At 39.4% G+C, this 70,031-nt stretch overlaps 5 protein-coding genes, 2 non-coding genes and 1 pseudogene across 13 annotated transcripts in view; 5 read left to right on the forward strand and 3 right to left on the reverse strand.

Annotated features, from left to right (window-relative positions):
- The first annotated feature begins 5,061 nt into the window (after positions 1–5,061).
- LOC110046545 (trace amine-associated receptor 1-like) lies at positions 5,062–10,554 on the forward strand. Of its 2 annotated transcripts, XM_020752239.2 has the most exons (3): positions 5,062–5,650; positions 6,734–6,835; positions 8,002–10,554. In XM_020752239.2, the coding sequence occupies exon 3, from the start codon at positions 8,016–8,018 to the stop codon at positions 9,096–9,098; it is 1,083 nt and encodes a 360-aa protein (XP_020607898.1). In that variant the 5' UTR covers positions 5,062–5,650; positions 6,734–6,835; positions 8,002–8,015; the 3' UTR covers positions 9,099–10,554. The 2 variants fall into 2 exon arrangements, with proteins under 2 accessions (XP_020607898.1, XP_089134364.1); XM_089278238.1 differs by having other exon boundaries at positions 6,734–10,554.
- A 3,075-nt stretch (positions 10,555–13,629) lies between these two features.
- On the forward strand, positions 13,630–15,024 carry LOC149098796 (trace amine-associated receptor 7f-like). Its single transcript, XM_089278758.1, has one exon. The coding sequence runs from the start codon at positions 13,740–13,742 to the stop codon at positions 14,694–14,696; it is 957 nt and encodes a 318-aa protein (XP_089134884.1). The 5' UTR covers positions 13,630–13,739; the 3' UTR covers positions 14,697–15,024.
- Positions 15,025–16,356: 1,332 nt separating this feature from the next.
- Positions 16,357–29,455, reverse strand: LOC110046542 (uncharacterized; annotated as a pseudogene). The gene is made up of 9 exons (XR_016203431.1): positions 29,396–29,455; positions 27,317–27,446; positions 26,249–26,401; positions 23,898–24,106; positions 23,709–23,728; positions 23,187–23,473; positions 22,374–22,625; positions 18,153–18,200; positions 16,357–16,959 (listed from the first exon to the last, which is right to left on the reverse strand). The product of XR_016203431.1 is annotated as an uncharacterized LOC110046542 (transcript).
- On the reverse strand, positions 29,037–38,175 carry LOC110046539 (guanylate-binding protein 7-like). 2 transcript variants are annotated; one of them, XM_020752233.2, is made up of 11 exons: positions 38,027–38,175; positions 36,944–37,112; positions 36,198–36,355; positions 35,219–35,391; positions 34,372–34,561; positions 33,730–33,997; positions 32,801–33,096; positions 31,751–32,005; positions 30,602–30,724; positions 30,245–30,292; positions 29,037–29,793 (listed from the first exon to the last, which is right to left on the reverse strand). In XM_020752233.2, the coding sequence occupies exons 2-11, from the start codon at positions 37,089–37,091 to the stop codon at positions 29,488–29,490; spliced, it is 1,965 nt and encodes a 654-aa protein (XP_020607892.1). In that variant the 5' UTR covers positions 37,092–37,112; positions 38,027–38,175; the 3' UTR covers positions 29,037–29,487. The 2 variants fall into 2 exon arrangements, with proteins under 2 accessions (XP_020607892.1, XP_020607893.1); XM_020752234.2 differs by lacking the exon at positions 38,027–38,175 and adding an exon at positions 37,781–37,856.
- Positions 38,176–38,240: 65 nt separating this feature from the next.
- On the forward strand, positions 38,241–51,062 carry LOC110046540 (guanylate-binding protein 7-like). Of its 2 annotated transcripts, none has more exons than XM_020752235.2 (11): positions 38,241–38,384; positions 39,269–39,442; positions 40,405–40,562; positions 40,844–41,016; positions 41,681–41,873; positions 43,345–43,609; positions 44,480–44,775; positions 47,219–47,473; positions 48,460–48,582; positions 49,286–49,333; positions 49,899–51,062. In XM_020752235.2, exons 2-11 carry the CDS (start codon positions 39,298–39,300, stop codon positions 50,202–50,204), a joined length of 1,962 nt encoding a protein of 653 aa, XP_020607894.1. In that variant the 5' UTR covers positions 38,241–38,384; positions 39,269–39,297; the 3' UTR covers positions 50,205–51,062. The 2 variants fall into 2 exon arrangements, with proteins under 2 accessions (XP_020607894.1, XP_089134897.1); XM_089278771.1 differs by having other exon boundaries at positions 38,292–38,384; positions 39,272–39,442.
- Positions 51,063–54,505: 3,443 nt separating this feature from the next.
- On the forward strand, positions 54,506–54,625 carry Trnal-uaa (transfer RNA leucine (anticodon UAA)). The gene is made up of 2 exons: positions 54,506–54,543; positions 54,580–54,625. It is a non-coding gene; the product is annotated as a tRNA-Leu (tRNA).
- A 1,915-nt stretch (positions 54,626–56,540) lies between these two features.
- Positions 56,541–70,031, reverse strand: part of LOC110046554 (pre-mRNA splicing factor cwf19l1-like) — a 20,580-nt gene continuing 7,089 nt past the window's right edge. For 2 of the 3 annotated variants that reach the window (XM_089278772.1, XM_089278773.1), the window contains exons 4-18: positions 69,624–69,734; positions 68,015–68,094; positions 66,332–66,463; positions 65,222–65,340; positions 64,238–64,322; positions 63,547–63,699; positions 63,287–63,377; positions 62,300–62,350; positions 61,124–61,203; positions 60,715–60,807; positions 59,929–59,954; positions 59,737–59,827; positions 58,959–59,072; positions 57,950–58,047; positions 56,541–57,201 (exon numbers count right to left, since the gene is read on the reverse strand). In XM_089278772.1, coding sequence (XP_089134898.1) covers positions 57,060–57,201; positions 57,950–58,047; positions 58,959–59,072; positions 59,737–59,827; positions 59,929–59,954; positions 60,715–60,807; positions 61,124–61,203; positions 62,300–62,350; positions 63,287–63,377; positions 63,547–63,699; positions 64,238–64,322; positions 65,222–65,340; positions 66,332–66,463; positions 68,015–68,094; positions 69,624–69,734 — 1,466 coding nt within the window. In that variant the 3' untranslated portion in view covers positions 56,541–57,059. The remainder of the gene's footprint in view (positions 57,202–57,949; positions 58,048–58,958; positions 59,073–59,736; positions 59,828–59,928; positions 59,955–60,714; positions 60,808–61,123; positions 61,204–62,299; positions 62,351–63,286; positions 63,378–63,546; positions 63,700–64,237; positions 64,323–65,221; positions 65,341–66,331; positions 66,464–68,014; positions 68,095–69,623; positions 69,735–70,031) is intronic. The other variant, XM_089278774.1, reaches the window with a different exon arrangement.
- Trnal-caa (transfer RNA leucine (anticodon CAA)) lies at positions 59,128–59,247 on the forward strand. Its single transcript has 2 exons — positions 59,128–59,165; positions 59,202–59,247. It is a non-coding gene; the product is annotated as a tRNA-Leu (tRNA).

Genomic DNA, 70,031 nt, shown 5'->3' on the forward strand with positions numbered 1-70,031 from the left:
GGCTCCGTATCCATTGGTAACTTGTCGGCCTTTGACGTCATTGGCAGCAAAGCGCGCGAAATTGTAGGCGACGCGGCAGGCGACCAACGGAAGTTGATACTGTTACTAATGGAAACGAGGTAAGTTGCCCGTGACAACAACATAATCAAGGCCAAAACTTTGTAACCAAACTTCCCTCGTGCTTTACTCAACTGATAACCGTAGTATGTATATATTAGACGAGCTTACTCGAGGCAAAGCATGGCAAGACGAGGCAAGTATTGTCAATTAAAGCCTGCCGTTTCAACTGATAACACTGAAGCGTACATTCAGTGTAAGTGGCATCAGCTTAGTCTGAACACTAACTAATACTTTCTCAGCAACATCTATATTACACACTTTTCTGCCGCATTTGTGGCGAGCAGTGCGATCGGCAACTTTGTAACTCTGTATACATGACAAAATGACCGATCTAGTTAATTAACCGCAATTCCCTTGTGACAAACACCCATCACTGTGTAGGGAAAGGTCTTGACTTCCACGAGTATAAAGTAGTCGCTTTACTGTTCGGTCATGTACACTTGCAGTTTAGCAAAGATAGGATGGTTCCTTGATGGTGAAAATGGCGATGAAGAAGAACGCATGAAGAGACTCAATTTGATTTGTTATAAATCAAAGGTTGATCATCGCTTCTCTGTCCATCACGGTTTTATTTTATTTTTATTTATTTTCATTTTTTTTTTTCATTCATTTCGGCTTTTTCTATTGGTAATTTGATAAAGCGTTGTAGCATTTATACTCCTATCTAAATTGACAAATTTTAATTGCATGCATTGAATTGGAACACCATCGAAAACCTTACAGTTAACAGCCGTTTTTAGTTTTTGCTCTCGCCACCGAGGGAAAACTGACTAATTCAAATCTAGCACAGTTACTTTTTTGGAATACAAGGTAATGAAAGCCTAGTGCCCAACGAACCCCTTAAAGCTGTATTTCATTTCCTGCCTCTAAATACACCGTTTGTTGGTGGCTTTCGTTTCAAGGGTTTTCGATAATGACAATGTATGAAACCCGGCAAATCATCCTATTGGCTTCACTTTAATTCTATTAGATTATCAAATTCAGTTTAAGGAACAAAATTATCACTCATTGGTAACTCGCTCATGTAATGCCTAGATAACAACATTTCTAAATTGAATTACAATAAATTGAAGCAAACCTGGTATTCGGTATATAGAGCATGGCCCGCTGTTAAGGCATACATAGCAATATCAATACATGTACACTACAGAATTGATCAAAAGTGTGACTCTTTCAACCCACGTTTGTGCGTGGTATCGAAATTGCCTCTCTCTGGGGTACCTTTCCTAATGTTACAGGTAATTAATTTGTTGAACTGCATTGCTGATGTTTGCTGGAAAGCAGACGTGTAACAAGTAAAATCTTAAATTTCCTGACTGTTTTGTCACCCACATTTTGCTGTCTAAAGCTTTAACGAACACCTGTCATGCTGATATAAAAATAAAATACTTCCATTTAGGTTTTTGCCTAAAGCATTACGCGTTTAATGAATTTTATCCTGGTTTTCGGAAATTCAAAAGACAACTGAACAGTGTGACGCCTCTATCCCGTTAAAAATAGGACATATATGTTGGTAATGCGATCTTTTTATACATTGAAAAGTGCCCATTATGCGTAACCTCGGAACAGGCGAACCATATCGCGTAAGAACGGAAAGGGCTGTGATAAATTTGAAAACAATTTATAACTACCACGTTATCAACACGTTCACCACCTACTGCAACTTAGAGATCAAGTGGAAAGGTAAGATAAAGAGAAGCTAAAATCCAAGTATAACGGAAGGCTTATTTTCATTTCCATTTTGACTTTGTTGTTAGAAAATACGTTTGGAATGAATGGCCGTTTGGCTTGCTGAGTAGATTTTCATACTTTGTTCTTGATATACATTCACGCCTGAGCATAAAATTAAGCTTACCCTCATAAACATATTTGATCTATACTATCTAGTTTGAACTGATAATAAGGTGAACATTGTAGACTGTAATACGATTGGTTTCAACGTCCAATAGTTCAAAATCCCCAATGGCCAACTCCTTGGATGAGATATGCCTGCAGGAAATCATGGTAGTTATTTTCATCATCTTGGACTGGGTATTTGTTTTGGTGAATACAACTACCTCGATTCCCTGCAGGTGCGTCTGATAGAGGGAATGTAATCTTGTCCTTAGTTAACTGATTCGAATTATAAAGTTTTGTCGATTTTCTTTGTTTACTAATTCTATTTTGAGAATGGCTAATGAAGAATCAATTCTGAAACATGATGGAGTTCCGGAGCCGGACATAAAGGTTCTGAATAATTATTGTCTTTCTGGTGTGGCACGCATTTAATTGCAAATGTGGTATTGTGCAAATAATGAAACTGGAATAAAAAAAGGGAAGAAAACCACGGCAGACGTTCCAAAGCAGTGTAGTACATGTATGATCGACTGCAATAACGTAAAATTTGCGAGGTTAAAGACGCCAGTTTTTTTCTACATTTTTTGTGCTACACCTTAAAATCTACCATTGAATCAACCACTCAAGAGATCCAATACAACAATAAACGATGAAGTAAAGTACTATTATTAAATACGTGCGTAGGAAATGCCCAAATTTTATTTCTAGTCATATTAACTCAGGCAGAAAAAAACAAAGCAGCTTTTGCAACTGAAAAGCTACTGTGGAAGAAGAAACGAAATTAATTGATAAGAATAACCTTTCATCTGTTCTTCAAGACCTTCGTTGCTTTTAACATGTATACAAGTACCTATCCCACCTGATTAATGTTACCGGAACTGCAACATTTCCTCGACCAGAGGTTTAAACCTACACACTTTAAACCTGTCAAAAACAGTTGTTTTTCCTTATACCAAAGGCCAATCTTATTAAAGCCACTATTTGATGGCTTCTCGAGTATCCTGCATCCTAACAAAGGTGTCTTGCGTGTTTTCGGTGGCCGCCGTGTTTACTTGGAGGACAAAAAAAAAATCCCTATTGAGTGACAACGTTGCTAAGTGACTGTGACATAAGAAGGCTGCAATTTAATTTGGAGAAAAAAGAGGCTTTGTATGTTTTGCAGCAAGGCAGGTGATTCTACTTAAAACGACGTAAGCTATGTGTTCAAGAACATAACGCGAGGAAGAATGTGAAACTTGATCCTTAGACGAATCGATAGCAGATACATTTTTGAACCATTCTTCAGACTTGAAAAATTTCCTCCCTTGTATGCCTCGCCGTCCGATAATAAAAGATGGCGTCCTCCCAGCGGAAGCGAAGTCAAAGTCGGCTTTTTTGATACTGCATGACGAGGCTTCAGATCGTTAATAATTAACTACTACGATAATTGTACCAGAATGGGATTTTTGGCTAACGTTGTAATGAAATGGTTCCATATATTTTAAACAGGCAAACGCATAACTAGTACTCCTTCATTTTTTTGTACAATACAGTTTTTAAGTAAGCTTTCAAAATATGCCCTGTTTACAGTTGTCCTGCTATAAAATACGAATCAGTAGGCTATTTTTTTGTGTGTTTCCATTCATATATTAATTCTATCTAAGCAAATCAAAAGATATAAAATCCAAAGGTTGCTGCCTAGTGCTCTCACACTCAAACGTCGCTTAGAATAATCCAGGACATTTTTGAAGTTGGGTGATGTCTCCCCAATCGAATATATTTGGTTAAAAACTTTTCCATATTTTCCATGCATTTTGGTAATGTTTTGGTTCATTCTTTTTTTTAATATTACCTGCTATATCAATGTATATTGATGGTGAGATTTCTTTTAAGTACCTCACCTGTGTCAACAATGTCGGCATTTACTGGGTTAACAGATTGGTCGAAAAATATACATATAAAAAATGTACACTAGAAGGCGGTAGCCAGAATCTTGCGTGTCTCGCACAAAAAAAAAAATAGTTGGTGGACAATTGCTGGCTCATGATCATTGTTTGCATATGCAGTCGATTTACTTAGTTCACTGAAGGCCACGAGCTGAAAAATCACGTGGTAAATTGCAATTATTATATGAATTTTACGATTTATAAAACAGAAAGCAATTCATAGAGCCAGTAAGAAGTCTTGGTAAACTGTGGTATTTTCCTCTGCACTTCCCTATCGAGTTAGTAGCAATTGCCTTCCTCGCCTTACCAACAGCTTTCCATAAAACAGAAAATTACGAGAAAAAAAGTTGTCGACAAGCAAAGTTCAAAGTCTTTTAGCATTTTAAACTACTAAATCTGAAATACACGGATAAGAAATGATCACTCGATGAGCTTCACCTTGTACTGTGTCTGAAAACGGTAACACCTCATTGGACCTCATCGCGTCGCATATTGTAAATCTCATCCTATGTGCAAAAGTGAGATACCAAATTTTAAATATTGAATTTGATAATTTTGAGGTCTGAGAGGAATAGTGAAATTTTATAGACATGACAATAGCGTTAAAATGATGATGATTACAGCTTGAACTGTGTCGAAGTTAAAAGTTCAAACGTGTCTCGGAAGCTTTCGACCACCACCCTTCCCACACATCGCTTTCCAAGTCGCGTTAACGAATACCCCTGTCCTAGAGTAAGCGGACCCCCTCCTCCCGTGCTATCGCCCGCCATTCCTTGCAATGAGGTCTGCCATTGCCTTCAGAACAATTGCAATACACCGGCCTTAAAGCAAAGTGGCTATGTTCTCATTACATCCTATAACTTGGCTCATGTTTTTGAAAAAGGTGAAAATGTGGTGTTGTGCTTTTAAAATTGTTTTCAGAGTTTGTAATTAAAAACTAGAAGCTACGTTCATTTCAGAATTGATAAAATGTTTTCAAAATATTTCGGACTATTGAAAAACATTTAATTGATTCGGACAGACTACATATTTATTTCCAGATTTAATCTATTTCACATTAAAATTGCACGTCGAAGCCCGTGATTAGATCTCTTAGATGAGAATGTTGTTAATGATTTGTTTGGACGAAAAATACAATATTTCTTTTGTGGGTTGTCTTTCAGCTAGTGTCAAAAAAAGCTTCACTACGTCTATAAGCGTTTTTTTTTTTCTTTTGAGATGCTGAGATATTTATATATATTTTCTAGCGAGACGCTTTGTTAATTAAGTGTTGACAATAACCAATATTTCGCCTTTTGTGGATGGTTGACAGAAACACTCATTTCCTTCCTAAAACCTACGAAATAAAACACCTAGACATCGATTTTGTTTTCGTCTGGCTCGGTATTAACCGCACATTTATAAACCACGGATATGCAACATTACACCACTAACATCATTATGCTGAAAGCGGAAAAAAGTTAAAGCAATTTTATAAGCTCGAATTACCAGATCTTGGTGGCTGGATAGATTGAAATTCATTCTCATCGACATGACAGATAGAAAATGAAATGTTTGTTCATTAAAGTGGGCGACGTGTTGCAAAGACAAAGTTATCAGCTCTGCTGTCGTGAAAACGCCATCAAATTTGAATTTCAACCACCCACAAGCGTTTTATGTTGTGCCAATTTAATACGCTCCGAAGTTTTCGTATGAAAACGCAAACGCAACAAACAGATACGTGATCGTAAGAGGAAGATCAGTGGTCGACGTTTCTGAGACAGAGAACTGTAAGTGTTGTTTTTTGGAATTTTTACTTAAAAGTAATTTTTTTTTTTTTCAATTGATTGTACTCTAGACAAAAGAAGACAAAAGTTTGTGGCTGACACGAGGAAGATGGACGTTTTTTTAGATCTTGCCAAATTGCGCCAAAATGCAGCTTTCAAAAAGTAAATGTCTGGATGCTTTTTTACTTTCTTTACCTCGATAAAGATTTCAAAAGTACGTTTTCTGAGTAATAAATTATTGATTTTATATAGTGCAGAATTTTGAGGTCTGAATAGTGACTAATTGCTAAACTCCCTTCACTTTTTTGTAACACTTTTATGCATATTGGTCAAGGGATTAAATAAAGTAATCATTTTACTTTTTTACACTTCAGCATAAAACCCGAGATGGAAATTCTATCTAGAACACTAAACGGAAATATAATAAACCGATAGAGCCTGTAAATTGTAAAATGGGGTGAAATTAATATTGCTAACGATTCATCGCTCACAAAACTCCATGAGTTTCCTTCGATAGCTTTATTTCCATTATTTCAGCTATTATTTGGCTTAAAAATAAACATTGTATACCTAAAATCCGTGGCCAAAGATTTCAGACTTTTCACCTAAAGATTTGCAATTTAATAGAATCCACTACCATGGGATGCTAGACGGTGCTTCCACAGTACCTTAACTCACTAAGCAGGAGAGACCCAACGAAATTAGCACAAGATTCTACGATTTAACGACATAGCTAAAGGACTTCGTTAAAATGCAAATGTGATAAAAGGCGCCAGTCATTACCTTTTTTCATATCAGTTGACACACCAAGAGGTCGAAAAAAGGAAACAAGAAGTAAATAAAAACAGCAGCTGGCTGTGAAAGGAGAAATGGCGAGTATTAATTCCGTGTATTCGATAGCAATATATATGTGAAAGCTCTGATCTGCAAGAGCGATATTCAGTTTAAGCCAGTTACACGGACTAAGCAAAACATCACTCTAAAGAGATGAGAATTGGTTGATGAGAACTGGCATCGGATTATTTCAAGTGATCTATTACTTAAGAAACATGGTTACTGAATAAACACCTTTGTCTTTATTTTCAGGTTTGGTCCTCACGTATGTACGTGTAGAGATATAAAATCAAGCACTTTAAGGACGTTGCACAGAGCGAAAAATTTGCTCATGCTCGAAAAATACAACATATCGTAAGTAATTTTCCTTTTTATTTTGAAGAACTGTTTTATTTATTTGCCAATATTTAGCCTTTTTCATAAGCGACACATCTCACCGTGAATGAATCGATTTTTTGGGTGCAATATAGGAATATGTGTTAAACGTTTAAAAAAGAATTGAATGTATCAAAAAAATGAGTAATGACAGAATTAGACCAACCTTTTCTTGAGGTTATTTAGAGTAAGCTCGCATATCAATTGAAGAAGCTCTCAGTGATCTATTCTCGAATATATAACGCTCACTTAAAATTATTCTCCACATAATTTAATTTTACCTGAAAGACAGGAATTGTCGAATTTTACGAGAAGAACGCATTTAAAGAAAACATATTGACAAGTTTGTAATGCATGATTTTCTGGACATCTTTACTTGACTGTACAGACAGAAAAACAACCTGAAAGCAAACAGTTTATTTGAGTCTCTGTGGAGACCAGAATTGTGTTACATACTGTGCAGAGGTGGTTAATCTCAGTGCTTGTACATCTATTGACATAGCAAATATGCTCCCAAAACCGTCACTCAAGTTTTCGTGTGTGGTGTAGACTAAAAGGACTCATAATGTGAAATGAGCTTTTGGTCTGCAAATGCTATTACATTTTGAGTGAAGTAGAGTCCAGTTTGGTCTGAAATAATACGTGTACTTACTGGCTATGCGGGGGTCTGCATGATTTATTAGCAAAGGACCGAATAGGACAACGTGAAGTCATATGGCCAATTAAATTAACTAACGAAATTCGTAGGAAACAAACCCACAGGTATTAATTAAAAGTTGATATTGCTTACAACTCATCAACAGCGCTCGAGTGACGCCCGCGGACAATTCGTTAAGGTACGGTATGATACTGAATAAATAGAGGAATAATATAAGGCTTACAAACATTTGCATTGGGCAGTGTTGTTACAAAAGTGAGCAAAAATGAGTGATTTCCAAGTAAATATATGACAAGTCTTAACATGCATGCCTTTAACATACTGCGCTTTTCACGAATTTTGAGACTTTTTCCTCTGCAATCAAACTAAGTTTACACTCTTCTTGGCTTTGTAATCTCTAGCGTAATGCACTAAAGGAGTAGTCAGCCTTGTGGGTGAGTTTGTATCAACTCCGGGAAAAATCCTTATCTGTTCTTATCTCTTTCAGTGTAGAGCACTGAGATGTCGAGCTTAGAGGACTATCCCCTCACCAAAACAGAGTCCATTGCCCTGAGCACAGCCTTTGGCTTGGTCGCCCTCACTATCATAGTAGGGAACTTTGTGACAATTGCCGCTTTTACAAAAACAAGGCTTATCCGCAGACCGACCCATTATTTTTTGATCTCCCTTGCCGTGGCTGATCTGATGGTTGGTGCAGTAGCAATGCCACTTTACATCTTCCATTTCGTGGATTCAAGTCTTTGGAGTGGAAGCCAAGTAATTCAAGCTCTGTACTACAGTTTTGATATCGTCTCTGGCATGGCATCGGTCTTTACTTTGGCAGTCGTCTCAGTAGAAAGACTCTATGCCGTAGGATGGCCCTGGAAATACCGCCATTCCACACCGCTGAAATGCTATATAGTTGCCGTGGCAGGCACTTGGTTCTTAGCAGTCGCAATATGCTGCCTTTATCTTGGATTCCGTTTCAAATTCATTTCAGGCGTGGTTCACGTTGTAACAGTGATTTCCTTATCAGTGTCTCTTACAGTTACCTGTTCGGCCTATAGTGCTTTGTGGCTTCGAATTAAGTATCGAAGGAAGCGTCGCAGGGGCGTTGAAAAAGACAAAAAATTAGCCATCACGTTGTTTGTGGTCACGGGAATCTTCATCTTCACATGGATGCCCTTTGAGGTCGTAATAATAATTGTTCATTTCTGCAAACAATGTAACCCTCCCTCTCATAGACTGGTCTACGTCATAAAACTCCTTCAATATAGCAACTCGTTCGTGAACACACTCGTGTATTCGTTTAGAATGCAGGAATTCCGCCGAGCGATTTTCTCTTTTATCCGCAGTGGCTCTTTGAGTCCGAAGAGGAACATTCAGGTCAGAAATGTCCCAGGTGTCACTTTGACTTCAGTTTCCAATTTGGTCAACACGTGCTCGGCGGTCAATCTAAACCTCATATACACTGGAAATCAGCTGAAACTTTTCAATGGAACGACGGGGCATAGAAGATTAGCCAAAAGAAGAGCTGATCTATTTTCAATGCACAAAAAGGGAAAATACTCCACCGGCAACGTGAGAGTCAGTGAAAGAGTTTAAGAGACAGGCTTTCTGAACTACTTTAATTTGTTTAGCCTAAACAAATAGCCGCAATTCTTCCTCCTGGTGAACTGCAGTTCGTCCCGCGACCGTAGCTTAATAATCAAATGCAATGGCTCACTTCATAGAAGAGTGTTGGTCTGGGCCAAAGGATCGACGCGAGGGCTTGTGGGGATTGTCTCGGGAGGAAATAGACATAGCGTCGCGGGAAGAACAGCTAAGAGGAAGAGTTTAGGAAGTAGACATTTAAGTCGCAACGGACTCTGCAATTTTGCAGTGCTACTTTCAAATATTAATTGGTACTTTGTTAGAGAAACTTGCAAATTCAATTCATGTTGGCTCAGAAAGCCTCCAGAACTTGTGCGTTTGCATTTTGAAAAGTTCCGGCTTTTATTTTCCTTGTATAGCTGAACCAATAGTGCTTCTTGGGCAAAAAGAAAAAGAAAACACCCCGTGGGCAACAGTTTATCAAGAAACAGCTCAAAATAAGCGTCTCTAAACTGTGCTCCAAAATTCCAATCTCTAGATAAACACTCCTCAGGGCGAAAAAATATTTCCGCAGTATTTGACGAGCAGTATGTATTATCATTCCATGCATTGTTTTCTTCCTTTGCGTTGGCCGAGAGCCCACCATGTAAACTGCGAATAACTGCCTACAAATAATGGTAGTAATGTCTAAATGTGTTTTGCTGCAAATAATATTCTGCTCATGTGTAATTGTAACTGCGCTCTTGTGTGAAAAATGGCAGATCGCTTCCTTGAGCTGTCAGCGAGTGATTTGAATATAAAAACAAACTTGGTGATCGAATGATAAAACAGTAATTGAACTCGGTTATCGCAAAATATCGCGATTTGTCAGTGTCTCGCGGATCAATTATCTGCCTCAGCCTTTCGGCCTCGGCAAATAAGTCAAACAATTTGATCTGCTCGCCACTGACTAATCACAATATTTTGCTCAACTTTGTCCACTGAGTAATTGTTAATTATTTCAGTTTTCCTCAAGAATAATAAAAGATCTAAAATCCCGGTTTCAACTATTTCAGTTATTTTTTGCTCAATTTGATCTCAAGTTAACATTGTGCCCAAACATTACAGATTTGCACACGAAAAACTGAGCCGGTTTGAATGCAATTAAAGCTGCGAGAAGAAGCTATTGTTTGCAGCAGCCTTAAAGTTAGTTTATTACTGGACTTGTGTTTGTAGCCGAAATAACGCGCCCTCTGATTGGCTAATACTAGGGCTTTATGCTCTTGTAATGCCCATGGGCCGATTACGGGCTTGCAAAAACAAAGCAAAAAGCGGTATCATGTAATATTTGAGATTTTCCCGTGAAGACCTCACTCTCTGTTAATGAGTAGTATAGTGCAATATTTAGGATTGAGGATCTGTGTATACATGTAAATGCTGTTTTTGTGGTTGACGCTGTTTATCGACGAAAAAATTTATCGAGGAAAAATTTCCCCATGAGTTTTATATCTTCGAAGCACTGTAATAGCGAATTGTCTTTCCTCGATCGCGACTTACGATTAATTCACCCTGAAATCATCGTCCAGGCTCCCTCCCCATAAATCCCGTGCGCTCTCCCCGATATTGTCGCCTCAACAATTTTTCAACGGAATTACCTCGCGCTGAATCGCCTTCATTGCCACTCGGTGCTTTACCTTGTTGTATTTTGAGGTTGGAATGTCCTCATTTGAAAGTTTTTCCCTTAAACGTAAGCTTATGTAGGATGATAAATCCCAAGTTAACTGTACGATATCACTATTCTCTAAAGCCTCGTCCACGTAACGCCGGAGGAATTTGAAAACGGAGCTTTATTTCCCCGATTAGGCCTACCATCCACACGGCCTTCACGAAAACGGAGCTTTTCGAAAAACGCTCTTCAAACCGGAGGAATCAGCTGAAAACGCCGCCCTCGCGTTTTATTGTGGATCCCTGACGTGAAACACTTTGAAAATGAAGCTTTTCGAAAACGATGACGTTACGATCGATTATCACGATATTCCCCCTGCCCGAGTTTAACTCAAACACAAATGCAAAGTGTTGGTGACAGTTTCGTTTTCAAATTTCTCCGACGACGGAAAACATTTTGGATTCGTTTTGAGAGTGAAACCTCCGTTTTCAAATTACATTTTGATCGTGCTTGCTTCCTGGCAGGTTGTGTGATCGTTTTGCAAACGGCGTTTTAAAAAAGAACCATCTTGACTTGCCTTTTACGTTTGTATGTTCCACTGCACTGCTAAATTTCATTTACAAGCTCGAGCCCAGAGGCAAAAATTGATAGAAAATAAAAGCGTGAATTTTTTAAACTTTGTACGATCTTTATCAAATTTTAAGTTCTCAGAAACTTCTTTCGTACTTTTAGGCCATTCAATATTTCCTTATTTTAAAGTCATTATATTGTAAATAAAAGCTAATTTTTATGTCACATGATTTGTGTTTTTTATCACCAATTTCTTGTACACTCGTGCACTGATGCAAAACAAGCCTTCTTTCGTTGCCGGGGGGGGGGGAAGACATACAAAAGTGACAGCTTAACTGAAATCTATTGTGGGTAACCAATTATATAGCCAAAGAGATCTCACCTGTGAGTTATCGTTTTTAATTTGTTTGACCTGTGAGGTGAAAGGTGTTGTCTTTAAAAGATTTAGGGTATTGGCAAGATCACCTATAAATCCTTGAAATATTGAACAAGTTCCCTGGCCTTGAAATAACAATATTTCAATTTGTCAGGTGACTCGAAGCTTGAGTTGTGTTTGAGTTGGAAATCGTCCGCGGGTTGCACTGGTCACGAGGAAAAATCAAACTTGCTCAAAACAAGACTTATTATTTCATAAGAATGCGTAGAAGATTCGACTAAAAGGTGCAACGCCCTTTGATGACCGTACTATTTTGATTTCCGTAAGTCCTTGACGGCATTCACTTAACGACAACGCTGGTGGAGTAAGTGTTAATATTTGAAAGTCATTTTGCCCAATGCCACTACAAATCGAATACTAATTTGGGATATTTTGGGATGAAGGCTATGTTAATTATTAGTTGACGACATTATAAGAAAGTACAGGTTCCAATTTGACTAGTAACCTCTTTATAAAATTCTAAGAGTCCTTAGATAAAACGGCAAAGCTTTTGAGCCAAGACGGTGATTGACAACATCCTTATTTTTGTCGCCACTGTAAGTGTGTGGGCTGCAATAATTTGCATTAGTCTATTTAATGTAGTTAATATAAATAGTAACATCTGTTTCTTTTTACAGGTAGCCGGATATGGAATTGCTTCAAGAAGACATTTCATTCTATGAGCTATTTAAGTACTAACCTAATCTATACGTTATAGTCTGTCTACCTCGTTCTTCAACAATTATTTGAAATACTTTTCCGCCGTCTAACGTTAGCTGAACAAATTCGGGCCGCGGCCAATCAATATTGGTTAATGAGACCAATACGGGCTAGGAAAATTGTAATATAAGGAGCTGCAGAAACAATTGAACAAACAAATTAGCAAGACCAAAAAACAGAGGGGACAAGCAAAAACGATGTCAACAATCGATTTAAATGAAGGTTGTTTTGTTTATTCAAATTCCCAATGATATTTCAAACTTTTGCTTCTTCACCTGAGTATTCAAACGCTCTGTCTAATAGTGTGCAAGGCAATAATTCTACTTGCCCAAATACTAGCCCAGAGTACGTCACGACTAAATTTAAAAGCGAAAGGTTTGTTTCAGTCTCGGAGATTGGTCTTGTGGGAAAAACATAAGCAATCGGAATTCAACCAGAAACAGTGCGCTCGACTTTTTACCAGTATCAGAATCTTTTGTTTTGTTTATAAAACTTGGATGAGTAATGTTTGAAAGAAAAGTAATTATGACGTACAACTAGAAGGTATAAAGCAAAACATCTGAGCTACTTGCGACATCGATCTACAAAGCAAAGAAAAAAGGTTTTGAAGGGCCCAGTAAAGTAATGAAATATTCGTCCATCTTGCCAATTCGATGTTGCATCTGTTTTGGTATAGTTTCGGCATCTTCTTCATGGTTACCGCACCAGGCATGAATTAAGTTGTAAAAGATTAATGACCGTTGTAGAATGTTCAGCGTTCAAAGTGGTAACGGTGATTGGTTAGCAACGAATGATATTCCATTATTAAGACACAGTATTGGCGATTATAGGTTTTCGTTGATTTGGCTAATTTCTTTTAACTCTAAATATTCCTTTTCCAACTTCAAAGACAGTTCTATGTTAAATCATGCTTGCAAGACATTCGTCTTATAAATAGAAGTCTTCTTAAAGAAAATGCATTTACATATGTAAGCGCGTATTCTCTTTGTCTCAGGTGATTAACAACTTTACGGAGAAATAGGGCCGTGAAGGGAACAATATAGATAATTGCGATCGTAATATCAAAACATCACTAAAATCACCTGATTAACGGAACTTCCCTTAGTAAAATACGCTTCTTCCGTCATCTGGCAAAACAATTTACAATAGCAACATCATATATGTTAGGTTACATAACATAATACTGCCATAAACTTCACACAGTTACCAATATGAAAAATTACATCGCTATAAATCTCGCTTTCCGTGGCCGTCTTCGTTGAGCGAGCATTTCACCGTGTGTGGTGTACGAAGAAAGTTTACTATGAACGTTTCTCATCTCATGGACAGCCCTGTTTCATCAGTTACTTGCCTATATTTCACCGCCCCCATCTTTGAGAGTTCGGCCACTCTCGTTGTCAACGTCATGGCCTGTGTTTTAAATTCGTTCTTCGCCATCTGTTCTTCGGTTGGCAACATTCTCATCGTCATAGGACTTTGGAAAACCACATCTCTTCAAACGCCAGCAAATATTCTGCTGGGTTGGTTTGCCTTTTGCGACTTCCTATTGGGTTTTTTAGCTGGACCAGCATTCGTGGTCTTCAAAGCAGCAGAAATGGCGAGGAACTTCGAACTTTACTGCTTGTCTCGTTTCGCTTACGAGTTCTGCTCACAAACAGCGCTCAATGCGTCTTTCGTAGTGTTGACATTCATGTCGATAGACCGATATCTATCCCTCCATCTTCATTTACGATACAGGGAAGTTGTTACCAAGAAGCGTATAACGACAGTAGTGTTCATCGCATGGCTTCTTTCTGTCTCAATGACTGTAACAAGATTCTGGGTGGCCAACCAAACCTTTCTATTCATTACGAAGTCTACGAACTTTATCTGTCTTTTTATAATCGTATTAGTTTATTTGAAAATTTTGGTCCTCGTTCGACGTCATCAGCAGCAGATTATGGAACTGACAGTATCTTCGGATCATTCTTTAGACCGGCGAGGCTCCCTCAGAAGCCTTTTCACGGAAGTGGCTCGGTTTAAAAAGTACGCATATACAGTGGCCTTCGTAGCCGTCCTCATTGTTGCCTGTTATGTCCCCACGACTGTCGTCAGCTTCTGCAAGGAATACGTTTGTACAGAAGAACTAGAACATGCCAAAATACTGTACACAATGATGGTCACATTTGTTTTTCTCACTACGGCGCTGCATCCACTCGTGTTTATCGCCCGAACGAGCGAGGTGACGGATGCAATCAAGAGAATCTTGCGAATCAAATAAAATTGTATATATAACCTAAAACGCACCCATTGCAATGTTTATAAAGTTCCTAGTGTATCCTAGAACGGCCTGTTTAAGAGAAATTCTAATTTTAGAGGTGATAAGCGGGATATAAAAGGTGTGCGTATTTTGAAACAGTCACGACACCTGCTTCACGGACGGTTAAGTGAGGCTAGGACAGACAAGAAAAAAAATGTTGTAATTATCTTAAATTATTGATATACCGTATGAAAAGAATGATGTGCTTACTTGTTAAACTTTCTTTGTCAAAATATGGCTCAATTAAAACCAACAAACATAAACAATAAACAGTGCAGCATATATTAAAGGCTTGCTACTTTGTCTGTCATTAAAGGTGAAGAATGACGTTTTCGGCAAACCGCAAATAACGACAATTTGTATTCTTTTCTTGCAATCTTTAAATATATCACTCTGAAATAGAAAAACGTTTTCTACGTCCTATTTACCGCACGCACTGATATTTTCACTTCTCTGTACAAACAGCAGAAGAGAGACGGCAAATGTGTTATTTTGTGGTTTGCCGTTTGACATAAACGTCTATATTGTCGGGTTTTAAACCTGATACCGGACAGACTGAGTTTCCTCGAATCTCGGCATTTTTCCGGCTCAACAAGAGTTAAGTAAAAAGGGTAACCTCCAGACACAAAACAATGGCAAAAACAGAATACCTTTGTCATCATATACAATGTACCCAATCTTATAACAGCATAAACATAAGATCATAGGCTTGAATATAAAAATCTCTTAAACCCCCTACCCCGACCCCCTACCCCCAACCCCCAACCCTCCTTTCCACCCCCCCCCCCCCATCCTTAGGCTTCCATGAACAGTTCAAAATCTACAAGAACATACATTTATCACTAAATGGTATAAAATAATATTATTTTCTTGTGTTGCTTCTGAACAAGAGCGTGAGAAGTAGTGTAGGCACTCCCAATAGCGGGGGAGATTTATAATTTTACAAACGATGCCAAATTTTTGGTGTGTAAAATTCATGCGGAACACTAGGAAACGGAGGTTGAAACTTTGCAGCTCGATAACTTTTTCTCACACAACAGCGAAACACTTAATCAAATCGATATATACCTCAGGTCCACTGAATTTTTCATAACTCGGAGGCTGTTCAAGGTTACAGTATCCACGTAAATGATTTGAGCTGTAGTGCATACGATTTGGTACTTAATTTATCATAGTACAGGCGTCATCCATAGTCCTTCACACAACTGCAAGGGACGCGACACACTTAAGCTTAAAAGAATTCGTTGGTTACTTATGCCCAGGATAATGTTACAAGTGGCTTAGCAATCTCGCTAATCGGTTAATGTAGCGCTAAAATCATCGACGCCTACAGCGCAAATTATACAGATCGACCATCAGGCAAAATTAAAGTCATTTAGCAGTTGTTGTTGTTGTTGTTGTCGTTGTTGATGATGATGATGTTGTTGTTGTTGTTGTTGTTGTTGTTGTTGTTGCTGCTGTTGTTGTTAAACTATCCGCTTTGCAAAAAGAGACTGATCAGTAATTTAAAAGTTATTGGAAAATGAACTTGGTCCTAGGTAATATGTGACATTTCCCCTATACAGGAAAAAAAAGACTTAGCACTGAACTCCTTTTACAATGGACGCAGCAACATCCAACGTAGAAAGACATCTATGTTAGATTTATTATCACTTGACGTCTGATCTTGAAACTGAGTGCTTCTTACTTTTACCCATTAACTATTCACAATGTGTTAGTTTTAAGTGTCGACGTTTTGTGATTATTTTGATAATCATGTTAGAATATCTTAAATAACTAGTTATAATTGTATTTTGGGCCACGATATTAATCAGCACAGTTGATAATTAATGTTTGCGCTGTCACGATTTCCATTGTTATGATTTCACCTCATTCCAGTGGGCATTGAACTATTTTAGGAGAGCGTTCCATTCTATGTTTCGGTGACAGCTTGAGAAGTTCAATTGGCAGCTCAATTGTTCTTACAAATGATAATTATGCTTTATATGCCTTTCGTCAGACATTCTATTACCCTGCTTAATTTGTCTAAAGAACTTTGAATTTCTGCAGTGCAATTCTTCAAAGTTTTTTTTTGGTCTACATCAGCTTCGTTCTCCTTTCTAGCTGCTTGTATGTTTGCTTTCATCATGTTCGTCATTTGCATTTTTGGGGCCTCTATATCGGCCTCAAGTCGTTTCTCGAGAAGGTTCCTCTCTTCCTCGTTCTTCGTCCTCAACAATATCATCTGAAGAAAAACAAAACAGTTTAAATCCAATATAAAAGTAAAACCCACTTTAAAATATATTATTCTGAACATCTCAGTCCCACGTTCAATGTGTAATCTTGATTTAATATCTATTTCACTTTGGCGCCATGTTTCAATCAGGTCTGTCTATTTGTTAGAGGATCCAATGAGTTGTACGTTTTATTACTTCCTGTAAAGCGCTAGTTAAAATGTAAATGTCGTAATATTACTATATTTACTCGAGGTTTTTGTCTCTGGTACCTAAGAGGAGCCATTTCCTGAGAAAAACCATTAAAAATGAGATCAATCGCCTAGTGTTCTCCTCGTACTTCCACACGGCAAACATGTAAATCTTTTTTTTTTTTATCTCAATCTTGTAACTGATGTTTCTATCGTGTTTAAATAAAGTTTATGTAAGTATTTCTGTGGTTAGGACCGTGAGAATAAACGAACACTTATAACACAACATTCGGCCTTGAGATGGAACCCACACGGGAGAGCGGAAGAGAGGGAGGCCACTGAAGGAACAGCGGCTGGCGGCAGTCAATGGATGGAGTGATGAGAGAGGCAGGCTTCAACTGGCAACCGTTTGGAGAGACAGTGACAAGACAGAGAGGGATTGAGAGGCTTCCATATGGACCTATGCCCCCGACGAAAGTAGTGGGGGAGGGGCGGCAAGTTAAACACATTACATAAAAGCAAGAAGCAGGAACGTACTGGATCTTAAGTTTCATCAATGTGAATGATTACATATACAATTATTATTATTAAATATAATTATTATTATTAAATATAATTATTATTATTAAATATAATTATTATAGCCTCTAACCTGAGGAAGGCCGAACGGTCGAAACGTCGTTGATTAAACTCGTTCAGAACAGTCAAGGGTTGGTCTCTTCGTCGCGTCTTTACACTTATATTTACAAATTCACGTCGAGACATCGTATCCCGTGGATCCTCTTACTGGGAGTTTATCGTTAGGTAAACCAATTTTACACTGTTTAATTATTATTATTATTACTGTACATAGTATGTTCTCTAAACCTTTAGCTAGACACACGACCCCACAAGCAAACCCGTTGCTGTAAACAAAATCATGTTTAAATATATGATTGTTATTATTATTATTGTTGTTGTTGTTATTGTGTGACTTGATTACTCAGTTTTTTCTGGCAATAAGAACAACTGACCTCATTTTCTCTTGTAGCACGTTGCTCTTCCAGGCGAGCTCTTGCCTCCTACGAAAAAAAAAAAACAATTAACCGTGGTTGCTAAAAAATAGAAAAATGAAATTACAATGATCTCATTGAAAATTTGCTCTTTTCAGGCTCTTCCGCCAACTTGACGACCAGTAACTAAGAAGAAGCAAAATGTAGCTTTTTGGTTAAAATACTTACAGTTTCTCTCTATTGCAAATACGAAGTGTAATTTGTCGTCGGGCTTTGTTTTCGGCTTTATTTTCTTTTATTAATGTGTTGTCCTTAACGCGTGCATGTTTGCGGTTTTGCCTTTTATTGTAAACATTCCAAAGTAAAAAGGAAATACCGGTATGCAGGTAGTTGTCATTCTTACACTAATATATCAACGATGTCCTCAACGCATCAGTTTAATTAGAGTGTCTCAATGGGGTTAACCGTTAAGGTCGGCGCACACGAAGGCACGAGTCCCTGCAACTAGTCCCTGCAACAGGTCGCGGAGACAAGTCCCATCGTGTGAACTAACCATTTTTGCCACAAAATCTAGTCTCATGGATTAAAATTTGGTCCCTGAGACTAGTCCCACGAATTCAAACTGGTTTGAATTTTTGGGACAAGTCCCTGGGACTTGTTCGTCAAAACGCTTCGTTTGAACTGTTCGTGGGACAAATCCCTGCGACCAGTCCCCTCATGTAAACTCTTCAGGGAACTAGTCCCTGCATCAAGTCGCGGGGACAAGTCCCATCGTGTGAACTGGCCATTTTTGCCACAAAATCTAGTCGCAGGGATTGAACTTTGGTCCCTTCGACTAGCCCCACGAATTCAAACTGGTTTGAATTTTTGGGACAGGTCCCTGCGACTTGTTCCTCAAAACGCTTCTTGTGAACTGCTCGTGGGACAAGTCCCTGCGACCAGTCCCTTCGTGTAAACTCCTCAGGGGACTTGTTGCATGGACTAGTCATAGGAACTAGTCCCCTCGTGTGGGCCGACCTTTGGCCATAAAACGGGCCAAGAATTTAGCCGTTAGACGTAAAAAATATCAAGATCTCAATTCAAGACGTTTTTGGCGTCTTGACTTGTGCCTGGAAAGCTATATTAGGCTACAATTCTTAAATAATTTCTAACATAAATTAATTTTTAACGTTTTTAAACAATGAAAGTTAATTTCTAACTTTTCGCGTATTTATACGATTACCTACACTAATACCATGCTTGAAAAATTACTGCGTTCTGATTGGCTTAGAGAAATGCTGTTTTTAGGAAACGTACTGCAACAAAAGGGAAATAAAATGAAAGAATAGTGCAGATAAATATCGAAGATTTCTGAAGTTAAAACGAAGACACCAGAAGACTACAGACGGCCATCCAACGTATTTTGGAAATGGCCGAAGGTCACCAAAATCTTCCGAAGAAAAACGAAGATCATTACAAGCCTTCACAAAATTTTCGAAGATCAACCGAAGGTTTCAAAAAATTCCAACAATTCAAAAGATTGACGAAGATTAGTTGAAAACTCTCGACGATTTCTAAAGATACCCGAAGATAACCCGAACATTGTCGCCAAGGTCACCTGATTACTTCCGAAATTTTCCAAAATCATCAGATGGTTTGCGAACACTTTCGGAAATTTTCGAAGATATTTGGAAGAACAAGGGTGACGCCACCGTTGAAAAAGTCGATTTTTTCAAGTGTATTACTAGCAAGTAATCACATGATTTTTTTGGCACAATTTGGAATAAATAAGCACTTGTAAATTTTTCAAAGCCTACATAGTACAAATTTTGTTTGTCTGTGAAAATTTTACTCGTTCTTATTTATTCCAATGTGCACTTGAAATCACGTGATTACCTACGCAAATAATAATAATAATAATAATAATAATAATAATAATAATAATAATAATAATAATAAAAACAATTTTTAAAGAGGAAGCGCCCGTCACGTAATACGTGGTTTTCAGGGAGGTCCTCCATAAAAATAAAAAGTGTGAAAATCTAAAATAAGAAATACAAATATCACAGATCTAAAATAAAAATATACAATAATTAAAACTACCAAAACTACCAAAACTACCTACTGTCCTAAAAAACTAATTACAAATAATTATCTATTAACAATATGTCGTACATCCAAAAATATGTTCTAAAAATGTTTATCCATTAAGAACCTTGTAAGGTTTTTCTTAAAAATTGTGCATGGCATTGGCTTTCTTAAAGATACTGGGAGGGACATCCAGTCATTTGTAAAACGGAAGTAGGACACTCTCTTTCCGCATTCCGTTTTAGGTTTAGGCAATCTAGGTAAGTAGCCATGTCTAGTGTTGTGGCCATGTGAACTCACTGCTTTTACCATTACTTATCATATGATATGTACAGCCCCGCGCGCAATTTCCTCGGAAAACCATAAGAGAAAAAGTCTCGTATGAGGGCCGTATGCGTCAAAGTGACAGGACCGGAAAACCGCGTACGGCAACAGGCTTCCCAAGCTCAAAATACGTGGTGTGTGCGACATCTTGTGTATATAGAGAATTGTATGGGAAAATCACCGATCGTAAAAAAAAAAATGTGTAAATAACTATCTAATTTGAATAAAGTTTTCCTACCTCAAGTGTGTCACGTACTTGTCTCTTGTGCCGATTTTAAAGCCAGTCTGACGCCGTTTAGTGAAGTTATTCGAAACCGTTGCTTGTTAGACGTGAAGAAATAAGAAATATCTTCAATATTCTCAGGTCATTAGTGCCATCCCGAAACATCTGTTAACTATAGCAAGAATGAGGCTCCAATTAAAAAAGAACTTTTCCTTGATAATACCTTTAATTTTCAGCTTGCTGAATCTACACCAATATATAGACCTGATTAAAATTCGAACTAGTGATTTTTACAAATTATTTAACACCGAGACACACACAACAGAACATAAGGGTCCCCAAAAATGGAACAACTACTTTCTAACAAAAGAAGGCATGTGGAAAAAACGTTTTGCCTCCGTCAAAACTCTACGCAAAGAACCCAAACTCAAAGAATTTCAATTTAAATTTATGCACCGAATTGTGGTTACAAAGAGAGAACTTTTTTGTTAGGATATCCAATCAAATGATGACTGTATATATTGTGGCGAAAAGGACTCCATTGACCATACTTTTAGCCACTGTGTTTTTGTAAAAAAACTTTTCACAAGAGGTCATCAGTTGGTTGAATGTGACAAACAGAACTCACTTCAATCCGTCCATGGAAGAGAAACTGTTCGGTATTACTTCTGAACCATTTGGAAGAAAGTTAACGAAAAAAGTTAACCACACGCTACTTTTAATGAAATACTACATCTACACTAACAAATTGCGTACTAGTTCAATCTTACTTACTGATTTTTGTAAACAAAATATCACTTAAACACACAATCGAACATATCACGGAAGCATAAATAACATGAGAAACAAAAGATGTCCCCTCTACTTTCTTGTTAGTTTCACAATTAATTTTCATTATAATTAAAGTAATTCCCAATCATTGGCTATAAAGTAACGTCAGGTTATACAAAGCAATGTTTTCTTCTTGTATTCAGATCAGTGATTATTTAAGTATAAGAAATTAATGTAAATATAATGTTACATGAGTGCTCTTTGTATTGTAGAAAGGAATAGCGGCCATTAATGGTAGAATTTAAAGCTAGTAATTATAGATTGTTCACTGTATAGTTTATTGTAAGTAGATGAATGTTAAGTAGATTATCACTAGATTGTACATAATGAGGCTGAGAGAAAGAATGATTAAACTCAAAAAAGAAAAAAAAAATGACAAGTTTTTATTGTATAATCTTTTATTTTAGTTCCGCGCGCGGCCATCTAATGTTATGTAACCATGTCCTATTAAGGTTCAAACTGAATTTTCAAAATTTTCAAGACTGAGTGGTCATATAATAAAATGCTTATTGACTGAGTTAGTTCGGGCCGGACGTACGGACCTCGCTGCGCTCGGTCAGTACGTCGAGACAAATATTTCCCGTCCGGCCCTCCCACAATCAATAAGTACATATTATTGTTCTAACTATTTAGCGCCATTCGTTTATAAAGAACTTTTTCCAAAAATGAAAATTAAGCTTTTACCAAGTACATAATTCTCGCAGTCAAATAGCCTCGTGCACCTATATATTTCATAAAATGTTTCAATATAGTTAATTGTAAAGATGTACTTGAGCAAGATTCGCTCTTTTCCTTACCCCGTGAAACTCAAAAAACATCTCAGAACAAATATCCCCAGCACCTTTGCTCCAGCCTTGAAATCATTCTAAATGGCAGAGTAGCAGTATTCTTTAACTTCCAAAGACGAAACCTTACACCCATCTGGTCCTCTCAATCGAGTCAGTGCTTGGTCGCGGTGTTGCTTTTTCAATCCAATTAGCAATACAGCATTCCCGTGTCACGCTGCAGTTCTGTTCCTTCCACTGATTTAAGCTGCTTTCCATGTAATCCTGGTGGATAAAACTCATATAACGACTATATTAAATTTTGCATTATCTACTATATTCACCACCGATAAATAATCACATGATATATTCGCACCTCCTATAACTTCCTGATATGGTGTTCAACGCTTCAGTTTCCCATTGATTTAAAAATAAATCAACTCCAAATGCCAAAAGGACATGGTATTTTACACTCTCGCCAGAAATGTAAGAACGAAGTGTTCAGTGCTTTTTTGTGTGTCGAGGGCTTATAAGGCTCAAAAAGTGTCTAGAAAGATATGGGTTAAGAAAAAAATAAGTTAACAAACAAACCATTAAACAAATGAAAACAAAATACCCATCTTCATAGAAAGTGAATTGTTTTTGCTGTATTGGATCTTAACTGAAATTCAAGGTTTGCTTCCTGCAGTTCCTTTTGAAACGTATAAGCCTAGAATTCCACTCATTTAGATAAACAGATAGCTTTATTAAGTATAATCATTCCAGGCACCGTAGCAGCTAAAATGACAATTCACCTTCTATGAAGATGAGTATTTTTTTTTTTTATTTAAGTTTTTATTCGATCACCTTTATTTTAAGATAATGTTGTGCATTTGCTACAGATATGCCAAACGTCTCCTCTCCTCCTTAAACAGCTTCAGTGTGACATCAAGCGAATTCAGATGAGGTTGGCGAATTCATGGGATTTTGCCATCAAGCTGTAACTCTATTGTTTAATCAGAAGCTTCTACAGCGGCTGCTTTCATCCGCTACATTTTGCAAAGACAAAAACATCCCAGGCGTTCTTGACATATACAACTGTGTCTCAGGATTGTTTAGTTGAATAACGTAACTGGTGACCAGTTCGGGGAGTCCTGTTCAGAAGATAAAAATATAACACTACAGTGAAACCTGTATTAAGCGGACACACTTGGGACCCTTACTAGTGTCCGCTTAACACAGGGTGTCCGCTCTAAGCAGGTTCTAACATATTGGGCAATAATATTTAATTATTAACCCTTTTGTAACTGAGTGTAACAAGGTGTAAGATCAAAGGCTGCTCATAGCACAATGTTCAATCAGTCAATGCATCAATCTGGAATAATCTACTTAGCTTTGAAACGATATCGCTCAACAATGTTAAAGGAGTCTAACCTGCATGAGCTTTCGTTTTAGAAGTATAGAAAGCCCTTGAAGTGTCCGCTTATTGCAGGTTTTATGCAATAAAATGGCTTGATATTGGTGCTGCCGTCAGCTTAACAGGTCTGGAGGTGTCCGCTGAACGCAGGTTTATTTTACTAAATTAAATATTTTGTTAATAACACTAAAAGATACTGCAGTCCAGCTAGGTCAGTCGTGGTCGGCACTCCTACAGAGGTATAAATGAACACTGAAGCCAGTAGAATAGTCAGTGTAAATATACAGTGATCGTCAGAACCTTCACTTGTCACAGCGACCATTCCCTCAGAGACCAATAAAACCACGGTGAATTCCTGTCCACTGGCGTCCTACAGTAATAACAAGGGGGATTTCACTATGATAAATTCTTATGTTGTAGGTTTATTCCTTGTGCTTTTGGGTTTCTTTTTAATTGTTGTTGCTGTCGTTGTTGTCGTTGATGATGATGATGATGATGATGATGATGATGACCAAGACTATGAAGATAAACATGTTAAGGACAATGTTGTTTTTTTCTCCTTCTCATTTATTGCAGTTGGAGAGGTTGTTCTTGAAAGCGAGGACACCCTTACTATAACTGGTCTTTATATGTTATTAGTAGCGTCTCTTGAAAGTAGACACCTGTGATATTATCCCCTATCCCTCCAAACGCACGATCTAACCAAAAAAGACACGATAACATCTAGTTACTAAATCTTAGGTGCCTATGTTTGGCCGTTATCTGGAGAGATTGTTGTCAAGCTTAGACCTAAAGAATACACTTATCTTCCCCCATAAAGTCTTTTGCTATTGAGGATTATTGAAATGAAAAATAATAATAATAATAATAATAATAATAATAATACAGTCAAACCTGTATATAACGGCCCTGTCTAACGCGGTTCACCTGTCTATAACGGTCACTGAACAACTTCCTAAAAATCGTCCCTTATATTTACTGTTAAGTTGACCTGCATAGAGCGGTCACCTGTATATAACGGACGCGGTCACCTTTTAGACTTCCTGAATCCACAATTTTATTATCTTTTAGGGAAGTAGTCAAAACTATGTTACATGCTAGGGACCCACTTTTTGGAGGGAGGGCTAGATAAGAGGTCATGGGTCTCCTGAGGGAGGTGGGGGCTACTTAAGAGACCATTGATCTCCTAACGGAGGTGGAGGCTAGGTAAGAGACCACGTGTCTCTTGACATAGGTGGTGGGGAGAGGGAGTCTGGGTATATTGCAAGCTCTATTGCTATTGATATTCATTCGCCTTCATCAATTCATTGAATTCAGTCATGCTAAAAACTTACCCTAACCCTAAAATTGATCCGAATTGTCTTTTTGGGGCACTTAGAAGGAACAGGGTTTCATTGGAGCAGTAGGTTCTACATGTTAGACGAAAACTTTCTTTGTCAGAATGAGTGACTGAATATTATTATCCTGAGTGAATATTACTTTTATTATTAATTATTTTATTATTAATTATCTTACAATACAATACAAATTTTATTGTCAACTCCCCATGGGGGCTCTTCAGAGACAATGATAATGATAAAGATAATTTAAAAAATACTCAAAGATTATCGATAAACAATTATTGAAAAACTATTTACATATAAAATTTATGACATTAAAAATTGATTTAAGAGGAAGGCTTTCATTTTACGTTTAATAATTTTATTTTATTATTAATTAAAAACAGCTCATAAAAGGGCAAAACTTCTACTTAATTCACACACAGAAAAAACAAGCTGTTAGATGTATAATCATTTTTTTCTTAAATGATAAGCCAAATTTAATGAATACAAAGCCTACCATTAGTGGTCTTATTGTGAAGGCTTCTACTTCACACACAAAAATACAAACGAACCGTTGGAGTCGTGTAATTTTACAAAGATCTGTCAAATATTCATCTCAAAGATGTCAACAATCAGCGATTTAACCAATCATATCATGATACCAGGAGCTGGTATCATAGAACGGCGGCATCAATAGAATGTCTACAGACTCCCTCGCTTCGTTCGGGCTCACCGGTAGCCTTTTCGCAGGCTGCTCGTCTCGCGGCTTCACCGCTCGATTTCGAGCTCGCGGCTACGCCACGTGCACTTGTGCTCCAACGTGAGCCTGCTCGCAGGCTACTTCGCGGCTCTCTCAGGCTCTGTTACGGCTCTCTCATTCGCCATTTCCACATCCCCCATAATACACCTTGTTTACCCCCCAAAATTTTGAATGAGCATTGTCTTCAGTTTCTCTTGGGACGACTGTAACACCCAGGAGAAATGTTTATTTTGTTGCTGTTACTAGTTATCAAGTTGTCAATAAAACGTAAATTGAATAATTATTTGCCCATAAAAATGCTATTTATTGACTTCCAGGGGAGTTTAAAGGAAACCTGTGTGCAGCGGTCACCTTGTATAAAACGGTCACCTGGCCATTTCCCAAGGGTTACCGTTACATACAGGTTTGACTGTAATAATAATACTAATACCTTCCGTTTTTCTGGAACGATCCACATCCAGATTCCCATGGTCTCAGGCTCCAATTCGTGCCCAAGAGGAGACACTTTTCCTTGGTCAAAGGCCTTGATCAAGATATAAGACTTTTCTACAAGGACCAGCGATAGAATCCACACAAACAGGACCTCGTAATACAGCATACATAGAGTATATATATATTGAGGGATTGATCCGATTCGAAACTAGAGCAGTCACTCGAACTAGTTTTAACTGCTACCAGTTTGTTATTTACTGACAGGCCCCCATTTGTTGTCGTATGACTTGAGGTTAATGAAACTTCTCTCATCACATGTGATTGCCCAAGTAATTTACTTCCATTTTTTTCTTTTCTTTCAGTGAAATTTATTAAAGGCGAGGTATATCCGTTCCCTTAAGGTGATTCCCTAGTATTTCATTGCGCATCCCTACTGCGCACGATTTTTGCGTCATTAGCGCGCGCATATGAGCGCGTGCGCGTACAAAACGTAAGAAATTTCCCTAAAATTAAGCTCGATAGCGAAATAAATGCTCCTTTTCTCTTAAACGAGCACGGTGACCCCCACTTTTTATTTCATAACTTCAGTGAGAACAATATCCTCAGTAACTGAGAAAATAGTTTGCAGAAATCTATGGCTACTTTTTTGGCAAGTGAAATAAATACTACAGAGAAGACATAACGGGCCCAACAGCGCATGTCCAAATTATGTTTCCTTTAAAGGATAAAAAAATGCAGGGTATTTGAAGACATTTTTTCTGGGACGTAGATAAATAAACAATTAAAGAAAGTCAAACTCTGAGTGATATACCACGCTGCAATGAAAAATAATCGAGCTTATTTTGTTACGCACGGAGATTACCAAAAGTCGCCTAAATAACCGTATTTGTCAGCTTTGTCGTGTGACAACAAGCACGGTGACCCCCTCTTTTTACTACGTTTTTAATATCTCCTTGTCCTGTAACAACAGCATACCAAGTTTCACCGGAAATCTATGGCGGGTTCTTTTACAAAGAAATCACCTTAATTAACGAGAGATTAAATGTTAGTTAATCCGGCTAATTACCTTTGATCTGTCGCAGTTTTCGTAAAGCAGTGTCGATGACACAGAGGCTGGTCCTGCTTTAGTCTTCATCTTTGCTGTAGACACCATTCTTCTCGTCCCATTTAACAATTAGGTTATGAGCGCGAGATTTCTATGAGGTGATAGTTGATGAGGCCGAAGGCCGAATCAACTGTCGCCTCATAGAAATCGAGAGCGAATAATCTAATTGTTTAGTAGGATTCGAACGGAAATTTCCTTCGAAAAACGTTTTCAATTATTTCTGGTCTGAGTATTAAACTTCACGCTTTAGACAATTCGTGCGGACTGAATTAATTGTCATTTTAACATTTGCAGTGGTGTACGCGCGCTTATCAGTTTCTTTCAAAACTTTCGAGTTTTTTTAGTTCAAGAAACCGCTAATGCCCTCCTTTAAGTCTTCTCGGGAATTTTGTTTATTCATTTGTTTCTGAATGTTCTTTCAAAACGTCAGAGAAACGAGGAAACGTTACAATTTTGTCGACCACACCAAGCCACTGCACGCTAATGGCTGATAGTGTGCAATGGCTCGGCCATTCTGATTACAGCATTTGCATTAGTATACAAGTAGAATTCTACTAATTATAGTTCTTTGGCAGGCAAAGAGGCACGGCACGATTTTTAGACATCTCTAAATTGACCAGTGTACCTCTAACAAAAATAAAATGAGAAAGTTGCGTTAATTGACATAATGGTTAAGTGTGTTCGATGGAAAGGCTCAAGTTGAAAAATGGATAATGTACCCTTCTGTAATATTTTGTAGAAATTGGACACACCCTCGATTTTGCAGTGTTTGTCTAAGTTGTGGAGTAAAAAAAAATAAACGGCGAATCAATGGGTAACACCAACACTAAATGCCAAGGTTTCAAAGTAGAGAAAGAAGAGCTACGAGAGGCTACCGCCAGATGGGTATATTGGGCGCAACCAACAGATTCACTGTGCTCGAATGAGCTTACTTTACTGCGTCTGAAAAAATTCTCAAAATCTTATTACGATGAGAAATAGTTCAATCAGTGATAACTTCATAATGCAGTTTTCGCTTGATGGTCGAAAAGTAATGGGTTTTGCATTACTACGCAACACGATTCTCGCGCCACTTTTTCATCCAATCAGAAGTAAAACCGAACTCACCCGAGCTTCCTACCATCTACATTTATTTCCTACGAGTTTTGATTGGTTCACTGTATTGTCTGTCTCTTTTGTGATTGGCCAGAGTGATAACCTTGGTTTTGGCCGAAATAACCTGGTACAATCATTTCTTTTAACTTTGAACGTGTTCTTATACTCGATATTCTCGCAAAAATTGACCCCACGGAAATTAATCCAATAAAAATCGGTGAAGGTGTTTTGGTGTCACGTAGCTTGCCAATAAGGCGATGAAAGTAGTGATGGTGGCGACCATATCCAAAAGTAATGGTTGGAATACTTAACGGATTAAAACTTTAAATGATTGCTTGCAAGTAGGGTCCTGAAGGGGGGGGGGGGGGGGGATAAAAATCCCACCTCCCAGTACAAATTGGTACAAATTTCGTTTGCCAGCCTACACATTTTGCCCAGATCTCAGTCCTATTCCCTTTGTTTTGGTTTCTGGTTCGATTCCCGGTCCAAGTGAGCCAAATTCCAAATTGCATTTTCCCAGTGAAAGAAGTAGGCAAATGCCAGTACAGTACGCGAATTCGAAAACAATAAAACTGGGGATGCGATAACTATAAACTGGACAACATACAAGAATTTTATTATGTTAAAATTGGTGACTTAAGCTTGTCTGAACCTCGGGTTTATTAATCAAATTATGGCTGATCGTATCTGTAATCTGGCAATTTGAGTTTCTCTCTTACAGTGGGAGAGACATGTAAAGATCAGTTACATACCTGGATTACACATCTGGATTCTCTTTTTTTTTAGGAATTCTTTCAATGATCAAATGCAGAGCTTAATTAATGTATTACAGTGACATCTATAGGACTAAGACTGGGGTAAATACTACGATATCATTTTTTAAAAACGCTAATTGTCGGTCAAATATACAACTCTGAACCTCTTGTTCTAAATCGTTCGAGCTACTTTTATATTTTCTGTGATGTCAGCTAGCTCTTCTACGTTTACAACATCTTTGTTGTCCATGATGAACTCCGATGCCAATCTTAGCTTGTTGCTCACATAACTACACATCTCTTTTTCTTGGGCGGTGGGGGTGGCGGAGGTCTGTTTGCAATATCTTGGACTTGCCTTTGCAGCTCTGCTATCTGGCCATTTCTTTCATTCAGTGATCGCTGCATACTCTCCATGGCATCCCTCATTGATCTGTTCTGATTGGAGACATCTTGTCTCTCCCTTTGCAGCTCGTCCATATTTGCTCTCATCATGTTCTGCATTTGCTCTCTCTGAGCTTCCATGGCGGATCTCATCTGTTCCTCAAGGCGTCGCTTCTCTTCTTCTTGCTTCGCTTTTAAAAGTTCCAACTGACACGAAAAGGAAATAATTCGTTCAGAAATCTTTAGTGCGTTTTAATTTGTCTTTTTCAGATCACAAATCGACAAACATATCATTCTGAGAAATTAGTTAATCTAGGTATACGCTGTATCTGGCATAATCATGTATATATGGGTTATTGACCAAGTGTGAGATCAAGATGGCTGAATATTGGCCAAGTTCTTTTTTTGCGTGCGTATGGACCGAGACGGAGTCGAGGTCCATAAATTGCAAAAAAAGAACGAGGCAATATCCAGCCATCTTAACCAAATAAGCTTGGTTTCTCGCGGGACACAGCGGGTAGTCCCGAGCGGATCTTGCCCGCTCGGGTAGCCAATTACAGTGCAGGATTTGATTCATCTCGCCCACTTACGGAGCTAGCCACATAATAAATGGTGTTCTTTAAAGTTAAAGTGGAAGAAACATAAACAGGGTTCCAACCTCTCTCTCCTTCATTAGACGCTCCTCTTCCAAACGAGCTTTCTCCTCCTGTGAACGGCAGAGGCAAAGTATTCAATTTAATTTACCTTTAATTATGAGGGTAGTTCGTATCTACCCTAAACATTCACTTCAAAATTAGTCCTGACTGATTAATCTCCACTTCTAAAAAGACTCGATACAGACAAAAGCCAAACCGAAAAATAAAAAATGGCTGCGACACTAAATTTGCCTCCCGATCAAATGCAGTTTTGCACAACGGGCACATTGAATGTTTCAGTGAAAATAAAAGCCTCGAAAAGTACGGGCTAGGACAAAGTACAATGTTGGACACACTGAAAAAGCATTTAATTAAAATACCTCAACTCTTTTTCTCTGTTCCATCTCTTGTGCCCTAGCTTCCTTTTCGTATGCCAAGTTTTCATCAAAGTCTTTAAGTTGCTGCAAATGTTCCATGTGCTTCTCCATTTCAGCCTGTAGTTCCTACAATTCGTAGGACGGACAGAGAAATAAGATTATACTCCTCGCATGTGCATTTTCATTATCATATAATTCTCCTAACTAAAACGAGCTGTTGTTACTGGTAATTCCGTTAACAGCAGTCCGAGACATGGAAAAACATGAGGCACAGGACATGTGTCTATACGTCAACATGAAAGAACTATCATATGGCGGGTCGTGATGTTTTCTTTTAAAATCATGTTTTTTTAAGGTATTCGATCCGGTGTTCTTCTCATCCCTTTCACAATGTAATTGATGTGACATTCGAGAATCATGCATGCACAATTTCACCCAAAGGAACAGCCTGTTTTAGGCGTTCGATTAGATGGGGAGCGCCGCTCGCTTGGTTCCCCAACCAGCCAAACTCCTGGAACAGGCTAGGTTAGGAAAGGAATGTTTACCACCCTATTCAATCGAAACGATAGGTAAAGCCAGGTGACTCATCGGTGCCATCATTTTTGAGTTCCCCACGCCGTAACATCACATAACTGGAATATTTTTCTAGCCCTGGATCTACGGGATACTAGTACATTACAGCGATTTTTTTTTCTTGTCACGCATCAACTCAACATTGGGCATTTATATTCCTTTTGAAGAGAAGACCTGCGAAAAGTGTCTTGCCCAAGAACACAATTCAACCACCCTAGCGTTTATCGAAAGCCCATGGCGTACTGGTGAGAGAGTTTCCCTCCCGCCAATTTGGCCAGGAGCCTGATGTACGCTGAATGTGTTTTTGGTTCTCGCATTACTCCGAGGCTTTCTGTCAAGGTACTCTGGTTTTCTTTCCTCCTGGAAAACCACATTGCCAAAGTCTCAATTCGTCCCGGATCGTAGCCTGTTTTTCAGACGGTCAAGGCCGCTCGCAGCCACGCACTCCTTCTCCTTTAAGTGCGTGGCTGCGAGCGATCTGGACCGTCTAAGAATCAGGCTACCCGGAAAGAGGACCCGCATGGAACTAGCTAGGAGTGTGTCTCTTCTGGCGCTTGTAAGGTGTCATGAATCACTTACAGGGTGGAAATCAAGAAACACTTGTGCACAGACATCTTCAGCACCCTTAGCCTCCTCCTTAAATCCCAGCTCAATGGAACTGTAGCAAGCCATGATTTCCGCGAACGAAACTTTGGACCCCTCCTTTCCTCTGAGCTGTGCCAAAACTGGATCAAGATGGCGATGCTTCAGGCCACCCAACAACTGATGACAACTTTCCTTGGTCAGCTGTGTGTTCCTGTCTTGCCAGCTGTTCAAACCATTTTCCATGTAGGCCTGTGTTTGTGGTTTCAACAGCAGTTATCAATAATGGCACAATTTTAGCGACTGCTTCATTCCATTAATTCTGGATACATCCATGCATCCATCACCCACATGCATCGGAGCGTTGAATTGTATTTCTCAAACTCATCAACAATTCATCAAGTTAAATCAAAGAAAATCACAACCGTGAAGGAGGTTTATATACCCGGTCTTAATTAGCATAGATTTTGACGATTTTATTTCTCCGTTTTCTCCTTAGTTTTTGTTTGAATTCGATTGAGAAGATATATCAAACACTCGAGACAGTGTTTCATCGGATATCCAAACACCTCGAATCTCGTCAAAAATACTCCGCTGCGCGTCGTTTTGTCAACTCTCTTCTCAGTGTTTGGATATCCCGATGAAACACTGTCTCGAGTGTTTGATACATTACGTCGAAACTAATCCTTGGCAGTGAGTAATGACCCGTTTTAAAAACTACGGAAAATGAAGTCCTCGCGTTATCCATGATACTAATCCCTGAACCAATCACAATTTATAGCTACGCATAGCAACCAATGAGTTTGCTTCATCCATGTGGCCGTGCGTCTGTTCAGTGATACAACACAGATGACGTCAAAATGTGGTAAGAATATCAGTGACACACTCGGCCATCGCCTCGTGTGCTCCTTTTTCTGTTCTTACCACGTCTTGACGTCAGCTGTGATCTATAACCGAGTAGACCCACGGCAACATGAAATCTATTTGTTAAATTGATTTTGAAAAAATAAAACGAATATAAAGAAAGTAAATTGACGATTTTCTTACCGTTAACTCACTGAGGTAACTCTCAATATTTGCAGTTGAAATCCCGAACGTCTCCTCTTCAAACAGCTTCAGTGCCCTATCCAGCGCTATCGCCTGAGACTGTCGAATAACGTCCCTTTCGCAAGGTAACTTGCCCGCCATTTCTGACTCCATTGTCTTGTCATATGATTCTGTAGCAGCCGCTTTAACCTGGGTACATTTAGTGGAAACAAAGACGTCCCAGGCCTTTTGTACGTTAGGCACTGTCCCAGGTGTATTTAAAGCTGCGACGTAACTGGTTACCATTGTGGCAAGAGCTAATTTGGAAGGAAAATGAAAAGGAAAAAATTTCGTAAGAAGACTGACAGACTGACTGACTGGCTGACTGGCTGATTCACTGACTGACTGGCTGATTCACTGACTGACTGACTAACTGACTTTCTGACTGACTGACTGACTGACTGACTGACTGGCTCGCCGACTGACTCACTGAATGACTGACTAAATGAATGACCGACTGACAGACTGACTGACTGACAGACTGACTGACTGACTGACTGACTGACAGACAGACTGACTGACTGACTGACAGACAGAGACAGACAGACCGACAGACTGACTGACTGACTGACTGACTGACAGACTGACTAACTGACTGACTGACTAACTGAAGGGTTGACTAATAGACTAACTGACTAACTGACTGACGGAAGGGTTGACTAACAGACTGACTGACTGGCTGATTCAATGACTGACTGACTAACTGACTGTCTGACTGACTGATTGACTCGCTGACTGACTGACTGACTGACTGACAGACTGACTGACTGACTGAGAGACTAAGAGACTGACAGACTGACAGACTGACTGGTCGACTAACTGACAGCCTGACTGACTAGCTCTGATTGACTGAGTAACTGACTGACTGACAGTTTCACTTATTGGCATACCTTCACCAGTTACAAACTCTCCCTCGTTGAGACAGTGCTTGGGAGTCAGTTTAGACCAAAGACGCAACTTAAACTCATCGACTCCACGTAGAAACGACTTGTTTATGTCATCCTGAACTTCATCTCTATTGAGGTTTAACACAACATCTGGGTCAGAAGATGGAGGTGGCAACTTAAAGGCATCAAACCCAGGAAAGTAACTCAAAATGCTCTCGGCAACTTCTTCGGCCTTATCGACTTTGGTCCCAGACGATGAGGCTTTGAATACCTGAGACAAATGTATAAAATAGCAAATTATCGTCCTGCAGCATCTTAAAAGACAGTGCATCGTGTACCGAACGGTTGTTTTCCGATTTTTTTTTATCTATTGGCAACTTTTTGACCGGTTTATATCTATCTTCCTTGGGCCTTGAGTAGCAATTTTATGTTGTAAGTGTGGGTTTATGTCATGGATGCAACTGCCTTCAAATTGCACGTAGCCTTGATTTTAGGGATAAAACTGCCGCAACACCTGAGAGCCGAAAGTACAACAGCTGGACAAGTTGTCAGCCGAGAAAATTTATAATGCAAAGTGTATGACACATTTTGCAAAAAATAAAAAAATAAAAAAATAAATAATTTTGAGCATTCTATATATCTTACTTTTGTTAGGAAATAATCCTTGATGTCATGACAGCCTTTCGGAAGAGCAAGCACAACATCTCTTAGCAACCACATGAAGAAGGGAAACGTTTTGTGAAAGATTTTTACGTCATCAGTGGAACCTTTGGCTGCATCTCCTGCCTGGCTGCCTGAGTGAATTTGAATTCGCTGCGACAGCTTTAATATGTAGCTTGTTTCATGTTAAGGCAGGAAATCTCTTATGAAGTGAAGTATGTCTGGTATCAAAACCTCAGGAATGCTGCAAATGGGATATTCACTAGAAACGTTTAATCCTCGATTAAAATTGAATTTAAATTTCACAAAAAATATTTGCTAATAAATGTGAGGCGTTGCACTTTCTAACAGTCTTTTTCAATGGTATTTAAGCGATGATTAAGCGAAGGATTAAGCGAAGGTCGACTTGCAGCAAGTCTAGTGAGACATCTTAAGGACGAGGAGACAACATTCAGAGTACTGTAAAAACACAACGATAGAAAATGAGGGTGGGCAAATGGTTCTTAAAATACCATAGGTCTGTTTTTCGCAGTTTTATGTTTTAGCAGTTATCTGCGTCACAGCCTCGAATTTTTCACTAAGCTTTCTCTGAGTCTCTATTTTATGCAAGGCTAAGGAAGTTCCGAAGTCCAGATTTTTTATTTGTTTTCATAAAAGATATTTGAGTGCCTCAGAGTCTAAACCTCTCGCTGGGACTAAAAATAACGACTATAAAAAATTTCAACGGGCGTTATAACTTACTTTTAAATGACTTTTTTTGCACAGTGTTCAAGACATTGACAGCCATAAATGATAGACTTTCAAAAATCACTTTTAATTAAATTAAGGATACTCCAGTCCATCGAGGTCAGTCCTGGTTGGTACCCCAGCTGAGTTGTAAATCAGCATTGACGCCAGTAAAATAGTCAGTGTAAATATACAGTGATCATCCGTGCCTTCTCCTGACACAGCATCGATTCCCTCCGAGTCCAACAACACCACTGTGACTTCCAATCCATTGGCGTCCTGCGATAAATAAAATGTTTTACTCTCTCAGTTACTATGGACGCTGTGATAGGTCGATTTAGCGGGCCATACTCTACTGTACCGCCCCCTAAAATTTAAAGCTGTTTTTGCTGCTAAAATGTCTCTGACTTGATTTACAGCCAGGTGTTCTTAACTTTCATGCCACGTGGCAAACAAAGAATTAAAGTTTGCGTGTTATCTAAATCCTTGCGCACCGAAAGACCTCTTGCTAGTTGAGTTCGAGGTCCGTATGGTAAGTTACGTTACGGACCGACATTCGCCCCTGTGGTTTACGGCCGCGCGCTTCAATTCGCGCTCGCATGGGCCATAAATCGGTGGCGGGGGGAACGCTGTCCGCAGCTTACCTCCGTAACTTAGTAAACTACCTCTAACAGTGCAAGTACGTACAGCGCGATAGGATAGGGCATCTCTTTGCTTCATTCAGGTAGAGGGGGGCTCTCTGCTAAGAATTACAACAATTTATATCGATCTGCTATAGAGTACATGTTTATAGGCTCCGTCAGTAGAGGCTCCCCAGCCAGGCCATATTTTATAGGGAAAAGCTAGGTGTAATGACATCTAGCGCCAAATACTACAGAATAAAGATTTAGTTGTTTAACGTTTCGCCTTTTCCCTTAGTACAATTCCCTAATTAGCCCCAGGCCAACTCGGGCCAACCGTCTCAAGTACCGTAGCCTCCAAAGGAAGTTACGGAGGTGAAGATTATCAACGACACAAACAAAGGAGGTGGTTGCTAAACTGTTGAATTATTTTTTACCTTAATTCATGGAAAAATGTCAGTATACCTGGAATTTTTCAGGCACAATCCACATCCAGATCCCCATGGTTTCAGGGTCCAGTTCATGACCAAGAGGGAAAACCTCACCCTGGTCAAAAACTTTACTTAAGATATAGGATTTGCCCTTCCTACACGGGCCGGCAATGGACACCACACAAACAGGACCTGAAAAAAAAAATCAATAAGAAAATATGTGTAATCTTGGCAATATTCTGTCTCAATAGCTGCAAAACGTTTCGGAGCTTACATACACGGTACTTTGTTCTTGATCTTGAATACTACAAGTCTATTAAATGCCAAAGGGAACATCAATGACCGTTTTCCTCCAAGCGCTTTTCATGATGTCAGTACGTTGTTTTCTTAAGTAGTAACTCAATGGAATGCAATACATCGATTCACTTAGGCCTAGGTTTTATTCTGGAATTACAACTGCAAGCTACGAAGCAAGAAAAAAACAAAGCGAATTATTGAATTGATTCTTCTCAAGTTGTGTCTTTTTTGCAGTTTTGGAGGAACTTGCATGTATAATTTAATATCCAAATTGATGTTTCTGTTTAAATTAGGTTTGACGACTAACCGGTCGGGAGCTAAAAACCTTGCATGATGCAGTTAATAAATTCTCTGTTTTCTTGGGAACGTCTTTATCTCCAGCTCATCATAAGTCAGCACCATTTATCTGCCTTATTCTCTACATTAGAATTTAGATGTTTATCCTGCCCAGTCATGTACTGAGACATTTAAATACGCAGCTACCTTTTACATTCCGCAATCGCTCCAGAGCAGCATCAATAACACAGAGGCTGGTCCTGTCTTGTTCTTCATCTCGCGTGTATTCCCCAGTCTGTTCATCCCATTTACAGTTGTTTGGGAGACACAGGGGAACAGCACAGTTTTCCGACATTCTTATACCTAAATTAATTCACTAAAATAAAATCGAGAAAGGCAAAATAGTTAAAATTTTCTGAACAGTTCACTCTCTAGCCTCTAGATTTATGAAGATGGAACATCATAGAACCTAACAAATCAAGAATCGACCGGGTGGCACAGGATACGAGGTGTTCTAGACTTGTAAAGATTAGGCATAAAATTAAAATATCAGCATTCGATCCACTTGCGGCGATTTAATCAAAGAACTGTCACGCGTGTCACGCGCAATCAGGCGAAATATTTCAAAACAACACTCGTTTACTCAAGTTTAAAGCTTTTTTAAATACTTTTTTTTTATTGAAAATAAGAATACAATTTTAGTTTCTTCGGTAATTTGTATTTGACTTACTTCCCAGAGAAAGCAAACACTGAAGCGAAAATGTTTCTTTCACAGAATTAAGTGACCCTTACTTCCGCTTTCAATGCCATCTCGTTCACAACGAATAATAAAATCTATTACTTCGTTGAGCCAAATTTATCGTGCTCTTATAGAACGAAACCTTGGTAACCTGCTTTGTGGAGTGGAGTTTAATTCTCTACACTTCTAAAAGGAGAAATCGTCAGACGTCAAGTTGTATTCTTTCAGTACTCCAGTTTTAAATGTTGTTGGGAATAAAAACTGCAGGACGAAATGTGCAATAATCGCTTTTCTAGCGACTGTACCTTGTATGTAATTGCCCGTAGCGTTTCAACAGGAAAGAATGCATAGTTATAAACATGTGTTTTCCAGCGAGGTCCAAACGCACTCTGTGCCCATTTGTATTAGGTATTCTTTATATAGACCTTGCTGTAATTGTAGCAAAGACTTAAGAGTGAAAGCAATTTAGCACGACTGATATTTAGGTGCAAGGTTTATAGCCTCAGCGATCCAAGTTTCGAAAGCAAACAACTAATCAAAGCAATTCTTACCTTTTTATACGAAATGAAAATGGACGCACCAACGAACAGCTCTTACGAAAATGAAACTCTTCCGGCTACCGCTGACTTTTGAGAAATTGTTTATTTCCCGTTTGCATGAATAAATAAATCATTTATCGTACTGAAATCGAAAGCAGAAGTTATGGGACAATCCCCGCATTTCGGGGAAATATCCCAGAATTTTTCCCAGTAAGCTCCTGTTGCGCATGAACCTTCGAAAGCGAAACTTTTCCTGTTTACAAAATACCAGTTATTGACATTCTAGGAACTGAAAATGTTTACGGCGCATGTGAAGTGGAAGCAATGTGCTAGCTAGTTCTTTGGTTTTCAAATCGGCGAGCGATCGAAGGTAAGTAAGCGAAATAATCTCTCGCTTTTTCCGCGCAGCTTTACCATTTGCCATAGTTATATTCAGTCACAAGCGTTTTGGTTTTAAGAAGGCGAACTTTTAGAACTCTTTGTGGATATTTCGGAAGTCAATTACCGACAATAGACTGGTGTCGACCGCTCTTGGTTTTGCAACGCGATTGCAACACAATTAGACCAAGATATAGAAGTAATAATTGCCTCAGTCTTGGATTGATACATTGTAATACACAAGGAAATCACGAGCACAGCATACCGCAATAGTATAGCTTAGATGTAGGGTACAAATATCTCGCCTTACACTGGTGCGTGGAAAAACTATTATAATTATATTCAGTGTTTCGCGTAAGTCGAATACATTAACTGTGCTCAGTTTCCTTTGCATTTCTTTTAGTTGAAAGCTTTGTAGTCGAAGTAGTAACTGTAATTCGTAAGATAATATTTTTTTCGTAAAAGTAGATATGACATAATATACGAGAAAAAGAGGTCGAGAAAATGACACAGGTCCACTCTTGTTGCGTCGAAGTGTTTTCCTCCGATCCTGCCAGCATCAGTCTTATTTAATACAGCATAAGCTTTTGTTACTTTACTTTTACGAATAAGACAGTGCTCTCCAGATCTTGGCCTTGATCAATAGAATGTGCAAATACCTTTTTAATTCCCAGAAAACTTCAAGTCAAGACAAATCTGTGACGTACGCCTCAACCGTCACGCTAGCGACCGGTCATGTGTCGTACCTGTCACGATATATAAATAGCTTCTGTTACCTATTCCCAGACTCTCCGCTCGGTTCTAAACAGTTGCTGACACAGTTCTACTTCGCAGACTAAGGGAGAACTGCTTGCTCAGTTTAATTTGCTTTTACAGCAGAGATACAGGTTTGTTCCAACTCTAAGATGTCTGAACAGTGTGCAGTTCCACTGTGTCTTCCAAACAACTGTAGATGGGATGAGCAGACTGGAGAATACAGCAAGACTAGCGGTGCCAGAGATAGCCTCTACGTGGTTGATGCAGCCATCGAAAGGCTCAGAAACACCAAAGGTAGCTTAAGCTAGGAATTCTGATGAATAGAGAGGACTTAGAGCACCGCAAATTTCAATTTCATTAACCGACATGATCCAGCCTCACACTGACCGCTAAAGCTATTGGAAAGTGAAATACTCGGGAAAATTAAAATAAAAATCACGACAGCATTTTAAAATGAGCGACTTACACTATTTTCTTTTGAATTAATCGAAATTCGTTTGTATTTTATCGAATTGCTGAGAACTACGATAAGAGTTCTAGAGTGTAATTATAGCGCGAGCGTTTCCCTGTTAGTGAACATCCAGTCGTGGAGGAATAATTAACCGTGTTGTTCCAAGCTTGGCTGCCCATTGCATATTCACGTTTACCATTTACATGGGAAAGCTAATTCGTTCACGGTTTGGGCAAATGGTACGCAAAAATCCCGAGGCGAAATTGCCAACGAGATTTGCCGAGTTCAAAGTCCATTTACCAAGATTTAATTGGAACCAGTAGAATTGAACTGCGTTGCCGAGAATGCAGGTAGAAATTTGGCAGAATGTCTGTAAAGCGAAATTGAGACTAGTAGATAAAAGCAAATAGTAAACAGTTTTTATGTTCATAAATACTGTATCCCGGTTAGGAATTTTGGACTGCCTTTCAAGACGTTTTGTTTCACTTAGGAATTTTCCATCCGGGCAAGTTAAAAGGGTTTCAGTTCAACATTAGCGTCCCCATAGGCCATATACATTTCCGACTTGCCTGTTGACTCTGTTTCAAAACGAGTCTTGGTGCAAAACTTTTCTTATGAATTAAATCAGTTTGATTTGCATGAAGATGAACTTACAGATGAAACGCATTTTCATAACAATAGTTTCACACGAAGACTCGTTTTCACACAGAGGTAAAGAACAACTCAGAAATGAGCTCTGATTGACGACGTTTCTTCGTTACTGCCTCAACCTTCTCATAATACACCCGTTTTGCTTCTCTGTCAGGTCCCGTATGTGTGGTGTCAATTGCTGGGCCTTGCCGAAAAGGCAAGTCGTACATCCTGAGTAAAGCATTTGATCAAGGAGAGGTGTTTCCTCTCGGGCATTTCCTGGACCCTGAGACCATGGGAATCTGGATGTGGATCGTACCCGAAAAGTTTAAGGTATGTTTCATCTTCACCAATCGCAAATCTTTTTTCCAAGTGGCACATAAGGCCTTTGCTGGAGACTGAAGTCCCAGGCAGGATATCTTGTTGGGTCATTGAAACTCACAAGCTTCACCATCACGGCAAGGTGCCAGCCTAAGGTGATGGGAGATACGAGAAAATACTTTTCTGATTTCATATTTTGGACTTTACAGGCAGATGAATAGGTGGGATATACCAGTCCTGAAAGGACTATAAAGTTGTAAGAGCTCGACTGAACCCTTGCTTTTATTTCTTAGGACGCCAGTGGACAGGAATTCACGGTGGTTTTATTGGACTCTGAAGGAATAGACGCTGTGTCAAGTGAAGGCTCTGACGATCACTGTATATTTACACTGACTATTCTACTGGCTTCAGTGTTGATTTACAACTCAGCTGGGGTACCAACCAGGACTGACCTTGAGGGACTTGAGTATCCTCAAGTAAAGGGTTTAAACGGAAGTCTAAATGGTCACGAAAATTCATTATGTAGTTAACATGTAGTTAATTTTACAATTAACACATCATGGTTGATAATGGTGTTGGTTGTGATAATGCCCGGAGGGGGGGGGGGGGGGAGGTACTCCCTTAATGGGCTCTGTAAGTATTTGCGAACCCAAAGGGTATGGATTTTTTGCCGTTTTGGTCAGAAATACTTAATCGATTTTGGCCATTCTGGTCTCAAAAAGGGTATTGTGTGTATATTTTTTAGAAGAAGCTACGTTTTCATCTTTATCTATAAGACCATCAACAATAGCCCATCAGAACCAGTCTGAACTATTGAAGTAATAATAGGGCAGGTCTGAAACAGGGTATTGCTTTAAGGGCCAGGTCTTAAATCGAGTATCGCATTATTCGTCAGGTCATAAATAGGGTAGGGAAAATAGAAGATTTTGGTCATAAAAAGGGTAAGGGTTTTGTGAAGCGGGCCGCACACAAACCCACCTAATTGGGGGGGGGGGGGGGGGGGGGATAATGAGGTCTCTGTCCCAGCGTGTACATTTCTGAACTTGTACGCAGTGACCTCGTTATTGTTTGTTTGTTTGTTCAGTGTTTGCAGTTTGCAAGACATCTAACTTCCTTGACTTCGAAAACAGCTTCATACTTAAACTTTCCCAGCGAATTCAGCTTCGTTCATCGGCCCAAATGGAGTCTTCCCAGGGAACCAGTCCGCAAGACGACGCCAATTATTTCCACAAAACCTTTCCATTCTTCATTTGGCTGTTACGAGATGTTGTGCTTGCTCTTCCAAAAGATTGCCCGAGCATAAAGGATTACTTTCTGACAAGGGTAGGTCTGGGACGGAGGCTGACTTGGCCTCAGACTGCCGGAATTTTCGGCGGGCCGTATCTCGAGTCCCCCTTCTCTAAAATCCTGTATCCACCCCACTAGGTCCCGTTTCTCGAAGGTCCCGAAAAGATTCCGCACCCGAAAAGCCGTGGCAAAATCTACAACCTTATGACTAAAGAGCTGTTTTATGCACATATTCTTAATATGAACAGAGGTTTCCTTCATGCAGGAAGTTTCAGGCGTATATACCTCTCTGTCTTTAAATACCAATTATGATAAAAATAAATAATTAAATAAAGGCAAGATAATTTATGATCAGTACCGCTATTTGGCCCTTGAGGCAACTAAGGCCCAGTGCACACGGCGCCGTAGAAATTTGAAAACGGTGTTTTCGCTCTCGAAACGCATCTAACGTTTCCCGTCCATACTGTACTGCGCGGGAGAAATTTAAAAACGTAACAATCACCGGTCATTTTGGATTTGTGCAACTTAGCATCTTTTTCGAAACCCGTTTTCAAACTGTCTTCCTTCCACACTAAAACTCAAACGCGGCGTTTTCAAATTCCAGTTTGAAAAGCGTTTTCGAAAAGCTCCGTTTCCATGACGGATTAGTGTGGGCGGTAGGCCTAACCGTAGAAATAAATCTGTGTTTTCAAATTTCTCCAGCCTAGTTTGGACGGGGCCTAAGGCAAGTAAGGCAGGTTTGTTCTATGCCTGCGGTATACTTAACAGCGATCAAGGACAGAATTATACGTTAATTCTAGACTGGCTAAATCGGTCATAGATCGTTCAAACAAATATGGCATTAACTACCAGCGTTTTATCACGAATGCCGTTCGATGATTTGCTGCGCTACTCACCAGTATTCTTGTTTACAAACTGGCGGCCGCTGCTTTACGTTTTCGAAGTGTCTGTGAAGAGGATTTAGATCTTATAGATTTATACTAAAACAATAAGATTATTCGCTCTAGATTTCTATGCGTGATAGTTGACGACGGCGCGGTAGAAATCTCGAGCTCATAATCTAATTGTTTAATATTATTTGTTCGTGTTAACGAAAACGTTTCTGTCACGTACAGGAATTGAACGGTGCGTTTCTTTGGGATAATGCGGATTAAGATCAGTGATCAGGGATCACTAGGATAATGGCTCGTCAAAAGAACTGATGAATCATTTCCCAGAGTAGATTCATTGGTTCCTTTGATACACCATGACCCGAGTCATCCTGGATCATTGATCCTGGTGCGGACCATCTCGAGAAAACGCACCCTTAGAGTAGTACAAGCCGCTGATTGTAACTTCTTAGGTACTCGGTACGGCGTGTTCGCATAGGATCCAAACAAAGATCGTTCCAGGATGTTTATTTTTAGCTTGTTGACCCAAATCAATTAATTCGAAGTTAAGTGGAATCTCTCATTTCCCTGAAAAACGTGCACCCGCTTCAATTAATATATTTTTATTTTATTTCTAGGTTTTCAATGCTACATCAGATTCCAAAGGTGACCAAGCCACTAAAGTAGCCGAGAGTATCTTGAACTTCTTTCCTGGTTTCGACGCTTTTAAGCTTCCTCCCCCGGCTTCGGACCCGGAAGTGGTATTAAACCTTAACAGAGAGGAAGTACAGCAAGATATCAACAAATCGTTTGTCCGGGGGGTGCAGGAATTCAAAGCGATGCTCAGGTCTAAATTAGCGCCTAAGCGCAGCTTTAATGATGGAGAGTATGTCACTGGTGAAGGTAATGGCTAAAAATTATTTGAATAAATAAATAAATGCTTCTACATTCCTATTTGTAAAGAATTGTACTCAGTTCTTACCAAGAGATTACCAAGGTTGGTAATCTCTTGGTTCTTACCGCATACAAAATCACAATTAGCTAATCAGAAGCCGTGTCTACTCTCCTGATATCCTGCGATATCAAGTCACTGACCTAATATGGCTCGGTTGGTCTTGCCATGGGTACACACTGCGTCTCGCCAAAATACGAACCATGGCTCGACCAATTCAAACTTGTCTGAAATGCCGCCGAAGTATACCAAAAATATACGATTCGGTGTAAATATTCAGATGCGGATGGTGCAGATTACAATTGCTGAAGTATGAGAATCATTGTTCACTGTCAAAAAACTAAGTTGGATTTTTGTTAGATCTTTGACGTCAATCTAAGGAAGGATTTTTCAAATTTTACGTTGCGCAAGGAATATGAAAAAAGTGAAAATCTTCACCATAGATCTTCACTAACTTTAAAGTTCCCAATGCATTGCCAATGCATTGCCGTTTGCAGTGCACTGCCTCGTCACATCAAGCGAATTTGGATTAATCAGAAGCACTGAAAAACATTCATTAGAAAGTGAAACACCGTTATCTTGACCTTTTATAAGCGTCTACAAACAGCAGTTAGGTCCGCGTGTGACAAAATCTACGTACGTGAAACGGGTGTCAAAGACAGTTTCTTTACTTGTCTACAATTCCCTTATACATCATGCATACGACAGATCTGTTATATCTACCAAGTTGCAGCGATGCGGTACCAAGCCAGGTCATATTATTTCAACTAAAACGTGACTGCCTTTTATTTATTTAATTACTGTACTCTCTTTCATCCAAGCACTTGCAGCCCTTATCAACATCTACGTTGCGGCCTTGAACACTCCTGGTACTGTGCCCAGTGTGCAGAGTGCTTGGGAGACGTTTGTCCACACAAAGTGCTCAGAGGCAAAAGTCGCCGCTTTGCAGGTGTATCAAAGCTACATGGAGTCACAGCTGGATGGTGTACTGCCTTGCGACAGTGACGAGATTCGCCTGGTCCAGCAGACTGCGATCGAAGAAAGCATGAGGTTGTTTCAGGGAGAAACCTTCGGAGTATCGGCAACAAGCAGTGAAAAATATTTGGACGAGCTCACGGTAAGAAAAAAAGGGAGAATAATTTTTAGCACTGTACAATTACATATCCACGCTTGAATATGTTACGAACGCGAGGAATGCGGGGTGGTCAGGGCTAAGTCAAGGTACATCTAGTTGCGCAAAATGGTCTTTTACTACCATTGTCAATAGGCTTATTTCGATATATTTAAATTCTAACTTGGTTCCAAGGCTTAGGAAATGAAACAAAAGAAATTACATCCAGGTTGGTGGTAGAATAATATTTGTGTGTGTGTGTATTGTTCTTGCATTGGAAGCCTCGAAGCCAAGTTAGAATTTTAGGTTATCGAAATTGGTCTGTCGACATGCACATGTCAATTTTTTCTTCTTTTCGACGGGGCTATCAATACCGATAAATGCTTTGGTACTTTAATTGTCTTGGAGCTTACTTTTAGCCACAACCCCTTGGGGGTATTTGATCGGAATACGCGGTCACGTGCAGCCACTACTGCTCCATCCGTAAAACCAGAGGCCGTCCTTTCTTTCTCTGCTGTTCTGCGCCAGGTGTCCCTCGGTCTACCACGTCGTCTCTTTCTCTACGGAGCCCACGTTAATGCCATATTGGGATGTTGGTTGGCATTCAGTCTGGCGATGGGGCCAGTGAACCAACAGTGCTGCTGGTATATTGTCTTGGAGCACATACTTATAATGAGAAGATATTAATGAACTTGATATAAGAAAACGACAAATCTATATAGTTTTCTGTCCTTGTTTTTGTTATTATTGTTTTAATGTAATAGTACTAAGCACGGAGTCAAACATTATAGCTGTGAATTGATCAAATTTCAACTGTTGGTCTGTGCGAGAAATGACGCGCTTTTTAACTGAAATACCGTATGAGATCCAGTTAATTCTACGAGTCTCTAATTTTGCGATTTTCGCGGGTTTTTTTTTCCCACGATTTGAAAAAAAAGTTCCCGCAAAATTAAAGTTCCCAGAAAAATTTTTTTCCGCAGAAATTTACTCTACTGGCGAAATTATAAATACAAAACTCACATGTAGATCGAGTCTTGTCGATGCCATTTATTTAATGCCCCGTGCACACGTATCCGGATATTTTTGAATCCGTAGCTTTTTCTTTCCGGACTCAAAAATTTCCCCGTCCACACATAGCGTATTCAAATCGAATTCGCCTGTCCACACGCATGCGATGGTATCAGGATTCACTTAAGAGAAACTAGACCTACACGTTGTGCCACCATATTGGTTTATTGTTCGGTAAGAGACTGGACACGATTTTGCTACGTCATCGGATTCGAAAATACCCGGATTCACCGCCCACACGTTATCGGATTCGTTGTGGATTTTTTTTTCCACTCTGGAGAGCGGATTAAGAAGTATCCGGATACGCTGCCGAATTTGCCAGATGCGTGTGGACGGAAGCCGTATTCGGAAAGAAAAAGTTGCGGGTTCAAAAATATCCGGAAACGTGTGGACGACGCCTAAAACATCTCGTTAAATAAAACGATGAAACTGCCCATGGCAAACTACAGGTGTAGCTGCTAAAAAGTTTAAAGAAAAGGATCGTCTGAAGGTACTATCAGCCATACTGGGGCGAGGCGTAGTTGTGATAGAGTGAGTGATTACCGTGTAGTGTAATTGAAAAAAACGCTGAAAATGTTGTATTTAAAATACACGCCACAATCTGAAAACAGCCAAAATTGATACCCAGCTCGAAACGCCAGTTTTTCACATTCGCGAAAATTAGTTCCCACAAAATACAAAAATCGCCCATCCGCAGAATTAAACTGCCCCGAAAATTTAGTGCCACACGGTAGCCGAGACCTGAGAATTGCAAAACCTCGGCTAAGAGTGTCAAAATGCGTTTTGTGGATTGAAGTTGAGCTGAAATAGCTGAGTAATCAATGATATGATAATTTAACCGATTTGTGAGATTACAGCTCGTCCAACCATATCCTCATAATTGAGTTTATAAAGTTGCGCGCTGGCCAAAATATTTCAGGCAGTATAGTTATTTAATTGAAAGGAAATTAAAAGTTCAGTGCAGGTTTTATGTAATATATCAAACCCGAAAGACCGTGTTTGATCACATTTCCAAACACCGAGAAGAGAGTTGAAAATAGGACGCGCAGTGGAGTATTTTTCCCGAACTTCGAGGTGTTTGGAAATGTGGTCAGACACTGTCTTGAGCCTTTGATATATCTTCTCGATCAAAACTAGTACTAGAACAAGGAGAAAACGGAGAAATAAAATCGTGAAAATCGATGCTAATTAAGATCTGATATCCAAACACCGTCACCGTCTTGATTTCATTTGTTTAAACTTGATGAATGTTTAATGAGTTTGAGAAGTAATAATGTTGTATTATAGAGTCAACATATGGTGTGTACACTTACATTAATCTTAGTAAAGCCAACAAAAATAATTGTCAACCAACACAGATAACAACTGTTTATTTCCGTAGGAGTGTATGGAAAGTGGTTTGAAACGATGGCAGCAAGAAAACAATCGATTGACCAAGGAAGGCTGCTACAGGTTGCTTCGAGGTCTCAAAGAGCAGCAACTGGATCCCATTCTAACACTGCTTAGTAGCAAAGATGGAGCCTCAGTGACCTTTGCTCAAATCATCGGAGGTTACTCAGCAATTGAACAAGGCTTTAAGCGCGACGCTAAGGGCGCCAAGGATGTGTGTGCTCAAGTGTTCTACGAGTTCCATCCGGTACGTTTATCCTGAGAATGTATACATACCCTTTACTAACCGAGTTCGAGGGCCGTACTGTAAGTTACGGACCGAGTTTTTTCCCCATCGATTTATGGCTCACGCGCGAAGCGCGCAGGCCATAAATCAAAGGGGGAAAAATCGAGGATCCGTAACTTACAGTACGGACCGAGAAGACGAGGTTAGTAAGATATTTATTATATCTCTACTGTGTGTCTGACGCGTTCGGGAACGATTTCTATTCACGCGGAACGGCTTCAAATTTCTGAAGTACCTCGCAAGCAAAACAGGTCAATTTGAGATCGTTGTTAAGTGACTCTTAAGTCGTTAGCTGGTTTTAATACACAATTTCAGAAGTAAAAGAAAGTTTTACTTGCTATAAAAGTTAAGAACACTTGGCGATGAATCACGAAACATTTTGGCAACAAAAACAGATTAAATTTTAGCGGGCCGTTGAGTACATTACGGCCCGCTAAATTAGCCAATCAAAATGTGCGTGCTCACTGAGAAATATAATAATGAGCTGTAGATCTGAAATCAAGTCTTCAATTTTGCCCCTTTCAACAATCGGCACTTAAAAGAATAAAGTAGACTGGGAAACTAAGATCGTCAAGCCATGCATTGCATTAGCGCCAGGTAGATGTATTTCGGTGGAGTTCTCATCAGTCCATATAGCGCTCAGTGTTATTTTTCTTGCGATAGCCTCTGACTCTTGTAATTCCTTTAAAAGTTTTGACTTTGCAAACATTCGGTGTAAAAGTTCTCGGCTATGTGGTATTCTTTTACATAAGACCAAACCTCTTTTTTCCCCGCTGAACATGTCAGTGGCTGCTGTTCTTGTAAATGTTGTTTTGTTCTCGTATTGTTCATTTACTTTTGTTGCTACCCTTTTTGCTTCTCAATCATTAATTTGTGTTCTAAAAAAAGTTGCTGTCCTACCATTCATTCATTCAATATCTGATTATTCCTTATGGCATGCATTGCAGGAAATGCAGGCAGAGATGGAGAAGCACATGGCTCACTTGCAACAGCTTAAAGACTTTGACGAGACTCTGGCTCTGGAGAGAGAAGAAAAGGCTCGTCAAGAGCAGGAAAGGCGACGAATGGAGGTAAAAACAAAGCTAAGTAAATCGGTGTCGTTTATACATAATCGGAGGTTGAACCCGTTTTCGGTGTGTTAGGTAATTTCTGTCAAAATTATCTGACAACAGATTATCATCAGTTAATCAACCTTGAAAACTACTTGGGGTTCCAATTGAAAGTTATATAAGTACATCCTCTCTAAAACAAAAAAGTCAGGTTAATCACATGACCACATTGTTCAAAACATGAGTCCTTTTGTGATCAATTTGGGGAATCTAACCAAAGCAAAATCGAAAACGTCAGGAATGCCGCAAAATGTGGATTTTAGGTTTTTATGTTGAGGAAATAAAAAGAAAATAAACAATAATTGAACAAAAAGTTGATTAGGTAGTTTACCAATGTCAGGGTGCGTTCGGAAAACTAACAGTTCAAGCACCAATTCTTCATCGAAGAAAATAACATTTTTTGTCACCCATTCCTTGTTTTAGTAAACGGCTTAATATTTAACAATTAACTCGTATCAGACCGATTCAAATAAAGTGAAGGAGTTCATCGAAGATATTAGTGTCAGTAAACACCCCCGAGGGCAAACACTGGGTTTGATGTGAGATGACATCACAATTGCGAATAAGTGGTTTCTATACAGTACCAAAGTGGTACTTGCCACCTGCACTGCGATAGTAACTACTGATAACTAAAAACTAATTTTCTGCGTTTCGATGACCTCAGGAAGAGAATGCTCGTCTGGAGGAGGAGCGGCGCACTAAAGAGAAGGAGGTATGTTGTTCTCTCAATTGCTACCCTCTAAATTTATTATTATTATTATTTATTTATTTATTTATTAAAGTTTCTCCGATCTCGTTTGATCGTCCAGTTACTGTCTGAGACGATAGTGAATGTCATCTGAGCGTACTTCCTGCTTGTATAAATCATTCCAGCTGGAATGGAACCAGAAAATAACTACCCCCTCCCCTTCCCTAGTGTTTCAGGTGCCATCATGTCCTAGCATATTGCAATGTGGGAATGGAAAGTATTATCTTGTAGAGCTATGGGGAAGCTATTATTGTGTGAAATTCAGCGGCTTCCAAAGGTCTGGATGACTAAGTTACTAATGAAATTATGGCTCTTGAAAAGCATAAATGTTGTCAGCTACACCGCAGCGGAAAAGGGGGACTACATTATCTGGATGCATTTGATGTGTGTTTTCCATGTGATATCGCTTGTGTCATCGATTTCAGGACGGGGCGGTGCTTGAATAATTCTAAAGGACTAAGATGATTTTGAGGGGAACCAAATTTAAAAAGAAAAAACAAAAAGAAATTGTATATCATGCTATTTTCAGATGGAGCTATTGAAGGCCAAACAAGAAGAAGACAGACAACGCTTGGAAGAGCAGTTTAGAGCGGACATGGAAGCTCAGAGGGTACAAATGCAGAACATGATGACAGCAAACATGGACGAGCTGCGAAAAGACAGGGAAGCCATTGTGGAGCAGAACCAAACACTGAAGCAGACAATGGATCAGATGCGCCAAGCAATGGACCAGAGAAATGCTCAGATCACGGAGCTGCAGAAGCAAATCACTGTCCTCAAGTCTCGGCCCCCTCCTCCACCGCCAGCTGGTGGTGGTGGATGTATGATTCTGTGAACTGAAGCAAATAAGTACACGTTCACACTGAGTGGAACTTACACTGACGGGCGTGGCAAAAGGAAAAAAGCAGTTGCAACTTTATACTATAAACAGTACAATTTTAAGTTAAATTATTTAATCGATTGTTGGGAGGAAAACCTTAATTGGCCCCTTAACTGTCAATTTTAGAGAAGTAGGTTTACATTGATAGAGAATCAAGATATACTTAGATAATTCGAATTGAACTAGTTGTAGGTAATATCCCCCCCGGGGGGAGCTCCCATATAAAAAGGACGGGGGTGCTCGTCGGAGATTTTGAAAAGAACCCCTAAGAGGTAGCAAGATCCTGTTTTGTGGGCGTGGCTTGAATCTTTTTTTTTTTTTTTTGACCCCTGAGAGATACCAGTTCTAAACGACACATTATCCCTAAAAGGTACCGCAGAAGCTCTCATTGTGGACCTTTTGAGGCTAAGCACCCCAAGAGGTACCAAACCCGGTTGTTTAACCTCTAAAAGGTACGGCGAACACCCCCGTCCTTTTTATTTGAGAGTCCCTTCCCCGCCCCCCCCCCCCCCCCAGCGGGGTAATATTGCGTATAGACTTGCATTACCTTAAGCAAAAAGGGGGATATCAACTACACGACGTAGTCCTGCTTGTGGTTGTAACTGTCACGTTAATTATACTATTTCTGAGCCAGACCCAGAAATAATCGGCTTATACTGGCAATGCTAGCTTATCGATGTGTGACTTAATACACGTGATTGTAAGAAAAATTTAATTTGATTTAATTTAGACAAAATATGTTTTTAGCAAAATAATACTAGACAAAACTGTTTGTTGCATTAAAAGTGAATAAAGAGGTGTTTGATGCGGAAACTTGTGAAAGAGGAGAGGAATGCAAACTCTAGGAATGATAAGCCAATTACAGTACATTTAAATTCTAACATCACATGGCAGCGAGGCTTACAGGACTAAGACAAAAGATTTTCTTTCGTGCGTCAACCTCACTGTGATTTTTTTTGTTTTAGTCTGTGTGCGTAAATTTAAATGCATCGAAAATGGCCTGTGACAAATTCATGTTTAATCACCGCTAAATATCAATCTCTAGTCGCTGACTGCTCGAGCCTCGGGTCCTCTGATTCCATCGCTAACGAAATTACCTCGTTGTCAGTCAGTTTATTGCCTCCGGAAATCAATGAGCCTCTACCCCTGTTATCAGGGTTTTCCCTCTTTTCTTTTCTCGCTCATACGCTGGGATTCTTCGGCTGACATCAGGACTCATAATAAAGATCCCAGTCATGTTACGGGAACCGCGCGTGAAAAGTCTCTAACACCAGGGTACTGGATCTCTTTTTCACTCTGACCTTCTCCCACTTTCCTCGTTTTTCTAGCAATTTCCGGATTTACGATGTGACTGGAAATTACAGCATTTGCCGAGTAATAAATAACAGGCATTCAGCAATACAGAATGCTTTGAGCTCCTACATTATCTCTGCTTATGAACTCGTTTCTGGTTTCTTTACTCTGTTTGCAACACGAGCAACCGAACAAGACCTCAGCAGATGGTCTGTGAGAAAACGTTCCCAAACTTCCATTGAAGTTTCCATAGGTTTATCTGTGTGCTGGACGGAAACGCGTCTGCCATTTGGCGAAAGTGAGGTCAGGGGAGATATATATTCAGAAGAGGAATTCCGCCATACACATAGCGCTACTGGCGCTGTCTCGGCTGAAACATTTTAATACAGCTCTTTAGTATACGTGAAGCTCTCTTTTCAGAAGAACTAATAACCAAACAATAGAGCTAACTTTTTTAATTCTTTCTCCACAGGGAGCACTCAATCTTGTTGAATAGGAAGAGAATAAATAAAGGAATGAAAAGAACGAATAGTTTGCCTTTGCCTGTTGTTATTTAATCTTACGCGACCTTTTGCAGGGAAAAAGTCCTGCGTAACACAGTATTGCTAAACTCGTACTTAGGCCTTTTTGCGCTCTGCAAAAGTTTTTTTGGTTTACATATAACATTTACAGGGGAGGCGATTTGAGAAAAAAACTTTGCAAAAGACGCTAAAATTCTCCGACTGTATTCGAAAACAAATTCGGCCAAGCTGGAGAAACCCAAAAATTTTTTTGTAGAGCGCAAAAAGGCCTAACTACGAGTTTTTAGCACTACGAAACAGTGTTACGCAGGACTTGTAGGTAGCGGTTTTCCCTGCAAAAGGTCGCGTAAGAAATAACAACAAGCAAAAAGTACACTATTCGTTCTTTTCCTTCCTTTATTTACTCTCTTCCTACCCAACTAGATTGTGTGTTCCCTGTGCTTTCTCTAAGTCAAAACGATTCTACTAAAATTCTAGTATTTTGTAGAAATGTTCTTCTTTAACCTTTTTCCGGAATTGACTTCTATTACTCAAGCGTGTGTAAATGAAATATTCGGTGAAATTGACATCTTGTAAAATACTACGCACTTATAGTACTGGACTGTTGATCATTAAAGTTACTCTAGCCTGCCTTTTTTCTGTGTCTGGTTTCTAGACTGGTATTCTTAATGAGTTTAATCCAAACTTTTCGATGTAAATCCTATCACCAATAAATTCTTCAACGTTTACATCGCCTGATTACTCTGGATATGACGAAAACCGTCATCTAATAATTGCTTATTCCCTCGTTTTGTCTTGAAAATTGAGCATCAGGAAAGCGTACAATGAAACTTTAATTAAGATTTTGCACCTTACATACCCTAACCTGAGTATCAGGCCTTTCTTAGCAAGAGGGTAGGGGTAGGGGGAAATTGCAGAGACAGGGCTGACACAAACGTTTTATCGAACATCGCAAAATCTGGATGTTACGCTGATTGGATAATACACAATGCAACATAACGTCACACTACCGGAAGTGAAAGCATTTCGATTGGTGGTAAATTCTTTTTTGTCGCGATATTCATCAGGTTTGTTCAGGGCTTGTTATTTTATCGTTGAGCTCAGAGTATTGGTCAGAAAACAGAGCTCTCTTTGCTGAAGGTCTTCGCTGACCTCCTTCAGCTTCATTTTCACAAGTGCCTCTTTTATTGCCGCTTCGCCTTTGGAGTCACTCCAGTTGGGAATCGCTGGCCTCGAACAGGAATTGAGCCTCTAGGACTAGCTCTCGAAGGAGTTCGTGGAGCGCTTTCCGTCGCCTGGTCGAGTGCCCCACCACCCGCAAATGCCTCCCGAAACTCCGTGAACATTCTGTAACAATTCACTACTTTCCTAGTGCACTTTTTTGCAAACAGACCATTTGCCGTCTTCACTGATCTTCAGTGAATGACAACAATTCTCAACTCGAGCAATAATTCCACGAGAATCGCAGGTTTTTCACGCAAAACATTAGAAAACTCTTTGTCAGACGTTTCAGAAAACAGCGGTACTGTGGCGACACCTTCCATTCTCTGTGTGAAAATTTTCGAGACAAATTGTGCAAATATTCTGGGAAACCATTACAAACATGGAAGAAAATTGCTCAAATATTAGTTGGGTTCACACTACACACTAAGTCTTTCTTGGCTCTAGTCAAGCTAAGTCAGCGTAAGTCTGCTTAAGCGTTCAGACATATGTAAGGGACAAATTCTTTTCGTGTGAAACTGTCATGCTTTAAAATTCTTATAAGCAGTTTTCTTGAAAAACAGTTTCAGAATAAAAACTAGCGGTAAAAAACGACGTTTCCATCTCTCTGAGATCATTTTCAAGTTGAAGAAAAACCAATGAAATATACATATATAAGTACAAATTAGGGCGTGAGAATGTCAAACGATAGCGCTTGTATTTACATATTTTATCGTTTGACATTCTCACGCCCTAATTTGTACTTATGTATGTATATTTCATTCGTTTTTTCTTCAACTTGTAAATGATCTCAGAGGGATCGAAACGTCGTTTTTTACCGCTAGTTTTTATTCTGAAACTGTCATCACTAGCGATAAAAATCACAGATAAGGTCAGTATCTTGGCGTAAATTTTTAAAGAAGTTACGAAATATGTTAGCGATTAGACCTAGATCAAGATGAGACCGAGGAGCAGTAACATCGCCATAATTGCGACTGTTGTATGCTTATTAAATTTACAAAGGTTGAGAAATCTCGCCTTTGTCATCTGTGATGCATGCAAAGTAACATGACAGCCGGAAATGATTCTCATTGGTTAATACGTACATTGACGCTTGTCACGCTATGAGGAGGTGGAAGACTGCAATAAAGACCCTTGTGTCAGGCTTTTCTTTGCCGGGTGTTTCCTCCTCCTACCCCTCGAGTAACAAAAGCCTGATACTCACACTTTTCATACCCAGTTGTCAGGATGGCCGAGCGGTCTAAGGCGCCAGACTCAAGGTTAATCACCTTCCCAACACACAATTGGAGCGGGCGTTCTGGTCTCCGAATGGAGGCGTGGGTTCGAATCCCACTCCTGACAATGCGCTTTTTTTTTTCTTTTGTCTGATTATTTGTCTTACAAAAAAGGGTCCGATATTGCAGAGGGGCAGCAGGAAGAAGTATATCAAACCCTAAAGACAATGTTTCATCAAGACATCCAAACACCGAGAAGTGAGTTGAAAATACCACGCACAGTGGAATATTTTTGACGAAATTCGAGATGACTGGATAACCGATGATACACAGTCTCAAGTGTTTGATATATCTTCTCAATCGAAACAATAACTAAGGAGTGAACGGAGAAGTAAAATCGTCAAAACCTATGCTAACTAAACCGGGTATCCAAACTTCCTTCGCGGTTGTGATTTTCTTTGTTTTAACTTGATGAATTATTAATGAGTTTGAGAAGTCAAAAAACAGCTGCGAAGGGAACTATCATCATATATGATTGAAGTAATCCATTCTTAAACCGAAATGGCTCTGTCAATTCCAAGCCCACTCATCCACCCCTACCTCCCGGGCTTTTGATGAGCAGTAGGTCCCCGCCATGGGGAATTTGCTCGCAAAGGGCTGTCCTGCGTTGGGACATCTGACAATGTAGTCAAAGACAAAGAACTATACATCGGTACTTTTCAAAAACACAAGCCTGCTTTATTAATTAAACATCAAAAGGGTTAACCCTGCGTAAAGAACGTAAATATAAATTCTTTTTTCTGAGATTTAGCCCATGCACTGGAAACTAGCTCGTGCCCCACCGCCACCCCGATAAGTTCATGCTGGTCCTCCACGTGCGAGAAAATTGAGGCGAGAAGTGATGGCGAACAGTTCAGTTGACGAATTTAGTGGGACTAATAAGGGAATTTGTGGCTCGTTGGTTGGGATATAAAGGCCTACAATGTTTAATGAAACCTTTGAAGGTAAGTTATTCACATTTTTGTGATAAATACCGACCATATTTTTGCTTGTAAGGTGTAAGCTTATTTATAAGGCAAAATAAAGTTTCATCTTAATATCTGTTGAAATACTTAAAACTTTTTGACGCCGTCCCATGGGTGGGACATTTGCACTTGTTCTCGCTGCCCCTCCCCCCCCCCCCCCCCCCGCCCGCCCCTGGGGATTTTGTATGCACCAGCTACCCGGCCTACAGTAGGGCATTTGCAACCTTAGCGAAACAAAATGTCAAATGCCCGGAAAGTGGCGGGGGGGGGGGGGGGGGTTGGGGTGGAAGGGGAGAGCGGGCTTGGAATTGAGAGCGTCAAAATAAAGAGATATGGGTTGACTATGGATTCGAAAATAATTCAGAATTTGAAACAACCTTTCCGAAGAAAAAAAAAGAGAGCGAAAATCAAATATATTGGTGTCTTTGGCCATTTGTTCAAAAGGTAACTATTCGTTCTGGGGTTAAGATGGAGCATTTTCTCCGTCGCAATTTAATTCTCCCAAACGATTAACCTCGTGCATTCAATCTTATTTTGGGTCGATATCCACTGTTACGTTTGTGTGGAAAGTACATCTGACCGAATTCGCAAAAACATGCCCGCATTGACTCAAGTCAAAGACAGTCCCACCGGCCAGAAGTCATCTGACCACCCCCCTGGCCAAGAGATTGGCCCGTCACGCATGCACGTGGCATGGACCACGCCAACAGGGTGCCATGTCAACACAGAACCCTCAAACAAGGTTCAACAACTAAGTAAAATACACAGAAACACAGTCAATATCAAGCTTATTTAACACTGAAAACTCAACGTCTAGCTAGCTGGGGGTGTCAGTACAAGACACCTTCCCCTCTCCCCAGCTTTTGACAGCTGGCCGCCAGCAAACCACCAGCAGATAGGTCAGTGCCTGGGCCATGTCCCCAGCCTGACCAGCCTGGCCGTGACGGAGTCCCCCCCCCCCCCCCCACCCCCCTACCCCCACCCTCCTTGCAAATATGGTAAGCGTACGCGTGAATATTTGGGGGGCCTTTTTACTTTTATTTTAGTTTAGTTTTCTATATTTTTGGCGCTTTTCTAATAAAACAATCATTCCGCTTCCGCTTGCTGGATATGAGATGATATTATAGCCAACTCGGCGCTACACGCCTCGTTGGCTATGTATCATTTCATATCCAACGCGCGCTCGTGGAACAATTGCTAAATATCCCAATCAACAATTCAGATGGGTTCCTAGTCCTACGATATTCACCACAATGAGTATCTTTGACCAAAACTAAACGCAACTTGAAAGAAAACTAGCACGTTAAGGCTTTGATATTCACTTCGGAGAAAACACTACAGTAGTTATGAAATGATCGTTCCTTTATGCAGTGCGCTTTGGGATATTGTTCTGCTATAAGCTGTACAGGGGCACGCGTGTTGTACGTGTTAGTCTGTGTTTCAGCATCGGCTGGTCCTTGGAGAACATCTTGTGTGAAAAATCAAGCGGCAACCGATGTCGCATTGTTCATTCACGGTTTGAGTTCCATCTCGATACTAGCTCAAGTTGAAGTCGTACGGTTGAAATTTCTTTCTAAAAGTGGCGGCCATCTTCTTCTCCTCGTCCTCGGAAACTTTACAATCTTTCCAGTTCACTCTGTCGGGTAAGTTGAGAAGAGAGGGACTGGCGACAACTTCCCTGCAAGAGAGCGTGATATATCAAACATTTTTTACATCACATCCTTTAGTTAACGTTTAGCATGTGTTTTTAAAGTTGTATGGATTCATCCGTAAATCAACAAATCAACGTCAGTTTTTCATGCGTCTGTCCTGTTATTGATTTCGTCATAACATTGTCAAAGTAGCTGTGGATAGCCAAGTGGATCTGCAGACTACTTTGACAATGTTATGACGAAATTCATTGTCAATAACAGGACAGACGCATGTAAAACTGACCTCAAATTGCTTTTAACGATAACAAATTGTCATACTGTCCGCTCTCGCTCGTTGCCGCATCGCATAAATTATAAAGTCATGTGTCCGTTCGCTTATTGACAATTAAAATTAGCCAATGAGCGCGCGAGAATTTCCGTAGTTATCGTAAAAATCTGAGTTGCCTTTACCAAGTGCATTCACGGCAACTGCAAAAACATGAATCAGACCCTTGAAAAATAGCTGCTGTATGCAATCAAACATATCAAACGTTATATAATATGAAGATTTAGGGACATCACAGAAGGGTACATATCCCGTTCAAGCTTGAAATATTTTCTAGGATTCTGGCTACCGCCTAAACTGCGAGGAGCTTTCACGTCTTTAAATGGCAAGCAGCAGCTTTAAACGTTACTCGAAACAGACGATTACAAATCGGCTAGGAAAGAAGCCTTGTTGTTCGGTATGTTAACATTAAGAAGGTGTGGCAGTGAAACAAAACGGGACTAAGTTACCTTCCAAACTGTAGAGGCATCTTCAGTGAGACTCTGTGAAGCAGTCTCTCCTCGTTATCAAATTCAACAACAAAATAAGGCGCTCCTATTGGCACAACCTGCAAGAACAACAAACAACCTTATAGAAAGATAGAAACAAGCTAAAACAGTTGTTTTCGTTACTGTTGATCTCGTTGTTATAGCTGTTGCTGATGCTGTGTTGTTGTTGTGCTGGTGGGTTTCATAAGCTTTGCTTAAATGAACCTAAATAACAGGTCATACCGACAGACTCTAATGTTACCGCCATATCGCCAAGCCAATCTCGATCGGTCTCCAAACATCGTTTTAAAAAAGAACGAACGTTTAAGTTTATTCACGACAACGAGTTTGACTGAAAATAGAACAAAAATAAACAATTATTTACAACATTAGCCGGCTGAACGGACAAACCCCGAAAAACACAAACTTACAGCTTTTTCCCGAAATGAATGATTGACCTCTGGTAGACGATGATCGCGAAAAGGAAATTATAAGAACAGCGACAATGACTAGCTCTAATATAACTCGAAGGATGTTAGTTTGACCGTTGCCACAGAATTTAAACTGCTAGTCTTATTAACATATTGACCTCACGCGCGCGAAAATACCAGATGTCCCGCGGGGCCTCTTGTAAGCATACTTAGCAAGAGTGTTACATCTAAAAAACCCTTCATATTAAACCCATGGGAGGAAAATCCGCGGACAGGTGGATGGGCAGACGGACGGACAGACAGACAGATGCACAGACGTATATTGTCAAATATTACATGTAATATCAGTTACTTATGCATTAGATTGCGAACAGTCTCTCTTTTGCTCTAAAATCCGCGGGAAAACAAACGCAAAACACTGTGCAAAGGTCAGCGAACGAGCAGAGGCGAGAGGCGAAGCCGGGAGTGGCGAGTAGCGCGCTTATTCGCTTGCGTTCTTACCTTGCGGATTTTCGAGCAATAGAGAGACTACTCACAGTCTACTTATAGACGAGCGTCACCTGCTTGAGCTCTGTGTTGGCCGCCACGTCCCTCATCGCTAAGGAACTAGAATCTCCGTGTTCCCTAAAAATATCCTTTAACTCTTCCACATCCGTGCGAGGTATTGGTATCACCTATGGACAGCACATTAATTAATAACGTCATTATCCGCTACAGTCTATAGCAGTTGTCAGGATGGCCGAGCGGTCTAAGGCGCCAGACTCAAGGTTAATCACCTTCCCAGCACACAATGGGAGCGGGCGTTCTGGTCTCCGAATGGAGGCGTGGGTTCGAATCCCACTCCTGACATCTTCGTTATTTTTAAACTAGTTTTTTTCTTTTTTTTTTGTATCTATCGCGTTGGTATTCCACCAAATTCAAAGACCGTACATAGAATGCTGTGGTAGTCAGTACGGACTAAGAACTTGTGCCGTCTTGAGATTTGAAACGCAAGGAGGAAAGGCAACTGACTCCAGCCTCCAAGAATTCTGAAAAAGTTTAACTTATAAGAGAGAAGATGATAAAGATACACTAAAACAACAATGTATACAAGTTACAGTCCATATTAAAGCAAATATAGTTTATTCCATGTCTAGCTTTTGGGCTAACTGGATCCACGATGGGCATTCATGAACGGTACGTTTAGTTTTAGCCCGCGCTCATACCTAGCTTACATGTGGACCTCTGACACTTCCCTTCCTACATGCGTAAAAGTGAAAACACACACACACACACAAAATATATCAGAGGTATGTTCACAGGATCTTCACACACGGCAGTGTTAAAGTACTAAATTACCTGGAGCTGGAGGTGCTGCGTGTAAAAATTCCTCTCAAAGATAACACAGGATTTCCCTTCACTGTGGAATAATTTTCGAAGAGCTCTCTTGTATCTGTTTTAAGTTAAAGAACCTAACCAGATATAGCAGCTTTAGTTTAGCCTGTACACGAAATCCCACAATTTCACTGACTAAAAGTTCATATGAAAGGATATTTTTCAATTTCCATGAGAACTTCCTGCGAAAACAACAAAAATTGCGTTATTCGAAGAGCAAGAGAGAGCGCTAGAAGTTTGTTCCCCGTGGTGCCACCTTGATAACGGTTCTAGTTGTTGGGGAAAGTTTGCAATACCCCTTTTCATGGTTAATTTTTCGTATTCGTATTAAAATAAAATTCAGCGTGTATGCGAGTCATTTCCGGGTAGAAACTACAAAATTGCTGGAAAGAGGCGATTTGCACGGTGGCTTCATTGGCCTACAACTATCCTATCAGAATCCTTCACTTTCTCTTGTTCTCGCGTCTGCAGTTAGGGCAACTGTTATTTAAACCCCACTGCAGCTTCAAGATTTTTAAAATAATACAGGAAAAACTACTTGAATTTTGGTAGTTGTCGTCAAAAGACGCCATCGTGCATATCTGCGATTGCCTCGCATTCACGTTGGATTACGCTATGATGCAAAAAAAAAACAACAACCAAAAATACAAAAAGACCATGATAAGGGCTATTGTACCTGGGCTGAAGAAAAACAAAGAAACCAACAAAAATTAAAAACACAACAAATAAAGATACACTATAGTGGCAAACTTTATTGGCAGACTGAACTGTTACACTGTAATTACAAGATATAGCAATAGACATCTTGGTCGAAAATATCAACTCATATTCGTCAGTTCAAGTGTCTTCATTTCAATGGCCTCTACAAACTTTTCTAGGCATGTTTGGAGATTACATGAAAGAAATAAAAGCTAGGGCCTCTAAACGAAGCCAGCTCCTTACCTCTGTCAATTTCATTGTTGACTCGAAATGGGCGATGGGACAGATCAGCACGTGATCAGGTACCAGACCCCCTTTGGCCAAGGCTACATAAGACTATGAACACGAAGAGCAAGAACAAGATGTAATAAAAGTCAAAGTGTGAATATTACTTTCCTACAGTGTGTTAAGTTTGACACAGGGGATCACTTCCAAGTACAGTAAATGGTCGAGAACATTGTTTGTTTCAGATACCAAAAGTAGTCAACAGGGCTAGATTATTCCAGCAGCTATCTAAGTATAAAGCCAAGCAAATTTTGTGCAAGAACGTAATAAAGATGAATTGTGAAGGAAGTACCACTTGAATGACAATGCATGACTGAAATAAAGTCCCTAGACAGGTGATCCAACTGATTGACAGCAAGGTACTTACATCATCTCCTACACTGACCACCAAATGTTTCTCGACCTCAGGACTTCCCAGACAGAACCAACAGGGACCCTTAATGGGAGCTGGGAACGAAAATACAAAATATAGATGAACTGTTGCAAAGGTTTAAAAATTGTGAGTGTGGTCCCCTTAAGCATTACAGCGTGACTCACAAAAGCGTTGTACGTCATGCAATTGAGGCCATAGGAGATAGGAGACAGGTAACGTTACGGAATGTCACAAAGTCTTTCTCCTCTGGGAATAATTTTATAGCATAACAGGCCTTATTCGTATTCTCGGTATTGGACTGGAACTAGCTTGCAATGGAGGTTCACGCGGGGGAATACCATTAAAAAGAGATTAATGTCATTTGCATTTGAAAAGACTCCCCGAATTAGGCTCGCTTGCAAGCTAATTCCACTCCAATACCGAGAATTCGTAAAGGGTATATAGACCCTTTTCATAAATGGCTGCCAATTATAAATTCTTTTGTAAGTACAGTGGAACCTCCCTTAAGCGACCACCCAAAATGCCAAGCCTAAGTTGTCGTTTACGGGAGGTGGTATTGGGTCAAAATTTGGCCTCATTAGCATATGGTAATTTTAAGACATTTAAGGTCGTCTCTTTCAAGACTGATCAGAGTACAGTGTATGTGTATTTTTTCTTTAAATTTTTAAGTTTTATTCATGTGAATTGTGACAAGTCAAAAAAAAAACGGTACTTCTCATTCTACGGTACTTCTATTGTTCTACCCAGGAATGCCATAATGTTAAAACACCTTATCATACAATTTCTGCTCTATTATTTGTCTAGCAGTCGCTTACGGAAGGTTAAAAACAAAAGAAAATTTCAACTTTTAGCTCTAAAAGTGGTCGCGGTCGTTTACGAGACGTGGTCGCTTACGAGAGGTTCCAAACATAGTGATTTGGCTCGGAAACGTTTGGTATTTTGGAAAATTGGTCGCTGAGAAGAGGTGGTCGCTTACGAGAGGTGGTCGCAACCGGAGGTTCCAGTGTATTACAATTAGCCTGACTAACCTGGTTTATGAGTTGATAATTCAAAAGAATATTTACTCTCAAACGAGTTTAGTGAGGCTAATTTAAATACATACAAAAGAACTTAAAATTGGCAGCCATTTATGAATAGGGTCTATTATTCGTAATATTGGACGGTTCTTACGTGGTCCTTTGCGGTGTCTTGGCTGTTTATTTGGGCCACCATCTTCACCACCTGCATGCATGGATATGATAAAGATCGATCAGTGAAGTATTACAAGTAAACATGTAAAAACATCAAGTGGATTTACGTTCCAAGTTAAACAGCTGATCCGGGCACGTTCTTTAGCACAGGTCACGAGGAATAATGATTGCCTTCAATCACTACTGAAGTTGAATACGCGAAACAAAAAAAAAATGTTTTTACCCAAATTTAACATTTATGGTTCGTAAGTTAAGGCAATGAGGCTGTCAATGAGGCTGTCAAGTGGAAAGATTCTTAAAGATGATTTCCAGTCCGTACTACGCCCTCTCGAGAGCTTGTCTACGTTTTCTGTTTTGACTCGTGTAAGACGTCACAAAATGTAAACATTTCGCAACTACTTACATGAAGTAAACTCAAAGTTTCATGTCAACCGCCATTATGGATGCGAAGCGTTATGCTTCGTTCTTTCTCATATCACTTGATAAAACAACTTCGCAGCTGTAAAAATCAATGAGGCTGTTGGAAAAAGAATTTGAAAGGCCTCAAAGATAAGGTATGTGTTTCGTAACGAATAGCATCGATCGCATTCCATCGAGTGAGACTTACAATGTTTATAAACATTAGGGTGCCGAGACTGCGCAGTACGGACTAGAAATCGTCTTTAAATCCTGGCATGCTGCAATGGATGCTCATGTTCATGACATAAACATAACGAACCTTTTCCAAAAACAATAGAATATCCTAATTGATAACAATATACCTTTTTTCCTGCGAATCATAATTATGCATGCTACATGTACGTGCACTTCTTGGTTTCTTATCACACCCTTTTTAGTCATTTAATTAGATCTTAGTTAAGCGTGACGCGTGATGCGTGACAACTGAGAAGTGATGCAGCGTTGTCTCATTCTCTCGCGATTTTTTTCGCGTCACGCCAGAAAGGCGTGATCGTTGCCCACTGCTTACCATGATAGTCCCTGTGTCGTTTGTTTCCAGGTCCCTGCGGCCTTCCTGTGTTGTTCATGTCAAAAAAGAAGTTCTGACCGGCCGTTGTGGCCTGCAAGACAAGTCATGATAATCCTTAATTGCTACAATGATGCGGAGTCAGCACACAGTATATATAGTGATTGCTATAATGTACCAATGTTCATTCCATCTTGCACTCATCTCACTGGGTGACTTTGCAAGAATCCGAATGTAAATGTAAATGATTCAGGAGTGCTCACTTGTTGCTGAACATTGCCTCGCTTGTCAGCTGTGTTCACGTCACCACCAGTAAGCACTCTCCTGTAAGGAAACTCCGTGACGTCTGGCGGCTGTTTGACGAGTTCGTTCTTGTCCACGGACGCCATAGGTACGATATTGAATGCGTACATGTACTGGAAGAACAACGTACTAATAACTAGAAACTGGCCAGGTATATTGACAGCCACGCTGGAATATTGACAGCCACGCTAAATCAGTTGCAAATAGAATAGTTATAGAGCCTCACGAAGTAGTAAATACGACGCAGTGCAGGCACTGGTAGGCTTGCGTAGCCAGAACGCAGGTATGAGCTTGTCCCCGCTTCACATCCCCACAACATGTACCGACCTTAAGGCTTGGATAGAGCACTTGTAACTGCCAGTAATACTTAACACCAGACAATTTCTGTGCATTTACTTGTTAGTTTGTCTTTTGACATTAATTACATTTTAGACCCCTTTTTTTGTATTCTGTTTGGGGGTTTTGGTTGACTTTTGTTTGTTGTTTGTTGGTTTGCTTGCTTTTTTGGTCACTGCTGATGACTGTGACTACATGAAAAAGTATGATACACTGAGTAGTCACAGGTGTCACTTTATGACGTACAGTACGTAAATTTTAGCTTTTCAACCCGAAAATCAAACTGTACAGAAATTTCCACACGCTTTCATTTACCTTTTTCTTGTCTGGATTCCCAACTTGGGCAAGAGCAATGAATCTTGTCACATGTTGGGCAGCCTCTAGTAACACTTGATGGTTCCTTTCAAATTGAAGTTAACCAAAATTGAATTGAATTAGAGTGAAGTAGTAACTACATCACCTCAGTTTGTACTGCAACTTTTTAACGCTTAAAATACAGTAAAAACCCGCGAGTAGAAGAACCTAGGTTTTTGTCCAGTTAGTCTCCATAGGTTCTTATATAGATCAAGACGGTTTCTACTTTGAATTTAAGCTACCTCGGTTCTTAATCAGGTTCTTAATTTTTGTTTTAAAAAAAACCCAACTTGTACCCATGGGTGTGGCCTTTATATTAATTCATTCACAGTACAGTATTGTGCTTATAACAATGCCAGTGCTCTGGCTAGTTTTTGTTACCTTTTTTGTACTGCATATAATGTACCGTGTTATATTTGGATACAAAAAAACACCCATATTTTGAAAATAAGAACCTGTATTGAGATTTTAGCCTAGAATGGTTCTTATGTGAAGGGTGCTGGAGTCGGAAATTTTAGCCTAACAGGTTCTGAAAGTTTAGGTTCTTATACGCGGGTTTTTTACTGTATACAGTGTACAAGTCATGTGACCAATTGGTGGACCAATAAAAAATTAAAGAAACTAAAAAATGCACGACAATGTAATAAAATCATGTGCAATACAGTTGCAATCACACTGAACAGTATCATCACATGTACACATCATCATCAATGTCATCATCATCATCATCATCATCATCATCACTCTTGTCATTATCATCATCATTCCCTTTTTGTGCCAGGAGACACAAAACACCACACATGCATATATTTATATTTACCTGAACTTCATGCACAAGTGCTCGAAAAGATAACTTCACTTCTAACAGTGTACTTGTGAATGCATGTAAATGGTGTACAGTCATGTATGTAGGGTAATTAAATTGTTAGCAAAATGCTCCTTTACCTGTAAGGTGCTCTTTCATAATGGACTCCCTCGCGACCAGCAAAATGGTACCTTGGCTTCAGGTTCTCTGCCAGCCTGGACACTAACTTTGAACCACAGCTGTCAGGATCAACGCCTTCCTTTAACAAAAGAATAATATGCAGCATTCTAATTCCAGGCTGTGAGCATATCAATGTATTGTGTAGTCCCACAAAATATCCATACCTCCCCCACTGAAGGGATTTTTTCTAACCACCCCCCCCCCCCCCTTCCTACCCCTCTGGACATTCTATGATGCTTGATACATTGTCTTTAAATGTTTTGGTCTTGGAGAACCTCCCACCCCCTACGATATTCTAATCCTTTCTTTGGGGGAGTTGGATATTTTCTGGAACTGCCATCCCAGATAACAAGCTGCGAGTAGACAGATTTGAATTGAAGGAAAAGAACAGAAGCTGGAAATACATATGTAGCCCAAAAACAATTTATTCCAAAGAATGTTCATAGAGCTCATTCAGAATATTTGGAAGATCATGCAGATCTTCTGACAATTATTTCTCAGAGACATTCCTTTGCAGAATGCTGCTGGCCATTAACGGGCTGCTTGTCATACCATTGTCACTGTTCATTAGTTCTAAAAAAGTTTGGACAAATTTTCAACATCAGACTTATTAAGACAATTCTCTGCCAGTTTCTGCCTCAACGGATCAATCCAGCAAGACATATAGAACTGAGGGGAATACATAACTCAATTGCCATTATATGTAGTTTCAGACTAACTTCTGACAAAATTTTCCACATCTCAGCGCTTGAACGAGTTGCTGTCAGGTCATCCAAGACAAGTAGATTTTTTAATACTTCCAAATTTCTTGACCTTGTTTAATTTTCAATATTATTATTGTTGCCTCACTAAGTACATGTATACATTACCATGATCAGCAAGAAAAGGAAATATGCAAAAATTCAACTGGTTCAGTTTGAAAACTTTGAAAGTACTGTCCAACTAAACAACATCATATGAAACAAACAAGTCAAAAAATTAATTAATTGAAATGTTACAGTTAAACATTGTATCAGGCATGCCCACTGGAAATGTCACTTGCTCAAATCATGTTATTCATTAAAACTTACTGGCTGCTTTGCAAACTGTGAAACACCTCTTGGCCAACATGAGGAGATGAAAATGTCCAACCCTTTAAAACTGTCATCCTCGCACAGAGACTCTAACGATGTCACATCATCATAAGTAAAATGACAACCTTCCTTTATTCAAAACAGAACAAAAAAAAGCAAGAAAAAATGACACGCACACATTAAAAGAAATGTACTTAAGAAGGATTTAAAATTCATTTAACCAGATATAAAGCAGCAATAAAAACTATTTTGAACTTAGAAGGGTTCTTTACAGGTCTTTCCTAGGAGAAAAACCACTGATAATTAAGAAATGGAAAAGTTAAGCCTTTCGAGTTATACATGTATATAGAAACATGAGTGGAAGTTTGGGAGAACGAGAAATGCTGTGGGAAGATGAACTGAGCAGCAAGTGTTTCCACAGCTTTTTCGAGTTCTCCCAAACTATCACAAGCGTTTCTATAACTCGCTAAAAACACGGGGAACATTTTTTCTATTTCTTTTCAAAAATACCATGACGAAAAAAAAAAAAAACTTGTTTACTTTGATCATCAAAATGTAAATTCTCTTTGCTCGGGCCATCATTATGTCAACATGCTACATCTCATGCTAGTTCTGTGTTTCTGTTGAGTTTTAGTGTAACTCAAATGTCACTCCCTGATTGACTACGCTACCTACTATGTTTTTAAACAACAGAGTGTTTCTTTCGAGGAACTATCGGCTGATAGTTGCCCCGCAGAAATTTGATCTTCTTAAAACAAATATTTGCCCAAGAAGCAAAGCTTCGAGGGCAAATATGCCAGTTTTCAGAACATCAAATTTCCAAGGGCAACTATCAGACCGACAGTTCCAAGAGATAAACACTCTATTGTCTTTATTGTTCACCACTAAATTTTCTTCCGTGCGCCAGTTCAAAAATCATATTGAATTATTTTCAACTTTTATAGATGAACGCTGTGACAGCCAAATGTAAAATTTTAAAAAGAAAATACACAAAAACTTACTTAATACAATTTCAAATGCTTATTTTCCATAACTCAGCTTGTTTACAGAAAAATTTTGACGGACAAGCACATCCAAGTATTTTCCTTGGACAGGCACTATGGGCTAATAGTGTCTCTCTGCGCGAACATTATCGCATCACATGATCAATTTAAACCAATAAGAATCGGAGAAAATTTAGAGGCAAACTATAATCTGTGATAGATAGTGAGTAGCGTAGCAGTGTGCCCTTGTTAACAAAATGACAGCCATTTCTTGGCGTTTTCAAAGTGTCTGTGAAGAGGATCTAGATAAAGTTTAGAATGACTAAAAACAATAATTTAGATTATTTGCTCTTGATTTCTAAGCATGAAAGTTGACTAGCCAACTAGCATAGCAGTGTGCCCTGGTTGATGAAATGACGGCCACTTCTTGGTATTTTCAAAGTGATTGTGAAGAGAATTTAGATAAAGTTTTGAACTACTAGTAGATTTATACTAAAACAATCGATTATTCGCTCTTGATTTCTGTGCGTGATAGTTGTCAACTATCACGCGGTAGAAATCTTGAGCTCATAATATAATTGTTTAATAGAAACACGATTTTAAACCAATCAGCGTGCATATTTCCACTGGGCTATTTTCTAAGAAGAAATAAATACCCAAAATGTTCCTTGAATCTACTGTACATAATCTGTTATACCTCAGGAGCATCAGATTTGTCCACTCCACTCAAATAAGCTATCTGTAATCCTGATTGTGTTTTGAAGATTCCTTTTCTACCTGAAAAAATAATGCCACGGCTTTAGGGCAGGTACAGTCTGTAATTATTTAACAAAATTTAATTTAAGGGCCCATTAACTGATTTATGCATGCGCTCATGTGCGTTGCTAAGGAGGTGAAATTTCACTTGCGTCAGCCTGAGTGCAGAAAATTTAAACAATTCAAAAACTTTTAAATTCTGTTACATTTTAGATGTCTTTTCTTTGTGTTTCACAAAATTCAAAGTAGCGGTTACAAAGTACAAGCAAAAACAAACCAAAAGAAAAACAGAAAAACAAGTGCAAAAGCAAAGGAAAAGCCATCTCTTTGTGGCTTTCATGTGCTTCATTTGATCTTATCGAGTAGCTGGTAGTGTAAACTACACACATGTTGATAGGGTAACTTCCAATAGATATCACAGTTTCTTTTAATGCTAAGGAATTGCGGTTTTTCATTAAATCAAGCTTTTTTGGATCAGTAATGATTTAAGCCAATGTTGAAAACATAACTATGCATTCCTTTTGTAAAATCATAATTTTTTTCCCGTAAACTACAAGGTTTTCAATATTTTGAGATTCTCTGACTCAAAAAACGACCTTTTTGAAATGAAACAAAATCTATGCATAGCATAATAGAGACTAAAGTTAAAATATTGAATCGAGGGAAAAAATTCTGAAAAAGTGTTAGGCTAAGTATGCTTGGAAGCCTTAAGTTTACATTTTTTCAGATTGAGTCACATGACCATGGCCATGGCCTGCTGACATCATCACTGGTGTTACTGATGATGGAAAAGTGAAAAAACATGAAATAATTCTGAACTGAGTAAAAATTGCAAGGTTATAAGAGAATAAATTTTCCTTAGCAACGGCTTGAAAAGATCAGTTAATGGACCCTTAAACTCAGTACAACTTGGGACATGAGAAACTATTCTAAATTTGTTCTTTTCTTGTTTTTTATCCATTGTACAGAAGTCATGTAACTCATTTCTTTTAGCTTATTGGTTCATTTTGGGAGCTAAATTAAGGACTGCCTCACCATCAGTCCTGTCGCTGACTGATGTCCAACTCCAGATCTAGTCTCTGTAAAATGACATCAGGAACTTTATGCCAGACTAAGGGGTTATCTCAAGCTGATACCCAGGATTGTGCTTGGTTTTCAAGCAATTTACTAGTAATCCTGTATTAGTTTGTTCTGCCCAAGCTCTCTTCTCCACAGTCTCCCAACCAGGGGGAGAGAATGAACGGTAAGGAAGAAGTAGGTGTGCAGGAAGCTAATGATGGGAAGAGAAGGTAGATCAATGGTTCTTCTCTTCTATCCTCTTCCGATTGTCCACCACACCCTCCCTTCCCCTACCGACACTGTCCTAAGTCCTTGTGCATGCTTCTAAATTTATTGGATTGGCTGTTATTACAGTTGATTCTGTGGTGAAATGCAAACAAGGCTGAAGGGTCAACACAGAGCAGAATATTATTGACCCTTTTGCCTCATTTGTAGGTCAAACTACTGATAACTGTAATACCAGCTATTTACTGTCCACCATATAGTCTTACCTAGGTACGTCACATTCTCACACAGTTCTCCACCGTTTTCCAAGGAAACTGCTGTGTAGTGCTTCATTTCTTGTTTTTCAGTTGGTCCCAGTAAGTAAGTGGGAATAGGAACTGGAGAACAAAAGAAAGAAGATCACCAAACGCACATGTACATTTACAGTACATAGCACTTCATAAAACAGGGTTGCCAGTGTACTAACTGTGGACATTCTTTTCGGTGAATTATTACATTTCAATGTTTCTGACCAACATTACATGTAATTCAAATAGATACATTTATCTCAAATAATTTTGCTCAGACAAGCAAGCTGACAAGTTCTGTTTGAGTTTTCACAACCTGCTATTCAGTTTTTCACTGATTGACGAATAAGATGGTGAGAACATGATTGCCACATGGTTGACCTCTCT

The sequence above is a fragment of the Orbicella faveolata genome, unplaced genomic scaffold, assembly GCF_042242905.1.
Source record: "Orbicella faveolata isolate gen_17 unplaced genomic scaffold, um_ofav_v1 contig_46, whole genome shotgun sequence".
Lineage (NCBI taxonomy): Eukaryota > Metazoa > Cnidaria > Anthozoa > Scleractinia > Merulinidae > Orbicella > Orbicella faveolata.

What these genes read in the sequence shown, in the direction of transcription:
- LOC110046540 (XM_020752235.2), top strand. Translation starts at nt 39,298, where the DNA reads ATGTCTGAACAGTGTGCAGTTCCACTGTGTCTTCCAAACAACTGTAGA. An exon ending in AGAGTATGTCACTGGTGAAG is followed by an intron (nt 43,610 to 44,479) that starts GTAATGGCTAAA and finishes CTTTCATCCAAG; the next exon opens with CACTTGCAGCCCTTATCAAC. An exon ending in GGCGCACTAAAGAGAAGGAG is followed by an intron (nt 49,334 to 49,898) that starts GTATGTTGTTCT and finishes TGCTATTTTCAG; the next exon opens with ATGGAGCTATTGAAGGCCAA.
- LOC110046545 (XM_089278238.1), top strand. Translation starts at nt 8,016, where the DNA reads ATGTCGAGCTTAGAGGACTATCCCCTCACCAAAACAGAGTCCATTGCC.
- LOC110046539 (XM_020752233.2), bottom strand. Translation starts at nt 37,091, where the DNA reads ATGTCGGAAAACTGTGCTGTTCCCCTGTGTCTCCCAAACAACTGTAAA. An exon ending in GCGATTGCGGAATGTAAAAG is followed by an intron (nt 36,356 to 36,943) that starts GTAGCTGCGTAT and finishes TTTTTTTTTCAG; the next exon opens with GTCCTGTTTGTGTGGTGTCC. An exon ending in TTGTGCCTGAAAAATTCCAG is followed by an intron (nt 35,392 to 36,197) that starts GTATACTGACAT and finishes TATTTATCGCAG; the next exon opens with GACGCCAATGGATTGGAAGT.
- LOC149098796 (XM_089278758.1), top strand. Translation starts at nt 13,740, where the DNA reads ATGAACGTTTCTCATCTCATGGACAGCCCTGTTTCATCAGTTACTTGC.